Raw genomic sequence first — 63,601 nt, 5'->3', positions numbered from 1 at the left:
TTCTTTCGCGCGAGTCACGGTTTTGCTTTTGCCAGAGGCACGGTTGTGCTTTCGCGAGAGTCACGGGCGTGCCTCTTTCGGAAAGGGGAAAAAACGCGTTTTCTGTTTTTTTTTTCTTTCCACGAGTCACGGTTTTGCTTTCACGAGAGGCACGGTTGTGATTTTGCGAGAGGCACGGGCGTGCCTCTTTCGGAAACGGAAAAAACCGTGCTCCCGGTTTGGTTTTTTCGTCCGGTTTTTTCGTGAAAAAAAAGTTTGTCAAAACCTATCAACATGGGATTTAGTTTTGAAGATCTCGACACGAGGAATCCAATGGTGAAACGGTTTGAGATTTGGACGCACGGTTTAAGAGATAAAACGTTTTGAATAAACGAATCTACGAAAAAAAGGAAAACTCCCAGGTTGCGACAAGTGGCGCGCTGTATGTGCGCCACTAGTCGTGACCGGGAAGATGGAGTATTCTTTACAACGAGTACTCTTTAATTAATGATTTCGACATGTGCATCCGTCCAGCGCAGATGACGAGAGGACGCCGCGCCTCTTTCGCCTCCACGCAGCCAAGAGCAGTAACCCTAGCCTCCACTACGACCTCGCCTGCACCGCGAGATGGGGCGTTCGACGCGCACGGCGCATCCCACTACCGACACGCTTGTCCTAGAGTTGCTCGCCGTGTTCTGTGGCTTTCACCTCTCGCCGATTCTGCCATTCAGGTCCCCTCTTCTTCCCTAATTTCTCTCCCTCTCTCCCTCTCCAAAGATTCACCCAGTCTGACAAACATAATTTGTTGCATCTCATTGGTCCACACGCTGTCCCCGAACCCTGCCGTTGAGAGATCTCACGGCCAGCGACGGTGCACGGGCCGACTGCTGTAGGATGCCTTATGACCTTCCCGCGTGCAGGGCATGCAGTGTTGGCAAGATTTGATACGGGAAAGGGGTAGATGAGGGCGACATTGCTGCTCTGCTGATCCAAGTGAGCACGATCACATTGCCACTGTCCTACAACCTAGAGTTATCACAATGCTTCGATTAGTGACCATTGAATACTGCTGGTCAGACCTCCTGTCTTATCCTTGATTTGGAGCTAGCTACATCGATCATGTATAATTTGTTGAAAACAATTGACCAGAACGCATCCAAACCCTACGCTTCTCATGTTTCGTTATTGGATGAAAACTTATATGATTAGGACTCTCTGAACCATATCCAGCCATATTGAACATTTTCTTAACTCATGCTATGTATTGCAGGTAAAACTGGTGCTTTTTTTTGTGTAGGGCTACCGGTGTCACGACAACTTAGATACAAAGTTTTAGGCAGAGGCAAACAATATAGAGGAAAAAGCTGCCTCCTATGAACAAAAAAGAGCAGTCGATGGTGAACTAAGGATTTTTTGGGTATAGCAGACAGTGAATTTTCTTCATTTGTTTCCCAGCTCCCTCGTCTGTGCTATTTTTATTTGCTTTAGGAAGAACCGACAATTTGTACTTTATAATTATGTTTGTTCTACATGCCAGCATCGTCCCATTTTAAGGAGAACAAAAGATTTTATGATTCTCTACACATTTCATTGAAGACGTCCATGGTAATTTGTTGTACCAGTTATGTCCTAAAAATTTATATATCTCACAATGTTGGCCGTTCAAGTCATAAAGATTTGTTTGATAACCAAAATAAATTATGATATATATCACCAATATGAAGGTTCTTTATTGTGTTGCAATTCTTGTGTTCATATATTTTTACTAGCCATGCTATAACACTGGTTAGTATGAATCTGATTTCCCATGCTTATATGATGATATCAAAATTTTGAAAGAGAATTATGCCTAAATGTTATATCTATGCATGTTAATTTGGACCATACAAAATTTATTATATGTTATATAGTAGCCCTAAATTTCTTAAATATTTTCATCTTTAACTACTAAAAACGGACGGGCGTGGCAAAGCGCGCCTCTATGGTCTAGTAACTTCATATACTGGGAAACCCACAAGGACCCTTGTAGCTACCATGAGCACCAAGCCAAAAGGTTATTTAGTCATTTTTGTGTGTTGTTTTTACTTCAACGCCAAAATTTGAATTCACTCTGGTGGTATTTTTTTTCCCAAATTGACAGAATACTTCCGTATTCGACTGCTGCTAGACGGACGACACTGCTGGGACGATTCTTGGACGATGCTATGGATCCAACCATGCATGGATAGGAGCAAGTGTCACACAGCCGTAGGATCACGCGTCGTCTCAAAATGGGGCAGGGAGTGTTGGCCACAGAGTACTTCCGTATTCAGAAAGATCAAGAGATGTGTTGCAGTCAAAAGGGAGGTTCCTCTTTCTTACCAGAAGTCACTCCGTACCTAGCATGCAGCTATTGACAGGAGTGGTTGCTTTTCTGGTCTCCTTTCGAAAGCAGAGTCCGGATGTAGGGGGGCATGCACGTACCCACACTTCACACGCACACGCACATAACAGACACGAGTTACTACTACGCATGGAAATGATGTTGAATGGCACAGTTTTGTTAGACAATGCCTTGATATATGGATGAGAATGTTTTTTTTAGGGAATATGGATGAAAATGTTAACAAAGCATGCCTGATACACCAGTCTGGTAATGTGCTCATGCTCAACAGGGTTTGCACCAGATCGGTGGCCTCGATCTCATCCATCTACTACGGAGCAGTGGCAGAGAATGAAAAATGTCTAAAGTGTGAAAGAACCTTCAACGGCAACAACCGCGGATCATGCAAGCCCATACGCCCACGGCTGAGCCATATATAGCCTCTGCTTTGTCACGTATCAGGTCTACAAGGATCCCAAATAACAGTTTATAGGCTTCATCTTCATTCATTAGTGGGTCCGGGTTGTTGGAGAACCAATAGAGAAGGTTGGCTATATATGACATTTCCTCTACCAGTGAAGATGGAATTGTAATATGAAGACACAAGACCCTGCCAGGCATCTACCTCTCTTCTTTTCCCTTCGCAAGCCTGCGTGTTTGTCTTCTTCCCCTACTCGGCGTTGTTGGGTTTCATCCTCAGGATCGATCACATCAATAAATCATGACCAACACACACAAAAAGAAAACTGATAGCCAAGGGCTCGTATTGTGCCCGTTGTTTTCCTTTTTTTTATTCCTCAATTTTCTGATCTTTTTTCTCAGTACAAGAAAACTCATGGCCTGGTGCAAATATATGCAGAGGACCGGACGCCTGACCAATCTAGCTAGTCAAACCGGCTCAAACACTAATCCTATACCTACACAGACTCTAGCTTAGACCTAATCACCGGCCACCTTGATCGGTACTTAACCTAGCCTAATCAGACTTCATCTAAGACTACGCTAGCTACTAGTGGAGTTTACTCCTTCGCGCTCACTCGTTGGAACGAGCGATCCCACGCGCGAAGCGTTTCGTCTCAGGCAGCCGCCCGCTTTTGTAGGTAGATGCGCACGATTTACTCTCCTTCCTTTTTTTCTGCTTGCTACCTCACATAATCACATCCCCTGATTTTCAGGGTGGGCCCAGCCTAAACCTGCCTAATCTCTCGGATTTAATAGCTTCCTCACGTAATCATAACATCCCCTGATTTTCAGGGTGGGCCCAGCCTAACCTGCCTAATCTCTCAGATTTGCTAAGATTTGTCACGTAATCATAACATCCCTCTAAGTTAAATAAAAATAGGCCACTAATAGGCGCCGGCGCGCCGGCCGAAAATTTCGGCCGGTCCCACGTGGGCCACACGATCTAGCTTTTCTAAACCGTACGATTCCTTCGTCAAGCTTTCAGAAAACGCTGCAGCAAAGGAAAAAGCAGAGGAGAAAAAAGAAGGGGGAAAAAGACCAGCGCCCCGCTCGTCCTTGGCCGCCGACGACCCGTGCTCGCAGAACCTTGCCCGTTTGCCTCGCCGCAGACTCCCACCGCCGATGCTCGCCGCCGTCGCTCGCAACAAAAAGGCCGTTGACCGTGGCAGCTTTTTCTCTTGCCTCTGTGCTGCATCCATGGTAGATTCGCGGCGCCGACCGCGACACCGTCCCTCGCCGGTGCTGCCCACCGCCGTTGCAGCATCAATGGCGATGGCGGTGTCGCTTCCGGACAAAGCTGATGGTAGCAAAGAACGGATTGCTGGTTCCAGCAAAAGTCGATGGCGGTTGAAGCAAAATTGGGGCTGGTTCCAGTAAAAACAAAAGATAGTGGTAGCAAAAAATATTACTGGTTCCAGCAAAAATCGAAGGCGATGGAAGCAAGATTGGGTCTAGTTCCAGCAAAAACAAAAGATAGTGGTAACAAAAAGATTGCTGGTTCCAGCAAAAATTGAAGACGGTGGTAGCAAAATTCAGTTGGCCAGCAAAACCAAGATAGTAGTAGCAAAAAAAGATGCTAGTTCCAGCTTTCATATGCACCGTTTCCAGCACCGATAGACACCGGTTCCAGCACCGCTAGCTGCCCGTCGCAGCACAACTCTCTAGCACATAGCAATGCTCGATGCTGGAGTTAGAACCGGCTTGTGGAGGAGCTGCAACCGGCAGGGGGCCAAGCTGCATCCGGCAAGGGCTAAGCTCGAACCCGCGAGCGCCGGAGCTGCGGTGCGGTCGGTTGCAGCTCCCCGCGGTGCTGGTTCCAGCAAAAATGATGCGTGGTTCCAGCACGCGCTGCAGTGGCTGGGGTCGTCTGAGACACGGCGTACGCGCTGGCTGCTGGTAGCCCTCGCCCGCGACGCCGGCGAACCCCTCACATCAACTCCTCTCGCCAGAGGCGCCTGGAAACAGTGCTTGGTCTTTGGGCGATCCGATGCCAAGCGGTACGCGTCTTGGGATGAACTACGCCATGGATCTGAGGCCAGAGGGAGGAGGGTGCGCGCGTGGCCATGAATCGGCGGCGGTGGCCAGAACAGCTCACGGGATAGTTTAGTTGAGAGATGAGATGAGAAGGAATAGATAAGAGGAGAAACGAATGGCTGTGAGACGGAAGAAATAAGGCAAAAAGATAAGGAAGCAGTGCGTGCGTAAAAGCTACTAGTAGAGTCGAGCGAAGCCTGTGTCCGGCGCAATATTGAGCCGGTCCGCCGATTACAAGGCTTTCCCATAAAAATAACACCCTCTGATCTGTAAACCTGCCTAACCTAGCGATGTCTGAAACCGAGCGTTGCAGTGCTCGCGCGCGCAATAGCCTTCCCCCTGTTTATCAACTAAGCCAACGGGGAGAAGCGGCAAGGGAGAGAAACGGAGAGCACTGGGAAGAGATCCACATTTTCAGATTGCAACATTGATTGGCAAGTTATATATTTTCATTGCGAAGTCGATTGTTCTATGAACCAGCACCAGATTCTTGCTTGCAAAACAAATAGCAATGCTGCAACCTCGTCCATGGCAAGTGAACAAGGGAGTTGGATTTCATGCAAGTGCTCAACCTCAAGTACATCTTCAAAATAATCTAATTTACATCATTCGATGTTATGATACCGATATGAACATTGTTCATTTGTAGTAAGAAATATAAACACCGACCCCTTCCTCTAGTACTGTAACTTGTCAAAAACGGTGTTTACATCAAGGGTCACAGGCAAAAATTGACCACGCTGTTCCATTTCCGGTTTACCTATAAGGTGTATGAATGGACAGGCACAAAAAACGTAATTTGAGGCCACTGTGGCTGGGCAGTGTCTATGTCCTCCTCTCATCATCACTGCTTTCACTGTCGTCACTGCAATGGAATGTCATGGTAAAAAAAGTTCAAGTTCCCTATTAAGTTCTATCCAGATTCACTGGCTAAGATGAAAAGAAAAAAACATGCAGGCCATTACAGGCATCCAAATGGTGAAGGTACTAGACTAGTCAGATTTCTCTTACCTCTCCACAGGAAGCTTTGCAAGTCTTCTTACTTCTAAGCCTGTCATGTTGGTGAGATGCTTTTGCGCAGTGGTAACGTAATCTGCCCCTGGAAAGTGGTAGTAAATTGGTTTTTGAGCATTAGTATTAAACAAGTAACAGGCTGAAAGTTAAGACAAATACAAGCTTTACAATAAGCCCTACTAAAGTTTGCCATAAAGTTTATTCGCAGTAGTCTCCACGATTAAATCGGTACGGTATGAATGAAGCAATAGAAAAACAGAGACCTACAAGACTTGTATGTACCTTTGGTCAACTGGAAAACATGAACGGCACAGCGCTCTGCGGCTACACGTACTGGCGAGCTACTATCCTTCAAAGTATCACCAATTGCCGGGCCCAATATCGAGATATGTGTGGCAAGAGCTGAATGATTTATCTGCAGCGAAGAACCATAAGATTACCATCATAATACCATTGAATAGAGGTACAAGTGCACAATCGAAATAGGTCTAATTATAAACCTTCGCAGCAGCTTTGATACAGGACAACGATCTTCTCCTAACTTCGGTTGAACTATCACGCGAGGCCAAGATGAGCAATTGAACAAGTTGCAAGGTGCTGCCCCCGAATTGTAACTGGTAACAAAGAAGCCTCCCCAGAGTTTTCGTAGAGGCTTCACGAACAGGGAACTTCTCCACAAACAGACAAGAGTTACTACACATGGAAACACAGTGATACTTTAAGTAACAAAGGAGTGCAAATTGAGCCAATACCTTGTCATCTTTTAGCGAATCTTTCAGAAGATCAACAATAGATGGAAATGATGTTGAATGGCACAGTTTTGTTGGACAATGCCTTGATATGGAGGAGAATGTTAACAAAGCACCATGTCTGGTACACCAGTCTGGTAATGTCCCCATGCTCAACAGGGTCTGCACCAGATCGGTGGTCTCGGTCTCATCCATGTACTAAAGAAAGCACAAGCATATTCAGTACACAGAAAACTTGAGAAAAAAAAATCCAACAACTGTGACAGGAGTATGGTTCCTTCACAGATAAACAATGGCAAGACGATGACTGAATAGTTGTATGCAATTGCAACAGAGAACATTAAATTCCCTAGGGGAGTTGCTTTCCAAACAATACCATGATCAACTAGTTGCACCTTATCGTGTAATTTGCTGATGCATTGATGCCTTGCTCAAAGTATATTGAAGTAAAATGCTCCACGTTAGAACATCCATTTTCTTTGCCGGATTACTCGACATACATATATTTCAATTTTCTTGTTTTACAACATGACCTATAGTTATGGTTCACTTTCAATGAGCACAATGATAATTAATTTCAGCTGAACGCCACAACCACAAGGCATACACCAAGGTTTTCTGATAATATCTGTAAAGATTGAAAAGGTGCCACAATTTACCATACCTGAGATAATGTACCAATTGCTTTTGCAGCAGAACTGCGGACATCATCAGCATCAGCCTGCAGCAAATCTTTGAGAAGAGTACACCCACATGATCTGATTGCAGAGCTAACACTTTTGCCAGCATGCCTAACAACACCTTTAAGTGCAGAAAGCACACTTTCCTTAACAGCGTCATCTCCTGACTGAAAAAAGCATTAAATTACTTTTGCACAGATAGTTGCATCTCTTCCCAAAATAAAGGGTTAATATCGAAAATACCTGCAACATGGACAAAAGATCGCTAACTAAAGGATCAATTCTTGTGCTTAATGCGCTAAGCTTTCCAAGAGCTGATGCGGCTCTTGTGCGGACAGATCTGCAGATCATACATTCATGTGAAAAGAGATGAAACCATCGAAAGAAATACAGAAAGAGAAGACCATACCAACCTGTTGCTATCTTGTAGACATTTAACAAACGTTGTCTGAAGTTGTGGAAGGAAGGGCTTAAGTGCAAGACCACCTTTTGCGATGATAATAGTCAGGGTTGATAGGATAGCTGACTTAACTTGCCATGGAAATCGGTCTCCCAGGATGCGTATAAGAGGTCTACACTCGAAACAAAACATATATTAGAGCAATAAGCCTGTATAACTATATATACCAAAAAGATAATCCAGCATGCAGGAGTAAACAAGAAACCATGCAATTTCACAATGTTTAGAGGCCGGATTTGTATCAGTGTCACAGAGCCTGTCTGTGCCTGCTGTTCTTGGTTTGTTCCATGTAGTGGTAAATCAAACAAAGCGTAAGTTACAAGGTGCAACTACAACGTAAAGTAATATGACTTGTTTTGTGCCGAATATGCTTAAAGTGTAGGATTTTAATTTGGCTACGCAGGTTGCGTGAACTGAAGCGCAAAAGGCTTATAGATTTTTTTCCCATATAGTCATTTATGCATTTAAGTATAAAATTCAATAATGCATTCCAGGATCAGGCTCTGCATTCAAGTTCAAGCTTATGACCACACAGCAGATTTGTGCAGAAATTTGGAGTTGACATTTTCATACAAAAGAAAAAACAAAATAACAGAAGTACCTATCAACAAGGAGCAGCTTGGGGTAAATATTTCATCTACTACTACCATTGAACTTGTGGAGCGTTAACAATATACTTACGAGGTGCTCGTTCATTTCGCAAGAATAATATGCTATAGAAGATAAGGTTCAGCATGGCAACTAGTAACACGGCTGATGGCTGCAAATATTTCTGTTATACCTATTTTTTTAACTGTAAAGCAAGCATGTGGCTCCTTAAAGAAAGGATGAAACCATGGCACAATAATTATTTTGACAAATATAAGAAAGTCATACCCTGTAATTGGCACGACGACTTCCCTAAGTGTTTTCTCGCTTGTAACATCAATTAACTCTCCCAGACCTTCTGCTGCCTGCTCCTTTGTCTCGGCCGACCCACTAATTAAACCCTGGAGTTCAACAGAAGATGTGGTATAAAATGTGCTGAACATCTAACTTTGTAATTCACTTTATATTTCTCACTCGAGAAGTTCACCATGCCTGCAACTCGATGCTCGGCATAAAAGGATATGATTATAATACAACTAATAGTTCTCCACGAGTAGATACCTGCTGAAATATAGGAAGAAATGGCTGCAGTGCTTTAGGAAGACATAATCCAGGTAGGAGAATAGGCACACCCTGAAATTGAATTTGTAGTGTTAAAATATCATGCAGAACATATTTAACCGTGGAGAACCTCTGAAAAGAAAATTGTAGCAACATATTTTGCGAGCAAGCAAGTGAGAAGTATCGCCACATATGCAACATCATAAATGTAGAAGTTCAAAGTAGCACCTTTCTCCTCCTACGCTCTTTATCTCTGGCTGTAGAGACAGCGTCACGCACTAATTTTATATGTGTAGGGAGCTGTTCCTTTGGAACAGAGCCAACAACTCTTGAAAATGCTTCCCAAGCAGCCTGTTGACCATTTGTAAGTAAGTCTCGGAAGTAGAAAAAACTGAAACAGGAGAGTGCTGGATGGTGAGTGCTCACCAATACAGTAGCGTTATCAGTATCGCTCAACAAAGTAATTAGGGTAGACATCATATCTGGAGCTTCATCAGCCAAATACAATTTACTATTTTTGAAGAGGAAACCAATAAGGTAGGCTGCGCCCCGTCTCATAGATGCCTGGTAAGACAAAAAATAAACTGTGAAATCATTCAAATGAACAACAGGCGTAATATTGTTTCATGCTCAAACAGAATTCTCAGGTGAACCAACCTGATTGTCATTGACTCCTCTCAGAAGTTCAGGTATTAATGTCTCAACTCCTTCATCATCAATAACCAACACAATGGTTTCAGCAGCCTTTTTGGCTGTGCTTTGTACATCCTATAATTCCCAAGAGAAATATTCACTGTCAGCAGTAATAAAATACACTGCATATAGCACTTTTACTTGTAAAATGGACAAACTGAATAATGGGTTGATGCATTGAAACTAAAGAGTACAAATAACAATCAAATGACTAATAGATAAGCTAGATCTGAAGTGTGCTTTTAGTATATGCCACTCACCACATCTTCATCATCCATAGCAAGTATCAATGTCGGGAGGATAGTTCCAATGTGTGAACTCAAACCTGGCCCAGCAACCTCAGCTAGAGCTCCCAATGCATGCGCATTGAATGAACTACACCCCCAACAAAGGTAATGTGTAAGGAACGTAAGTTGATAAAGAAAAACTACAAACGTATAAAATGTGGCATGAGCGGTTCACTCACGAGAGAGGGGGCTGGACTAATTTGGGCAATATATGAGGCAAAATAGCTGCAGTTCGGACGCTGTAAAACCATGTCAAAAGATCAGCATATCTCAGCAGCTCAAGTGAAAACATTATATTTCACTAAATGAATGGTGACAAAAAAAATACCTTAGAATCTGCTTTAGACCATCAAGGGCTGTTGCAGATGTCTCGTCATCTTCCATGGCCCGTAGCAGTGTGGGGACAATCTCATCAATTGCTTGCAATCCAGCGCTCTAAACAGAAGGTAAGAAAGTTAAAAATAAAACATGTAGTCTAACAAATTATCCATGATAAGAATGCAGTCCGTTGTGTTACCTTATATAGGGTACTAAATGCTAATCCAGCAGATTCCCGAACCTCCTGCGTGCTGTTACATACGCATGCTGTTAGTGAGACTTCACTATAAAATAACACAATTATACAGCCAAAAAGCAAACCTGTCACACAAAGCAGTTCTGATGGTGGGAATAAGTTCACCCATAAAACTTAATAGTTGATGTTTCCCAGCACTTCCCATAACCTCACTCAAGCCGATGCAAACGCCCTGAAGAGCAAAAGGTTAATAGTGCACTGATCATTCCAAGAATAAGTACTTAAAAACGATAAAAGGTGTATCCAAAATATATTAAGAAAGCACATCAATGCACAGTTCCAAATGAAACCGCTGGCTGGAGAGAAGTTTCAATGAGATAACAGAAATCAACAAAACCATATGAAGACCTCCTATTCAATCTCAGAAACTTTAATAGGAAAACAGAATTCAACAAAACCATATGAAAACTTCTATTCAATATCTACTAGGAAATAGAGCGATCAACATAAACCACGGTAATAGTTCCACGGAAGTCCTAAATTGCAAAATATAAGCCACTCTGTAAGAATATCAAGCTAAGAATACTTACTTGTCTTCTGCTAGCATTTGGATCCTTGAGTCCTTGTGACAAAATGGGAATAATAGAGGGCAAAACTCTCTCGCCAAGCTTCCTAACAAGCTCTCCAAGTGCTCTCCCGGCAACCTGAGCATATAGTATTATAGTTAAATCAAAATCAGGACAGTTGTCCAGAAAGATCAAACCGTACATGAAATAGAACGAACCTGCCGCCGTTCCGAGGAAGATGACGCAAGAGATGAAATAAGGGTGTCCATAAGTACTGGCATGATCTCCTTCAGAGTTCTTGGAGTATTTGCTACAATTGTCTTCCAGACATGTACCGCGGCCTAGCATGAAAAATAGAAGCTCTAGAAAAAGGGTGCTCTGGAATGCGGAACAGTTGCATATTCAAACAGCATAAAACAAAACAACCGAATTCACCAATTTCCACAAAAGGGTAAAATCTAACATATACCTGCCGGACGGTCAAGCTGACATCAGAACGGACCATATAAACGGCAGCAAGAACCTCATTGCGTTTCGCCCTTCCAAGAACTTCAACAATTGCACGTCCCTGGGCCTCTGTGCTAGCACCTTCATCATCGCTTCCACCCTCGAGGATTGCCTTCCCAGAAGTTCCAGCCACCTATAGATGGCAACATTACTAGATTGTAGAGCATATAGAAAACATAATATGTGAATATAGTGCTACTTAAAGGAGGTAGTGACCTTGAACAAAAGATCTCCCAAAAGTTCAACAGAACTTTGTCGGATACGCCAATTATCACTGAATATCCCATCCTCAATGGCAGGAAGCAATAGAGGTAAAGACCTATTTAACAAAAAGAAAAATGGCATCATATATCAAGAGCATTACTGACAAAATGGCCATCCAACAATTAAAATGTGAGGGCATACGTCGTTGCATAGTACTCCACAAAGATATGACCCGCAGAAAGTGCAGCATCACGAACAGATTCATTCTCATCAGCAAGGCCTGCCAAGAGTAGTAATTAGAGAATCAATGTCGTAGGAGCAGATCATCAGACATCGAAGTTCAACTATCTTACCATCTAATATAGCAGGAAGAACGGCCTGCAGATGATTCTGAAAAATTGCACCCATGGACCTCGGCAGATACTATAGAAGAAATACACATAAGGAACAAGCTAGAACATTACAAGCAATATAGTCGTACGAGAAATGGATAGGGAACTGGGTAAATTTACGCGGAAAAGTGTCAGATGTCCATCGCGAACAGAAGCCTTCTGATGGGAACAGTTCCGGATGATGTCAGGAAGAATCTGATCGAAGTAATCTTTGCCAAGAGCAGCTAAAACCTGGAGGTTGACAACATTTGTCATAATTATAAACTAAGAGAAAGAATCAAACAACACCAGCTATTAGAAGGAAACTTGGAAACATTGGCCTTCCTTCAAACTCCCACGGTACTACATTTGGGCAGTCATTAACAAACTTCAGGAATAAAAATTAGTTTTATGAAGCGATAAATTCCCCTAATCAAATGAAGTGTCAGACAAGTGAGAACTGACAAGCAATGTGTAAAAATTACATGTGTGGATTATCTTGGCTACAAATGTTAGATTGAATGACTATTGCAGTTGATGCTCCCAGAAGAGTTACGAAACAAACCATCCCATGATAACACACTGCTAAATCTAAAAAAGGTCATACTGATACTACAAACAGAAGTGTTTGAAGCAAGCCATGGAAAAGTAAACAACCTCACTTAGTCCCTGGGCAGCTCCAGATCGTTCAACATTACTATTATCAGATTTTAGTGTCTCTAACAACCATGGCACAAGATCTGGGAATATTTGTTCACCCATTCCTACTATAAGAGACCCAAGAGCTCGAGCAGCAACTCCCCTGACTTCAGGAATGGGATCCACTAGAACCTACAAAATATCATCAATCAGAGTATTAGAATCAAATATGGTTGACTTAACAAAATCAAAATCTTAGTACAAGTGATAGTAAGAAATCACTTCAAAATGCTAGTTATGCAGGATTGGCGTTGAAATCACCTTCTTGACTTCAGGCAAGAGCAATCCTATGTATGGGATCATATCCATTGGTTCTGTAACTAAAGAAGACATGTTTCCAACAATCTGAGCAGCTTTCTTCTTAGTATCAACACCTCTCTCCCTCAATCCTCTGTGCACAATAGGCACCAGCAACGCAAGTGATGGTGCGTCTATGGAGTTAATGAAAGTCGTCTGCCAAGAACAAAAGTCATATGAGGTAAAGATAGTTATGATAATCCCTCCTTATCAACAAGGTGATGCAAGCAATTGAAATGCAAAACCAGAATGAACATTATCTCAAATCTAAGTTCACCTGAAGAAGGATGTCAAGAGAATGTTTTGTGTGGTCATTCGGATCTGTCAGAGCAGACAGAAGAATCGGGACAAGTGCGTTTATTTCAGGATTTTTTATCACACTTCCAACCTGGAAAAATAACAGTACCCATCAGAGATCAGGCACAAGAGCATCCCAGTATCTATGAGAAATAAGCAAGCAAGCATTACCTGTTGGAGGGCTGTCTGTCCCGCTGCTTGCACTTTAGGATGTGTGTCTGTTAGTACCTGGAGAATAGATGATACATGACATGAAAAGGCATACTAAGGTATATGCAGATTATAAGTTCCAAATGCAAATTCGATCATATACCTCTGTTAGCTTTGGGACAATCTTCGGAAGACACTGAGATAGCTGTTGGGGAGCACAATATGCCATAGCGCCAAGAAGTTGAACACTGCTTTGCTTAGTTCGCCATGCTTTATCCTCTAGGCCCTGGAAGAAGTACATGAGACTCATCCAGATATGTGCATTTTAAGAAAACACATATTACAAGGACTTCTTCAGTTTTTTGTACCGGCATAGGTCCCTCGTATTTCAACAAGGATATGGTAACATGTTCTACTCATCTTGTACTTGAAATAGTAACAAACACGGTAATAGAAGAACAAAACAAGAAGTGTAAATGCTAGATACAAACAAGGAAGTAGCATCATCAGAATGTGGACAAAACAGGAAATAACAGGTAGTCATTGGGATGCTGGGTTCTCTCTGGTTGATTAACTGAAAAGACACATGTAGGTAATATGCAAATGCATCCAACTAGTTGTTTCTGAGCCAGGTTGTCTACATATACAAGCTAAAATCTAAGAATAGTGCAGTGCGTTAATAGAGAAACAAACAAATATTCCGCAAATGCATTGAACTTCAATTGTGTAGGAAGAGCACGTGACCGTGGGTAGTTGTTCAGTATAATGCAGAAATTATACAGTTTGGTAGCATTAAAAGAAAGAGACATGTGCACCTTCAGAAGTGAAGGAAGGACAAGCTTCACACCATGACCGGTGAGCTGAGACATCATTGCGCGAGCAGCACATTCAGCAGCCTCACGCACTGCCAGAACTTGATCAGAGAAAGACACTAGTAGCAAGGGTAGCATCTTGATGACATAACTGCAAGACAAGAATCATACTGAACCATTTTCATCCAGAAAATCTTTACGAAGTAAATAGCTCTACACTTACGGCTCAAATAGTCTGCCAAGCTTTTCACACAGGCACTCAAATCCAAGTAATGCTCCTTCACGGGATTTTGCAGACGCTCTGGAAATAGCAGATTCAGTATGGTAAACATTCATAAAACAATGGATATATCTAATACTATCTTTTCAAAGAAAGGCAGCCCTTGTGATGAGAATAAAAGTGATGAGAAAAATTGAAGCAATGACTAATCCTATTGGTTGTAATACATGAGCGAGGCACTATGCCTTCAAAATACCAAATTGAAGATGAAAATAAGTCAAGTAGGGTTGCAAACATTCCTTGGACTGTACAAGTCCGAAATGAATAGCATATTTGGGACTTGGTGAATGGTCTGACCCTTCAACAAGAAATTCCTGACCAGCATTGATGACGGCTCACACAGTCGGGCTCATAATCCAGCAAGTCTGCTTACAATGCTTTCTTCCTATGGTCTATCAGATTTGCGCCTTGGAAAAGCTGGGCCCGTTGCCTTGTAAGTTTTTTATTTGGCTTGCTATTAATAATCGTCGTTGGACCACTGATCGCCTCGCCAAGAGAGGAGACTACTGCACCCTGTGGCCTGTCCACTTTGTGATCAGGTGGAATTGTCAATCCAACACTGTTGGGCCTGCCCTTCGGCGACACACACCGAACCAGCCTCCCCGGCGAACGAACGCCGGACGGAGGTAGAAGAAGATGAACAAAAGACACTTGGTTTCCCGGCGACGAACAGCCTGTATGTTGGCCTCTATTCAACTCAACTCCTTCAAACACATACATAGAGGTACACACGCACACACACAGCACAACCCGGAAGAACTCTCACGTCGACCGGGCGCACACCACGGTCCCGATGGAGACTACATCTTCCTTAGAACCCTCTCACTGTGGCTCGGCAACCAACCGGCACCTCGATCAATACATCAGGGGGCTTTTTATACCCGGCTGCATAGGCTCACGCACACCACTAGCATCGGCCCACTAACCAACTGGACGCTAACTACATGCAACTAATTCCTACATGCACGTCCAGCCCTTATCCACACAATGGATCACATCTAACTAACTAGATGAACCACGTCCGCCGGTCGTGCGGTTCTTCACAACAGCACAGCCACACGTCTGCTAACGAATGCGCTAAGTCAAGATTATGGCTAACAATCCTTGTGTCATACGTTTTCGCTCGGCAGGTTTGGGTGTCGATTCTTCAAAGGCTTGGTTTGGCTGCCATTGCGCCCCAGCTTACTGCAGTTCGCTTCTCAAGCTGGTGGTTCAGCGGATGTAAAGGAGTACCGAAGGAATTCCAGAAAGGGCTTAATTCTCTCATCATCTTAGGCGCTTGGGAGATTTGGAAACATAGGAACAAGTGTGTGTCTAATGGCGCTAGACCATGTGTCTCCTTGATTTTACAGACTGGCAAATGAGAGCGCGCTATGGTGTTCGACTGTTGCCCAGGGACTCCGCAAGCTATTCTTAAGGTCACTCACAGCAGACTCTTAGTCCCCCCCCCCCCCTGGGCATGCCGATCGTGTGCTTCTGTTTGTGTGGCGTTTCTTTGCTAGTTTTGTCAGGGCGTGTGGGTGTGCCATCTGTCTTTGGTGCAGGAGTCTCCCCCTGTTTTAATGGAATGATACACAGCTCTCCTGTGTGTTCTAGGAAAAAAACATCCACTCAACTATTGACAAAGTAATAATTACATTCGCATTCAACTGCCTGAAAAGGAGAGGCCCGCATGTTACTATGTTCCCCCCTGGACTTTAAAACCATCTAAATGCTGCCTTTGAACTTGTCAACTCCGTCTACTTAACCCTCACAGTATTGCATAAGTGGTGGGTGACTCTGTATACTTTCCCCTTTTTTTCATTTCCATTTTTCCCTTCTCCATGGCAGCATACCATGTGTACTGTTGTCTCAGCCCACCATGTTTCCCTCACGCTCACTTGCAATTAAGCATCATGACCATTGGCGTCACTGTTGGGCACTAGCAGCAGCAAGCCACCTGCAGGAGACTGGGTGGCTCAACAGCAGCATGGGACAGGAAGTACTCCCGAGGGACAAGCTTTTTCGGACGGAGGGAGTACTCAACAGTGGTACACTCTGTCGGTTTGAGCGAGAACCCTCCCTGGTGGATGTTTAGTGGTTTTATCCAGGCTGGATGTCCACATGTGGAAGAAAAAAGGCCAAGTGGGTTCCTATGCAATTAATTTTGCGTGCACGCTCTAACAAGTTTACACAACTTTTCGCCTCAATTGATTACAGGCTTGTGTGACCATGGCTCCACCTCTTTGTGTGCCCCTCGCCAATGATACTCCACCATGGCATCAACCAACTACACTGGCACCCCACCACTGCCTACCCCCTAGCAGGTTCAGTATGGCCTCATGGACTTATTTGGCATTATGGGCTCCCCTTGGGAACTGTTTCATGAGCAAGCTTGGGAACTGTTGGATGCCCAGCAAATTATGGCTGGAAGGGACAGAGATAAGCGAGGGAGGTAAAAGGGGTGGCTGTAGCACATGTGGTGGCTGGCGCCAAGTCACGAGCTGAGAATGCGTCGATGCGGGACAAAAGCAGGGCAGAAACAAAGAAGGGGCACATTTAAACTCCATTGGAAATTAAAGTGTAATTCAACCAGTTTTGAACCTGAGGGTTAAGAATTAAACCATGCAGTAGTTCAGGGGGAAAATATGTACTCCCTCCGTTCCTAAATATAAGTCTTTCTAGAGATTCCAACAAGTGACTAGATACGGAGCAAAATGAGTGAATCTACACTCTAAAATATGTCTACATACATCCGTATGTTGTTGTCCATTTGAAATGTCTAAAAAGACTTATATTTAGGAACGGAGGGAGTACTTATCACTATATTATGCTACGCATGGAAGAGGTAAGAAGGGCACATACTTGTCTTCCAAACCCTGTTGTAATGTTGCAGCAATACCATACTTCTTCAATGAAGTAATTCTAAATCCTTTAACCACCCCAGCAAGACCAAAGGCTGCACCACGCCGCTCACCATACTTTTCACATTTCATCATCCGATCTAGTAGTCTAGATACAAGAGATTGGGCTTCTTCCTAATTTTTAGACAAGTACACATTGCAACATAAAGCAGACAAACAAGAAATCACGAGTGATTGCTGAATGTGAACAACACAACTCACCTGCTTTGAGACCATAAGTGGGGACAGACAGTCTGACACCGCTCTCTGAACTGCCTCTGATGGGGTGTTAAGTACATCTAGCAACTTCTCAACAACACTGTGAACTTTAGGATCATCCTGTTGGGAAGATCAATATTAGTACCATATATCGATTTCTTTTGAATTAAACAAACAAACCACACGATCTCATAGTATTTAACCTTCGATAGATGTTTTGCTAGAGCACCAGTAAATATAACAACACCTTCCCTGACAAGATCATATGTTTCCTCATTTGATGCCTGTAACATATGAGAAAAATTAGAGAATGGTAGATTATGTATATTGCAGACTAAAAATACATTATATATAGTATTACCTCCGTCCCAAATTAGTTGTCTAAGATTTTTCTAATACGGATGTATCTAAAAATGAAACGTGTCTAGATACATCCGCATCTGACAAATCTATGACAACTAGTTCAGGACGGAGGGAGTATCAACTAAATTGCAATGCTGTACCACAGAAACTTACCCTTTTATTCAAGTAGCTCTCAAAAATAGGAAACAGCAAAGGAACATTTTCCTTTCCATGTTTATCAATAATAAGGATGCCAGCATTAATCATTCTACCGCGAACATCCAGATTAGGATCAGCCTGTAAATTAAAGGTAAGAGGCACCAAACATCCAATGTACTTATAGGCATACAAATCATAAGATGTACATGTACAAGGGGGAAAAAACTTACCAAGGCACGAGATATGAGAAATGTCATGACAACAGGAAGATCTTTAGAGCCTAAAACATCTGCAACCGAGTGGAGAGCTAATGCAATACCCTGTCTTCCAAGCCAGTTTGTATCTCCAAATTCAACTCCAGGACCAAGATCTTGAATGTACAACGAAAAAAGAGTAGAGAGTGTATCCTGCCATGACCATATTAACAAAAATTATTTAGCCAGTGCCACAATAGATATTCTGGTGCCTCTGCAATGACACTAGTACACAGATAATGCAGCAAAATTCGCAATACTTGAGACTTACTTGTATTTTGTCTGGATTTTCATCCAATGCGGCCGTCAGAGCCTCAGCTGCAGCAGCTCTGACATTGTGATTTTTATGGGAAAGTGCATCAAAAATGCCAGAATAATCAGCACAAACATCAAAACCGAAGCGATCCCATAACTCCTCTGCTAATTCAGCTACCGCCTAGATAAAGTATGTGTGTCATAGAGTGCAAAAAAATTAGGATTCTTGCAAAAAAAATTGAAAAAAAATCAATGATGTAAGAAGGGTTAATGGTTAAGTTCCACAGCATTTAGTAGGAAGGTGTTACCAACCTTCTCCGGATCATGAACAGCAATCCAGAGGCTGGTTGAAACCTGCAAATCCCGTTGTACAGAGTGGCTAGGAACACACTTTATAGCAGTTAAGCAGGCAAGCCTAACATGCACTTCTTTTGCATATACCCCAATAAGAGCCTGAATAAAGAAGAACAGTGTAAGAATTAAGAAACAAACTACTAAGCTTTTAAATGAATTAAGAAATAACCTGTGCTAAATCATCACGTTTAAGACCCAGGCACAACTCATTCAGCATAGGTCCAACTGAAGGATGATAAGCAGGAATAGTACTTAACACATGATAAAGAACCTAGCACCACCCAAAAAAAGTTAGTGAAAATAACAGGAGAAAAAAGCAATGCAAACAGATATTTCAAACAAGAGTTAAGAATGTTTAACTGATAACATTCTAGGTCGAGGTAGAGGTAAAATTGGATCCATATGCATAGATAGTATCTGAAGCACATCATCATGTAGAGATGTCTTTTTCGAAGAAAGAAGGATCCTCTCCATTATCTGACCAGAAATGAGTACATTAATGACAAGAAATTGGAGCAAGGGAAAAGCCAAGAGGAACAGAAGTTAACTTATCATAGGACTACTGATGGAATTGAAGAAATACCGGAAAGACAAAAGTAAATGAATCTGCTGGAAGAGGTCCCATTCTGCATGCAGCTGTCAGCCCAGTTACAATTTTTTCAAAGAGGCCAGATGGCGGCCTCTTTTTGCTATCTTCTTCCATAATAATCACAGGCATAAGGTCCAAAACTGCTTCAAAATCTTCGACGGACATTACATGGATAGCAGCAGCAATCTCAGTCGCCCAATTGCAAAGCGGAGGGGCTGTGCAGCGAGCTAGCCTCAACATGGCACAAAATGCAGCATCACTTACTATTGGAGAACTTAGCAACGGTTCAATATAATTTACCTGCAAGGAAAACCATCACAACAAGGTCATATCTGGAAAAATATTAAATAAAAACCAAACAATACTAATAAATATATGCTTTATTAGACAATGACTGACCAAATAGATATTAACGTAATTTTTAGTTGCATATCTAACAGTCAGTTCACTAGCCAGTTATCCCTTGTTCACCTCTGTTTGGCTGTCCAAAATGTGTACCACTGTTACAACAAGACATAACACTAGGCCTAGGGCAGACGTCCATCTAGGCTAAACCCTTTCAAATTGAACATTTTTAATATACCTCGTGTCGTTAGAAATAAAGGGAACTATTTTTGTCCAATTCACCTACATTGATAACTTATATACAAGCTACTTGACATTTTTTTGGCAGCTTTTGGGCTTAAATACAAAGGCACTACAGAAGGTACTGTTTGGGAGGTTTTATCAGCCACGTTTGATACTGTGATGAAGCACAATAAAAACATGGTGTATGTATGGTAACAGAAATAAAAAGCTGGACAATGCAGATAGGATTGCTAACCAGATGAGGAAGTTGACCGTGAGTGAATACAGGATTAGCAATAGCCAATTCACCAAGAGCATCCAACATTAGCGCAAGATTCTCCTGCACCTGTCCAACCTTCTCACGTGTAGATGCTTCCTCCTTCAATTGCAACTCCCTGGCCTCCTCTTTTGCAGTCTTAGATTTGTCAACAGGAGCTGCAAGATTGTAAACATGAGTTTTATCAACAGAGAACTAAACAACCTGTTCAAGAAACAACAGCCAAAATACCTGTCTTTTTTGTAAATTTCCCAGTTTCTCTCTTGACAATGCTAGAGGATTCTCTCTTATCACTTTTTGCAGGCTCCTATAAAGTATTGCAAGCCAAAATCAAGATTAGTATACAATATCACTATATTATGATGAGCCAGATGATTCTAGCTCCACAGCATTTGTAATGACGTAATAAGGTGCCAACGTGATATGGTTAAGCTATATTTTATCCGTTACGTATGATTTTTCCACAACCTCACCGCGGTTAAATATTCAAAATAAAATGATACAAAAAATCATGTCACAGAAACTAACAGAGAAAAGCAACATGATGTACTGAAATACAAACTTAATATATCTTGCCCTACAGGATATTTTTTACTTTTTTATCCTCAGGAAGTAAAGAACAAGAATTACCGCATCTTGACCATCATATGCACGAAAACGTCCCTTTGCAAGCTTTGTATTTTTGGAAGCAACAGCCTCAGCAACATAAACTCCTTGCTCAGTTGACAGCTGCCCCTCCGAAGTAAAGAATATCTACAATGGATTAAGAATAACCTTTCAGCACATTCCTACAGAAGGGTTATCCACCCTAAGAGAAGAACCCGTTTGAAATAATAAGAGTTGATGAAGGCATGAAAATAACAAGTACAATGACGTCGCATTGCATAAATAAGGCTCAACAGAACCTTTCAAGCATGAAATATATCAGAAGGGTAGAGCTGTGTGTCATGACATGTAATTATACAGAAACCAGCGCTTAAGTCACCAAGACAGGTCAAGGTCAGGGTTAGCATGACAAAATTACATTAACCCATTTTCAACCTAAGATGGGTCAGGGTTCGCATGACATAATTAGTACATCCATTTTTTGGTGTGGTAATACCTAATTAAGCTGACTATGGCTTGCGGAACCAATAAATCAAGACAGGTCATTATATGAGAAGATGAGAACAGAAAAAAGATGATAGTTTCATCCATATTCAAAATAGCATAAAAACATTGGTCCAAAATAATTAGGTGTGACCTTAGAAATATGGAACTATCATGACCTAAGTACATGGGCCAAGTCATCACCGTAAGACTTTGATATCTTCTCTATTCAAATATAATTATCATTAAGCTCACAAAGTTCACCTTGATATCATTTTCAGAGAAGCCATCGTGCAAAGTGCGGTCTGGAAGCTCTATGAAGTGCTGGAAAATTAACAGTATAAAGACACTGTTAGAAGAAGATATTACAAGCTTCATTTCAAACCCTGACTAGTAGAAAAAAATAGACCTTCTCAAACTCTACAAATGTATCATTGGGTGATATTGACATCAGCGTTGCTAATGAACATAGTGCTGCTCGCTGTTCTTGCTTGTTCGAACTAAATAGACCATCCTTTGAAAGCAATTCCTGAAAAGAAACTGTACTGGTCATCGACCCAAAACAAGCCGATGGTGCAGAGGGAAAATGTGGATAATAAAAGATACTATAACTGGGCTTCAAATAATTAAATATGGCAACCTAAGTACCTTGCAATAAAGCTACGTGTTGGATAGGCCGCTAGGGACCACCCAAAAAATGGTCGATTTTTCCCCATGAACCAGCCAAGGACATTCCCATTTTTTAATGTTGTTCATTTTAATATGTTTCTCAATCAAATTTTAAACAAACTAAATAATACACATTCAATCATATGAATACATATAACTTTGCAAAGGAAACCAGAGCAACTCAACCTATTTTGTTACTCGCAAATTAACAAATGCAACTAGGTTACTCACTGATGCTTAAAAGTTAAAACCCCAAATCGTAGAAAGTAGCATGTTATAACAAACTGGCACTTGAAAATACGAAGGAAATCAACTGTTCTTACTAGCCCGTTGCACTTCTATACATATGATACTAATTTCAGAAGGCATCAAATCAAGGCTTAGTATCTGCCTTTGCAGTACCAGAACACTAGTGCACGTTAATAGAAAGTTTAAGATGGTAGCTGTCAGAAAATAAAGATAAGCCTGTCGCATGTTCCAACTAAATTTCAAATTTCAGAATTACCTTGCAGATAACTGTAATGTTGGGGAAAATTAAGTCAGTGAAGGAGATATTTTGTTGTTTCAGCCTTTTCTGCAACCTCTGAAATTAGACAAGCAACCAGTTAGACAGATCAAAATGTGGGGGAAAGATAGCTAGCAGGATCCAACCTTCCATACACCAGCAGCCGAACCAGAGCTTGAAATACAAGGGTGGTGGGAACACAATATAAGTCGAGCATATGATCTCTGGCTATGGTCAATTGCATAAGGTGCAATCAAGAACAAGCACTTCACAAGGACCTCAGTAGATGGAATAAATGGTAGTTGTGAATCTCCAGAGCTATCCATATCACTGGTTGAAAAAGATAGTGTCAGGGATGCAAATTTAGAGGGACAAGATGAAGAAGAAATATCGACAGTTCAACACAGCCAGAGCAAGATGTCTTGCAGAATGCAGTAGTGCACTACCTTTGTTTCAGTATCAACACTCTCTCTCCAACTAATGATAACCAACTGGTGAACAAGAATAGAAGATCTTCAGCCAAGGCACCGGAGCTTGAAAGGATGTTCTTAGTAGCATCATAAGCTATCTTTCTAACTGCCCAACTTGGATGGCAAACTAGATATATTAGCACCTGCAGAAAGAAGAAGAAAAAAAGATTAGCACAGCCTACAGCCACATAACTGTATTCACAGGGTAAATACTTCCTACAAAAGCTGGTGCACATATCAGGAGTTTAAAAAAATACTTTACATAAGCAAAGTCAAAACAGTTTGGAGCATTTTGCCCGTTTAACATACCTGTAGCAATGACTGGATTGAAAAGTATTCCTGGATCCTGCAGTTCAAAAGAAATATAAGTCGAGGGAAGCAAGAGGGTGCTGCTCTAACACATAAAATCCAATTTAAGAGCACGAGAGCAAGACCGAAAAAGATGATCCACAAGCAGTGATTGAAGAAGATCCACGCATGTTAAGCAATCTTCGTCTGTCAGTTTGGAAAGCTGCAAACAAGAGATGGAGTGTTAAAAGAATCAATTGCAACAGCTTCATTTTCAAGGTAGCGTCGAAAGATCTGAATACTTAGAACTGTTATAAGAATTTGCCGATTATTACCACAAACCATACACATCCCTAAAATTTGCGAAGTTGATAAATAAATACTTCGGGCCTCTTTGGTTTGCAGGATTTCAAAAACGTAGGAATAAGAGAAACGTATAAATTGAATGTCATGGCATGTTGAATCCTACATGAAATGAAAACACCAGAATCTGTAATAGATGTTGTTTGGTTGCACCACAGGAAAAACAAAGGAACTTTCCTGAAGGATTTGGTGTATGCCCTAGTTGGGTTGTAACAAAGGAAAATTTCCATGAGGTTGGACTCAACAGAAAATTTCCTTTAGAATTGCATGCAAAGTGGATCATAGGGAACTTCCAGTATAGTTTTCAATCTTACAAACCAAACTAGCACAATATGAAAAAATTTGAAGGATCTAATTCCTTCGAACCAAAAACGCCCTTAAATAGAGCAAACTACTTCAAGATTTACATCATGAACCAGTCATGCAAGGGCAATAAATATGGAGTCAAGATAATATACTATTTTTGTTGGAAACCTAAAGGACGTCGGAGTTACCAACTGAACAGAGATCAGCGAGGGTTCACTTTGAGCAATCAATGTCCAGAGCTTCTCCTTCACAATAGAACCATCTGCATATCCATTTAAATGATATTTATGAGAAAAGATAATTCAAAGTATAAATAAATGATCATCGGTATAATAGGAATCATAGACATACCTGCTTTGGCATCGATAGCAGCAAGCCTCGATACTGCATAGAGTGCATAGATTCCATCCAACCGCTGTGTTGCCTTGCTGAAGCCAGTTTTTGACAACTGAATCAAATGATCCAGCAAAGACGTAACCTGCGCAGCCACAATTTTAACAATAATCAATATGGATAAATAATAGTACGCACATTTCATCGGAGTCTCTTGTTTAAACCACTCTCTTTTGGAACAAAAATGATAACTCAACAGGAAGATGGTTCTTTTTATAGACACCTCAAAGTAACTATGTTACCTTGGTCAGGGAATCAGACTTTCTGCATATGACTCGTATTAATTTTAGATGCCCCTTTCTTAAAGTGTCCTTCTCTTTCAATCCTGCAGTTATAAATGAAACAACATCTGGTTGTACAGCTTCAGATGATACTGAAGCCCATGAACCCAGAGTCGAGAGAGTTGCCAATTTCACTTCCTCGATACCTGTCACAAGATAGCAAAACCATGAATTTATGCAATAGGATGAGAGTATGAAGCACAAAATGGAACATTTGAACTTTACCATCACCCTTGTAACACGTTAGAAGAAAGCTGGATACTGAGGGGGCGAGTCTGCTTATTTGCTTGGGAGGAAATCTTGACAACTGCTCTAAAGCATTCAACATTCCAATCCTCTGGTATGGTAGTGATAGTTTCCCCTCTGAGCCTGCCCAGATCAAGCTTGTTAAGATCTACTACCTCTGTACCAAAATATAAGACATTTTTGTAGGCTAAACTTTGATACGGAGGGAGTATATGAATTATATACTACAAAATTTCAGTGTTAAGCACGAGTTAAGGTTGCAAATTTTAGAACATCAACTGGGGATAAGATAATATGAGAAGCTAACCAGTTTAAGAAAACAGAAATCTATATATGCCCTACCTCCTAAAATTGCTTTGATAGCATTGAACATGGAGGGTAGAGTGTCCGGATCGCTGGACTTATCACTTAATGTTCCTACAATATTCAAAGCATTATTCCTCCTCTCTTCATCTGAATGACGTGCCTGAGGCAGAATAACTGGCATGAACTCCATGGCATAATTGCTTAGATCCAAACGAACTGTCAATAGAAGATGTCCAATAGACTTTAGCACGATCTCAGGATTTCTTTTCAGCATCTTTATGCATGATGGGAGAATAACATTTTTAAAATCCTCATGCCCAATATCCACGAAAAGAGGCTTAAAAGCTTCACTGGCTGCTTCTGATGGACGGTCTTTTGAACTCAAGATGGTTTTGACATACAAATCAAGGAATACTGGCTGAAAAGAGATAGCAAATTGTCAAAGTTGGAAGTAAACTTAGAAGGGGAGGAGGGAGAAAAGTAGGTTATAGGGTACCATAATTTTGGAGTGGTTAGATAAATTGACAACTTATAAATGATAAGTATAAATTGGAAGGCAAACAAGGATGGAAGTTTACCTTATATTCAGAGAACAATGACGATGAAGTAACGGTGAAATCCAGTATTAGATTTATGAATGCAGGAGAATCCTTTGTTGCAATCCTCAAATCTTTGACCTCCTCTATGTACATCTTATACATTCCAACAGACTGGAAAATGAAACCAAATAAGAAACTGCCAGAAGCTAATTCCACTAAGCCTATATGCTGCAGTTATTCAGTTATTTCTGGAAAATACCTCAGAGAAAAGACGGATGAATAGTTGCTTGCAGGTCCGACGCTGACGAAAAGAACCATTCATAAGGACCTGAGATAACACTGCCTGTGCATTGGCCAGTCTAGAGAAACCACCTTTAGAGAGTGTGGCAAACTGGGTCCATTTCAGAAGATAGCATGACCATCTGAGAAGCTTGAAACAAGCAAGAGGGCTCGTAACCTTCAGATTCTTTTCCATAGACTGAACAAGTGTAGCAGCAAACGTCTTCATAAAGGTGGATTCACTGAGAGCCCGAATAACCATATCGTCTACCGCTTTCCTTGAGGCACGGTCATCATATAAAGGCAATGTCTGGAAAATGAGATCAACTAACAATGTGGTATCTGACGGCGACTCTGCGGGGAAAACAGAAAAACCTATGAGAAATGCATTTATGTTTTTGTGTGTAAAAGAAGTAACCAAACATTACGCAATGAATGGCAGAGATATCAGTTTAGATGCACGATAAGAATGACCCGGCAGAGCCAAACAAACAAGATTAAAAGGTAAGAAATACCAGTTCCAACAAATTAATGGGCTAGCCACCAGAAAAAAGTTGCGGCCACAATGCCTCGGGTATGTTACTAGTAAAAAATATCTTAGCAATGCGAGAAACATATACTGAAATGAAAGATCTGGTGAGTGAGTCACAAAGGCATTATACATTATGACAAATAATCTCTTCTACTGTGATAACCTCCCATAATACATCCAGCAGGGTGCTTTATTCTTGTTGATAAGGAATGCATCTATGAACTGAATAATACTTCAATCACAAAAGAACCAGGTATATGTCAAGGGAGGAACACATTCTATTCTGGTAAAAGCTAGCTCAAATACAAGAAAAAGAATGGGTTCGTTGTTCAGCACTGCTGCCACTCGGTTACAGTTGCAGATGAAGCAAAAACGAGATACAAAGCAAGGGGGATCTGAGGCCCAACTGGAGATTGTTGCTTTAGGGCAACCATTTGAAATCAAGCAGATGTAGTCACGGGTTCCTACAAGCTCTGTCCCCTTGATTCAAAAATCTTACAGGGATAAGACAACGATGCAATATCAAGCAAGCTACTCCAGAAGCTACGAATGACTCCCGCTTTACCCACCTACGGCCTACTTGTGATCTCAACAGCTAACGTCCCACTGCAGCTCCCGTACAGGAGCGGAGCCACCATACAAACTTCGGGTCCATGTGAACCCAACAAAATTCAGCAAACACAATACAAATCACTACCCATTTCGAGACCTAAGCCCGTAGTTTGTGGAGCTGACCCCTATGCAGTGGGTCTGACCCTATGGTCTTGCCTGCTCGCGGCGCAACGAGCACACCCTAATCTCAGCCTAGAGTCCGCCACGGCGCAACGAGCACATCAGCACACGGAATCGAAGCTTCCAAGCTACGATCCGCCGCAAGTCGAGCGGAATTTAGCAAACACACGAACACGCAGCACATCGCGGGAGAAGGGGAGATCCGGTTCTCACGAATCCAGGGCGAACCCGCCCGTCAACACTACGAAACATTTCCGACCGCGGAGCCCGCCTCGCTGCCAAAAGCGGGGAGGGAGCACGGTAGCGAGCGGAGGCGCACGGGAGGCTAATCTGCGGGCGGGCGGGGCGGAGCGCGCGATCCCTAGGAAGAAGCGCGGGGAGGAGGAGACGGCGCGCGCCGGTACCTGTGGCCTTCGCGAGGAGAGGCGGGAGGGTGTCGCGGAAGAGGCGGAGGCGGCGCGTCGCGGACGGGGTGGAGACCTCGGCCGCGGCGGCGCGCAGCGCCTCCTCCGGCGCCGCGTCCTGGGCGACCATTTCGCGCGGGCCGGCGCGCTCGCGTGGCGGCGGCGGGGCGGGGAGGGAGGCCGAGATGGAGCGGAGTGGCGTGGTGTGGTGCGGCCTGCGGCGGCCGAGGGAGGTGAGGAGGATGGGGGAACGCTGCGCAGGGTTGGGACTTGGGGAGGACTACGGCGCAATTGTTAGGGGTTTTGGACTGGCTGCTGTGTGGAGCCCACTCGTCAGGGCGTGATTGGCTTTCTCTTGCGGTTTGTTCTGTGGGGCCGGTATGTAAGTGACTGAGGATGGCCCCATATGGACTGGGCCCAAATGGTCAGAGGTGTATTTGTGATAAGTGATTTTTAACATAGGGTAACTTGAAAGGAGAACAAGCTTCAAAAAAAAACTTGAAAGGAGAACAGCACCATCATGGCAGCTGACCCGGTGCATCTACTTGACAAGGCTAATTATTATGTTTGGCGGATCAAATATGTTTGTAATAATACCTTCTTCTGATCAATTAATTTGGCAGTTCTCGTGCCGACATTCAAAAAAAATATTGCGTGTATAATTTTATTTATTTGTTTTGTGAAAAGATCAGATCTATAGATTCATCGGAAGTATAAAACACCTCAAACATAATAAAAATTACATCGAGGTCTATGGACCACAGAACAACCATTGCCGACGCCAGAACAAGCCGCCAACGCGTCTTTGTCGCCGCTGCCATGTCAAAGTCGGCATGACCTTATCGATAACAGTCAGGAAGTCTTCGTGCACGTGCCCCTGAGGACCAGCATCCTAGAGTTTGCAGTCGTCGCCGTTGAATCCTTGAAACTATCCGAAGGATTTGACACCAAATATCGTCGTTGCATACGCACGGCGAGAAACCATGACCTCGCCGCCCCGAGGAGCTGGCAGGAATCTACATCGGAGCTTCGTCTAGTCCATTCCAGCAGACGGACTTGAGGAGGATCAGAGCCTGGAAGACTGACTCGAAGAAGAAGGGTCGCCATCCATCCAAATGTCACCCTTGCGAGAACTAAAACACTACTTATCTACTAGCCGAAGACGAGGCACTAGAAATACCCTCCCCGCCACTGGCCGCCGGAGTGGCAGGCGGAGGGGAGGCGAATCCACGGGCTCGCCGACAGAGATCGGGAGGAGGAAGGCTTTCTCTAGTCACCTTCAGAGAGGGGAAAGAAAAGCGCGGTGGGGTGTTAAACTCCTATATTACGTGTATAATTGCCAAGTATGGTGTACTATAATCAAACTGAGAGGGGCTTACAACAATGACAAAACACACAAAAATCGGCATATGTAATTAGACAGTACTTACTAAAGACAGATCAACAAACTTGACACATGTGTTAGTTTTCGGCGGGTAATTCACTTGCCGCTAAAAGAAAAGTTCATCTTCACACTCGACGTTAAACTCAGAGTTTGATCCCTAGTGGACTGAAAATAATTTCTAACGATGATGTGAGAAGTGTTTTCTTTTCGTTGAAGTGATAAGTTTCTTAGAGGAGAAAATCATACTTATCATGAGGTGTTGATGTGCTCTTTGGGCAAGATTCGTGTTTGCAGTTCCTCTAGTGAGGGGATTCTATCTCGCATGCGGTCGCAGCTGCGATTGGTTTCCACATGGTTCAAGCTTTCCATTTTAGCAAATCGGGGGAGAGAGAATGGAGGGAGACATGCCCCACCAGTTGAATTTAGGGGACGGGCGAGATTGAATTTCACTGGAGAGAGGGAGATCATAGGGGAAAGACCCACGTAAAATCAGGGGGTAGGTTAGAAATATCTTGCCAGATCCCCGTGAAATTAGGGATAACCACGAGGTTTTATTGGTCGAGCGTTGCGACGCACGCTCTTGAAAGAGTCTCTTCACTTTTAGTGTTCTTCGGAGTAATCCAGGTGTTGTGTTTGAGATCTATGTCCTTAGACGTTCCATTTGTAAATTATGCTCTTTGTCCCACACACACAACAAAGTATAGTTGAGATTAATTAAAAGATAATGCTTGATGTTGTTGCGAAAAAAAGCTTGTGAATTCGTGGATCCATTACATATCATAAACTGTGTATAATGTTTACAGTAAAAAAAATATGACATCTCAGTTCTCAAGTTAATATGTGTCTTTTTGGTGAACACAAAACTCTTAATTTTGTAAACATCATTGACTTTCGTTATATCAAAGTGAGGCACAAAGATCCACATTAGCTAAGCCCTAAACTCTATATTACATGCAACAAATAGCCCACTAAATTAGAAAATAACTACTCTTAAAGGAGATGTGTTTGTGAAAATGCTTCCACCTAGCCTGGAAGATGATCACATGTGCACTAGTGTGCCTACCAGGCAGTTGAAGTTGCAACAAACAAAACTAGTGCCATCTATGTGGGTTGTGTTTGTTGGCTAACACTAGTAGGGAAAGCTGACATCATGACAAACACACTCCTTGCATTCCACTTGTTGAAACAAGGTGAAGAAGCCACCAACACCAACCGTGATGAAGAGTATATTGTGTTGTTGGGATGGAAGGGAGCCCCTGAACTAGGCCAAATGGTTCCTTGTTGTCACACTCATAAAAATGATACTTCCTCATTGAGAAGTGACTATGTGAGCCTTGAGATGCAAGTTTGGATGGATAAAATGCCATGTTGTGTCGAGCAAATGAAGGCATGCTCAAGTTAATAGATACAAGCGAATAGGACATCATCGCACAAATGAGGGGAGAGAGGCGCCATAAGAAAGGAGCAACGGGTGTTGGTCCATCTACCTTGCTCCAACGTCGAGGGTGGATGTTGCCAAGATTAGATCAAAGATAACAAGAGGAGAGGTTATTTTAAAAATGAACTACAAAGAGAGGATTTGAAAAAGGGAAAGTAATATGTAAGGTTTCCTTGGTTTGGGTTGCGATTGTTACCGAAGTGATTATGTATTGTTTATGGCGGGAATGGGTTTCTGGACTAGAAGTAGCGACGATAAAGGTTGAGTGTCTAGTGACACAACTAAGGAGTGGTTGTGAGCTAGGGAAAATCGTGTAATACCCATAGGGTGCTAAGATAAACAAAGAGGTATCAATTCTATCACTCATTCATCAAATGAAGTCAGAATATCATAACCAAGTAATGGTGTTGCTCGTTCGACGCTAGGAATGTAGTTTTCACCTACATCACATGTGTAACTCTTTACCACATAACCTGTCTCTGATGTAAGTGTGAAGTATCACAGACACACTATGTTAGTGCATATCTCTCTCTAAGTGTTTTTGGTGTTTGATGACAATGCGTTTGCGGACTAATCGTATGCATTGAGCATTTCAGATATTCATTCATTGGCACGAGACGATTTATTCCCCTCGGAGCTCAAAGAGAAGACGGTGTAGTTCTCCTTCGTTTCAGTTTTGGTGGACTTGAGTCGTAGGAGATACCGTACTATCTGTTGGGGAACGTAGTAATTTCAAAAAAATTCCTACGCACACGCAAGATCATGGTGATGCATAGCAACGAGAGGGGAGAGTGTTGTCCACGTACCCTCGTAGACCGACAGCGGAAGCATTATCACAACGCGGTTGATGTAGTCGTACGTCTTCACGATCCGACCGATCAAGTACCGAACGCACGGCACCTCCGAAGTTCTACACACGTTCAGCTCGATGACGTCCCTCGAACTCCGATCCAGCCGAGTGTTGAGGGAGAGTTTCGTCAGCACGACGGCGTGGTGACGATGATGATGTTCCACCGAAGCAGGGCTTCGCCTAAGCTCCGCGACGGTATTATCGAGGTGTAATCTGGTGGAGGGGGCCACCGCACAAGGCTAAAATATTGTATATCAAGTGTGTCTAGAGGTGCCCCCCTACCCCCGTATATAAAGGAGCAAGGGGGAGGCCGGCTGCCTATGGGCGCGCCAAGGAGAGGGGGGGAGTCCTCCTCCTAGTAGGAGTAGGACTCCCCTTTCCTAGTCCTACTAGGAAAAGAAGGGGGGAAGGAAAGAGAGGGAGAGGGAAAGGGAAAGGGGGCTGCGCCCCCCTCCTAGTCCAACTAGGACTCCTCCTGGGAGGGGGCGCACCACCTCCTGGTTGCTGCCCTCTCTCTCCCCTCTAGGCCCACTAAGGCCCAATACTTCCCCGGGGGGTTCCGGTAACCCTCCGGCACTCCGGTTTAATCCGAAACTTCTCCGGAACACTTCCTGTGTCTGAATATAGTCATCCAATATATCAATCTTTACGTCTCGACCATTTCGAGACTCCTCGTCATGTCCATGATCACATCCGGGACTCCGAACAACCTTCGGTACATCAAAACATATAAACTCATAATAAAACTGTCATCGTAACTTTAAGCGTGCGGACCCTTTGGGTTCGAGAACTATGTAGACATGACCGAGACATCTCTCCGGTCAATAACCAATAGCGGGACCTGGATGCCCATATTGGCTCCCACATATTCTACGAAGATCTTTATCGGTCAGACCGCATAACAACATACGTTGTTCCCTTTGTCATCGGTATGTTACTTGCCCGAGATTCGATCGTCGGTATCTCGATACCTAGTTCAATCTCGTTACCGGCAAGTCTCTTTACTCGTTCCGTAATACATCATCCCGCAACTAACTCATCAGTCACAATGCTTGCAAGGCTTATAGTGATGTGCATTACCGAGTGGGCCCAGAGATACCTCTCCGACAATCGGAGTGACAAATCCTAATCTCGAAATACGCCAACCCAACAAGTACCTTTGGAGACACCTGTAGAGCACCTTTATAATCACCCAGTTACGTTGTGACGTTTGGTAGCACACAAAGTGTTCCTCCGGTAAACGGGAGTTGCATAATCTCATAGTCATAGGAACATGTATAAGTCATGAAGAAAGCAATAGCAACATACTAAACGATCGGGTGCTAAGCTAACGTAATGGGTCATGTCAATCACGTCATTCTCCTAATGAGGTGATCCCATTAATCAAATGACAACTCATGCCTATGGCTAGGAAACATAACCATCTTTGATTAACGAGCTAGTAAAGCAGAGGCATACTAGTGACACTCTGTTTGTCTATGTATTCACACATGTATTATGTTTCCGGTTAATACAATTCTAGCATGAATAATAAACATTTATCATGATATAAGGAAATATATAATACTTTATTATTGCCTCTAGGGCATATTTCCTTCACTATCAAGAGGGGGTCTGTATCGGAAAGGATAGGGTGGAATCAACAAGTACACATCTCTTTTGCACCCCGGCTCCTTTCCTCATCCTTGGAGGATCCTCCGGTATCGTGGAAGTGGCATAGGAGAGGTGCCAGCGGTAGTACCGCGGCCCTGAGCGGAAGTACCGTCGAGAGCAACATGCGGTAGTACCGCCCAGAGCATCAAGCAGCAGTACCGCTCTAGTTCCGCGCTAGTACCGCCTCGACTCGAGACCTGCGTTTCTCGTGCCGGGTTCAGCGGTAGTAGGTGCCGTAGTACCACTCATAAGCGGTAGTACCACACCTATCACCGCTGCTAGTGCCCCTCAAAGGCCCGCTCCTCCGTCCCTTCCCCCTTCTCGTGTGCAGGTGTTGTCCGCAGTCCCAGCGGTAGTACAGCTGCGGCCAGCGGTAGTACCGCTCGCTGCGAGCTAAATGAGGGGATAGCGGTTGGATTGTTCCCCCACTATAAAACGGGGGTCTTCTTCCTCAAGAAGACTCACCTCTCCTCCCCCGAAACTCCATTGTTGCTCCAAAGCTCATTTTCGCCCGATCTCTCTCCCTAGCCAATCAAACTTGTTGATTTTCCAGGGATTGGTTGTGAAGGCCCCGATCTACACTTCCACTAAGAGAAATTTGATTCCCCCACTAATCCCTTGCGGATCTTGTTACTCTTGGGTGTTTGAGCACCATAGACGGTTGAGGTCACCTCGGAGCCACATTCCATGGTGGTGAAGCTCCGTGGTTCGTTGGGAGCCTCCAATTCGGTTGTGGAGAGAGCCCCAACCTTGTTTGTAAAGGTCCGGTTGCCGCCTTCAAGGGCACCACTAGTGGAATCACGACATCTCGCATTGTGTGAGAGCATGAGGAGAATGCGGTGGCCCTAGTGGCTTCTTGGGAGCATTGTGCCTCCACACCGCTCCAACGGAGACGTACTTCCCCTCAAAGGGAAGGAACTTCGGTAACACATCCTCGTCTCCACCGGCTCCACTTGTGGTTATCTCTTACCTTTACTTTGTGCAAGCTATTATTGTGTTGTATCCTTTGCTTGCACTTGTTGTTGTTGTTGTTGTTGTTGTTGTTGTTAGCATCATATAGGTTGCTCACCTAGTTGCACATCTAGACAACCTTTGCTGCTAACCCTAATTGTTAAGAAAAGCTAAAAATTGGCAGTTGCCTATTCACCCCCTCTAGTCAACCATATCGATCCTTTCAATTGGTATCAGAGCCTCGTCTCTTTATTAAGGGTTTCACCACCCGAAGAGTATGATTGACACCGAGGAGGAAGTGCCCGAGGCCGTGGAGTTGACTTCGATCACACGAGACGACTTAAATGAAGCTATGGCTTCACTTAAGACGTCTATGACGATCGAAGTCAAGTCCATGCTAAAAGAATTGCTTGAGGGATTGAAAGCTTCTCCCGATCCTTTGCTTGTGGTCAATCCCATCGCATCGGAATCGGAGGCCAATTCTGGTAAGGAAGCGACTAAAGGTACTCATGTTTCTTCCCCTCATGACAAGAATGGGACGGGAACCTTTACCTCGATTCCCCCTCCCCCGGTATATGGAGGACCGGTTCCTACACCTCGCATCAATAATCTTGGTCCTCCTCCTAAGCTTGTTAAGGGTGATTTTGCTAATTGGGTTTTTCGTATCAAGTCTCATTTGAATCACAGCTCATCAAACCTTTGGAGAATCATTGAGCAAGGCTTCTACCCGCATGATCCAAACAACTTCACCCCAAGAAAAGAAGTGGACAATCAATACAATCACTCCACTTTGTTCATCCTTCAAGATGCGGTGCCACCCGAAGATCTATCCCACTTGCTCCCTTCACTCGTGCAAAGGATTGTTGGGAACATATTGTATCTTTGTATAAGGGGAGCTCAAGCATCCAACGGTCCAACTTTGTCCTTGATGAGGCCGATGAATTCGTGATGCTAGAAGATGAAGATCCGCGTGATCTCTACTGGAGGGTGACAACTCTTGCGGTTGCTCTCCAAGACCATGGGAGCAAGGATACGGATGACAATTGGATCAAGTGCAAGTTTCTCAAGGCCATTATGCCCTTCAACAAGGCCATGTCTTCCGTGATTCGTCAAAGGCTGGACTTTCACACCTTAACCTCAAGTGAAGTGTTGGATGAGTTTATTGCCATGAACATCATGAACAAGACCGCCGATAATGCTCTTGCTCGTGTCCAGTCAAAGAAAAGCTCAACCACCCTTGCTTTGAAGGCCAAGGCCATTCCGGAAGAGGAAGAGGAGGAAGAAGAGGAGTGTTGCCCCGAGGATACCAAATATGCTTACCATGAGCACATGGCTCTTGCGTCAAGGCAATTTTGGGGCAACAAGAGGAACTCAAGGCCCAACTTCACCAAGAACAACTCAAGTGGCTTAAAGAACAAGCAACATGTGAGGACTTGCTACAATTGCGGCAATGTCAGTCACTTTTGTGGCGGAGTGCCCTTATGAGAAGAGGGATGACAATGGTGGCAAACTCATTCGCAAAGACAAAGCCAAGTCTTTCCCAAGCAAGAACAACAGACTCCTCCAAAGGGCTTGGTGGCGCATGAAGAGTACGCCTCCGATGATGATGATGAAGACACAAGTGGAGAAGGAATGGAAATGGCAACCATTGCAATTGCTACATCTTCCCCCTCCAAGGTCTCTCTCTTCGGCACCCCCGGCAAGTACACCATTGCCAAGTGCCTCATGGCCAAAGGTATCAACAAGGTAACCTAAAACATCAAAACCACCATCACTACTACTCCTTCACTGTTAGATTGTGTTGATGATAGTGAGGTGGTAAATGTTGATGAGAATCAGTTTACCAAGTTTGTGAATAAGCTCAAGGGTGAATCCAAGAAGCACTTTGTTGCTCTCTTGGAACAACTTGGTGAGGCCAATGACATCATTGAGACTCATGAGGATACTATTTCCAAGATGGAGGGACATAGTCGTGATTATGCCGATGAGATTGCGGATCTTTCCAATGCTCTTGAGGAAGAGCAAGGTCTTCGTTTGGCTCTTGAGGAGTCACACAACGTTGATCGTGCTAAATTACAAAAAGATCTTGACCATGCTATTGTTCTTTCCCATGTGCTTAAATCTGAGAAAGTTGCACTTGGGGTTGACCATGATAGACTCAAGGAAGAGTTTGATACACTTTACAAGGCTCACAAGGTCTTGAAGGGTGTTCATGCTTCTCTCAAAGAGTCTCATGATCAACTCCAAGTGAAGCTAACCAAGGAGATTTCCACATGTCCTCCTTTTGTTCTAATTGATAATGCCCATGCTACTAACCCTTGTTGTGAGCATGTGCATCTTGTGGAGTGCTTAACCATAAAATTATCAAACTCATCTAAGCATTGGCTAGCAAACTTAGTAGGCGGGATTTCAGCTTTATCATATCTATAGAGAGAATTTACCTTTACTACATGTGTCGGGTTATTAAGGCCATGTATTTCTTCGATAGGTGGTAAATTACGGCCATGTATTTCTTCAACGGGAGGTAAATTCTTGACATCTTCAGCTTTTATACCTTTTTCTTTCATAGATTTCTTTGCCTCTTGCATATCTTCAGGACTGAGGAATAGAATACCCCTTTTCTTTGGAGTTGGCTTAACAGTTGGTTCAGGGAGTGTCCAATTGTTTTCATTCGTCAACATATTATTCAATAGAATTTCAGCTTCATCAATAGTTCTTTCCCTGAAAACACAACCAGCACAACTATCCAGGTGGTCTCTGGAAGCATCGGTTAGTCCATTATAAAAGATATCAAGTATTTCATTTTTCTTGAGAGGATGATCAGGCAAAGCATTAAGTAATTGGAGAAGCCTCCCCCAAGCTTGTGGGAGACTCTCTTCTTCAATTTGCACAAAATTATATATATCCCTTAAAGCAACTTGTTTCTTATGAGCAGGGAAATATTTAGCAGAGAAGTAATAAATCATATCCTGGGGACTACTGATACGTCTCCGTCGTATCTACTTTTCCAAACACTTTTGCCCTTGTTTTGGACTCTAACTTGCATAATTTGAATGGAACTAACCCGGACCGAGGTTGTTTTCAGCAGAATTGCCATGGTGTTATTTATGTGCAGAAACAAAAGTTCTCGGAATGACCTGAAACTCCACGGAACTTATTTTGGGAAAATATTAAAAATACTGGAAAAAAGAATCCACGTCAGGGGGCCCACACCCTGTCCACGAGGGTGGGGGGCGTGCCCCCTGCCTCGTGGGCCCCCTGACGCTCCACCGACCTCAACTCCAACTCCATATATTCATGTTCGGGGAGAAAAAAATTAGAGAGAAGAATTCATCATGTTTTACGATACGGAGCCGCCGCCAAGCCCTAAAACCTCTCGGGAGGGCTGATCTAGAGTCCGTTCGGGGCTCTGGAGAGGGGGATTCGTCGCCGTCGTCATCATCAACCATCCTCCATCACCAATTTCATGATGCTCACCGCCGTGCGTGAGTAATTCCATCGTGGGCTTGCTGGACGGTGATGGGTTGGATGAGATTTATCATGTAATCGAGTTAGTTTTGTTAGGGCTTGATCCCTAGTATCCACTATGTTCTGAGATTGATGTTGCTATGACTTTGTCACTACTAGGAAAAGGGCTATAGATAATATGGACACTAATGGCGCACCACACATGTGGTGTGCCACAACTATATACTAATGGCGCACCACACATGTGGTGTGCCACAACTATATACTAATGGCGCACCATGTGTTGGTACGCCATTAGTGTCCAAATACTAATGGCGCACCACATCCACGGTGCGCCACTACTAACAATTTTTTTTATTTTTTTTTCAAAACTAGTAATGGCGCACCAGGGGATAGTGCGCCATTACTAGTTTAACTTTATTTGCAAAATCTCATTGGGATTTGTAAAATGGGCATAACTTTTGCATACAAACTCGGATTAAAAAGTTTTTTATATGAAAAATCATCTACTCGAAAAGTTACATACGATTTGAACCAGGGGAACCTTGTTCAACATCTTCAAAATCCCCAAAAACCTAACAGAACGAAAGATACGGGGCTTTTAAGATCTAGAGGGGGGAAAATGAAAAAAAATTCAAAGGTGCGCGACTAGTAACAGAAAAAAAATTGGTTTCAAAAAAACTTTTTTTTATTTTTTTTTAAAATATGATACGTAATATGATCGGGAAGTTTGAAATATTTTTCAAAATTTCATCACACTCATGAACATGAACAAAGTCCTAGACATCAACAAGGTTTAATAGGATTGATATGATAGATATATCAACAAGTGCCTTTGAAGTGAGCTGGTGCTGGGGTTGGATAGAACTACGAAGTTAAGCGTGCTCGGCCTGGAGTAGTGTGAGGATGGGTGACCTTCCGGGAAGTTTGATCACGGAGTGCGATTTGACTTGAGATTAAGCCATAGTGACCCGAGATTAAGAAAAAAAAATTGAATTTTTTTTGTTAGTAATGGCGCACCAGCGCACCTGTAGTGCGCCATTAGTAGCCAAAACAGGTGCGCCACTAGCAGGCCTTTTCCTAGTAGTGTGCTATGCTTAATGCTTGTCACTAGGACCCGAGTGCCATAATTTCAGATCTGAACCTATTATGTTTTCATGAATATATGTGAGTTCTTGATCCTATCTTGCAAGTCTATAGTCACCTACTATGTGTTATGATCCGGCAACCCCGAAGTGACAATAATCGGGACCACTCCCGGTGATGACCGTAGTTTGAGGAGTTCATGTATTCACTATGTGTTAATGCTTTGGTCCGGTACTCTATTAAAAGGAGGCCTTAATATCCCTTAGTTTCCGCTAGGACCCCGCTGCCACGGGAGGGTAGGACAAAAGATGTCATGCAAGTTCTTTTCCATAAGCACGTATGACTATATTCGGAATACATGCCTACATTACATTGATGAATTGGAGCTAGTTCTGTGTCACCCTATGTTATGATTGTTACATGATGAACCGCGTCCGGCATAATTCTCCATCACTGATCCAATGCCTACGAGCTTTTCACATATTGTTCTTCGCTTATTTACTTTTCCGTTGCTACTGTTCCAATCACTACAAAACCCAAAAATATTACTTTTGCTACCGTTACCGTTACTTCCATATTGCTTTGCTACTAAATACTTTGTTGCAGATACTAAGTTATCCAGGTGTGGTTGAATTGACAACTCAACTGCTAATACTTGAGAATATTCTTTGGCTCCCCTTGTGTTGAATCAATAAATTTGGGTTGAATACTCTACCCTCGAAAACTGTTGCGATCCCCTATACTTGTGGGTTATCAAGACTATTTTCTGGCGCCGTTGCCGGGGAGCATAGCTCTATTCTTTGAGTCACTTGGGATTTATATCTGCTGCTCACTATGAAGAACTTGAAAGACGCGAAAACAACAATTTATCCCTCAACTACGAGGGGAGGTAAGGAACTGCCATCTAGCTCTGCACTTGATTCACCTTCTGTTTTGAGTAAGCTTGCGACACCTAAACCTGCTTCTGCTATTCATTCTGATATGTCGCATGTTATTGATGATGCCGCTTCTGCTATGCATGATACTTATGATGAAACTACTTCTATGCTTGATACTACTGTGCCACTTGGTGAATTTCTGGATGAACAACTTGCTAGGGCTAGAGAGAATGAAATTATTTGAAGATAGTGATGATGAAGATTCTTCCCCTAATAGATATGAATTGCCTGTTGTTCCTGAGGGTTATGTTATGGATGAAGAAGCTGCTAGAGCTATTTTAGCTTGCAATGATAGATATGATCTAAAGAGGTGTGACGCCCGGGTAATCAAGCTACAGTAACCCTCTGGTAATGATGCCATGTCACCTCGATTACTGTTGATAATCTCGCGTTAGTTCAGAATCGATCCAAATTCAAATTTGAATTAAAGTCAAACAATAAAAGTTTCCCAAACATTAAAACTAAAATGCTCTAAACGTGTCAAATAATTCATGAGCAATAATGGTATAGAAACCACATACATGAAACATGTTTAAATGCTCAAAGTAATTAACACAGTGGCTAAAACAATTAAATAAATGACTTTTGTATTTTATAAAATCCTAAACTGTTTTATTTGGAAGCCAAGCTTTTTATGGCAGAGGCTTAATTTACAACACCAATTTAGGCGCTAATTATTTATCTTAATAGAGTTTAAATAAATCGGAAGTTAAATGAAAACAGTAAAGAAATAAAATAAAATAAACAGAAAACAAAACAATACAAAAAAAGGAAAACGAGAGAACCCCCCTCCCACTGGGCTTCGGCCCAGCAGGCCACCAGCCCAACTGGGCAAAGGCCCAGCCGGCCACCCCACTCCCATAACCCCCCTCGCGACCGAAACCCTAACCCCCACGCACCCACTTCCCCACTCGTCCCACTCCTCCCCTTCCCCCGATCCAGATCGGATCGGGGCTCACAGCGGCAACCGCCGCCCCGCGCCAGGGCGCCGCCGCCCGGAGCCCGCGCCACCTCGCCGGTCTGCCTCCTCTCCGTCGCGCCGTCGTCCCCGTCGACCACCTCGCGCCCCGCTGCCACTCCCCTACCGGCCCCGTGAGCACGCCCCGCGCCCCTCCACTCTCTCCCCTGTCTCCCACGCGCTCGCCGCGGCCCGTGCGCGCCCGCGCAAGGATCGCCCCGGCGACCTCCGCTCGCCCGCGCATCCCACTGCCGCTGCTCACCCCGCTCCAGCCTCCTCCGTCGTGCGCACGCGCGCTCACCGCGCCCACTCGTGGTTCGGCCGGCCTCCCTCGCTCGTCCCTGCCGGTGCCTTGCCTCGTCCTTGCCCGCGTCCGCGTCCCACCGCGCGAGCCGCGCCCGCCGCTACCTCCTGCTTGCCTGGCGACGCCCGCGTGTGCTCTCCCGCGTGTGGCCGCGCCCGTTGTCGCCGGCAGCCAGGCCGCCACGTCCGCCACACTCATGGCCGCTCGCCCGCCATGCTCCGACCTTCCCCGCGCGCGCCCGCAGGCGCCCCCCCTCTCGCGCCTGCCTCTGCTGGCGCCGCCCGCTGCAGCCAACCGCCGCCGTCGCGCTGACCGCCCCCGCCACTGCTGCCCCGCGCCGCTCCTCCCCCGCTTGGCCTCGCCTGTCGGCCGCCGGCGCCCAGCCACCCGCGGGCCCTGCTACCTTCGCCGTGGCCGGCGCCCTCCCCTGTCCGGCGCCCGGTTGGGTTCGGCCACGCCCAGGCACCCGCACCCGTATGCCCGTGCCTGCCCCGATATGCCCCCCTGGGCCTATGACACGGGGGCCCCACGCCCCCTTTTCTAAAAAAAGATAAATAATAATAATAAATTTAATTAATTAATTAACTAAGTTAATTAACTTAATTAATCCTGTTTAGTTAACCTAATTAATTAGTTAGTTTAATTAAACCGTAATTAGGTTAGCTAAATCCTAATTAACTAAACAGTCAATGACGAACGGGACCCACACGTCAGTTGACCAGTCAACTCCTCTGTTGACTGCTGACATCAGCGTGCACTGTTCTGGATAATGTTGTTTTAAAATAATTAAATAAATCCTAAAAATGATTTAAATCTTTTGAAATTAATATAAATTAAACCGTAGCTCGGATGGAAAAACTTTGTACATGAAAGTTGCTCAGAACGACGAGACAAATCCGGATACGCAGCCCGTATGCCCGCCACACATCCCTAGCATAGCAAACACGCAACTTTACCCCTCCGGTTCATCTGTCCGAAAACGCGAAACACCGGGAATACTTTCCCGGATGTTTCCCCCCTTTCCCAGTACCACGTCCTACCGTGTTAGGGCACACCTAGCACCGCGCATTGACATGTCTTCCATCGTCATGCTTATGTTTGCATTATATTTATTGTTTCTTCCCCCTCTTCTTCGGTAGACTACGAGACCGACGCCGCTGCTGGTGCCCCGACCGACTACGCTGTTGACGACCCCTCCTTCTTGCCAGAGCAATCAGGCAAGCCCCCCCCCTTGATCACCAGATATCGCCTATTCTTCTCTATACTGCTTGCATTAGAGTAGTGTAGCATGTTACTGCTTTCGGTTAATCCTATTCTATTGCGTAGCCTGTCATTGTTGCTACAGTTGTTACCCTTACCTGCTATCCTACTGCTTAGTATAGGATGCTAGTGTGCCATCAGTGGCCCTACACTCTTGTTCGTCTGCCATGCTATACTACTGGGCCGTGATCACTGCGGGAGGTGATCACGGGTATATACTTTATACTTTATACATGACACATGTGGTGACTAAAGTCGGGTCGGCTCGTTGAGTACCCGCAAGTGATTCTGATGAGGGGGCTGAAAGGACAGGTGGCTCCATCCCGGTAGAGGTGGGCCTGGGTTCCTGACGGCCCCCGACTGTTACTTGTGGCGGAGCGACAGGGCAGGTTGAGACCACCTAGGAGAGAGGTGGGCCTGGCCCTGGTCGGCGTTCGTGAATACTTAACACGCTTAACGAGTTCTTGGTATTTGATCTGAGTCTGGCCATTTGGTCTATACGCACTAACCAACTACGCGGGAACAGTTATGGGCACTCGACGTCGTGGTATCAGCCGAAGCCTTCTTGACGTCAGCGACTGAGTGGCGCGCGCCGGATTGGACTGGAACGCCTGCTAGGCTAGGTCTGCTTCCGTCCGCGTTCGCAACGTGCAGGTGTGCAATGGGCGATGGGCCCAGACCCCTGCGCCATAGGATTTAGACCGGCGTGCTGACCTCTCTGTTGTGCCTATGTGGGGCTGCGACGTGTTGATCTTCCAAGGCCGGGCATGACCCAGGAAAGTGTGTCTGGCCAAATGGGATCGAGCGTGTTGGGTTATGTGGTGCACCCCTGCAGGGAAGTTTATCTATTCGAATAGCCGTGTCCCTCGGTAAAAGGACGACCCGGAGTTGTACCTTGACCTTATGACAACTAGAACCGGATACTTAATAAAACACACCCTTCCAAGTGCCAGATATAACCTGGTGATCGCTCTCTAATAGAGCGGCGAGGAGGGGATCGCCGGGTAGGTTTATGCTATGCGATGCTACTTGGTGAACTTACCATCTACTCTCTTCTACATGCTGCAAGATGGAGGTGGCCTGAAGCGTAGTCTTCGACAGGATTAGCTATCCCCCTCTTATTCTGGCATTCTGCAGTTCAGTCCACTGATATGGCCCTTTACACATATACCCATGCATATGTAGTGTAGCTCCTTGCTTGCGAGTACTTTGGATGAGTACTCAAGGTTGCTTTTCTCCCTCTTTTCCCCTTTCTATACCTGATTGTCGCAACCAAATGCTGGAGTCCAGGAGCTAGAGATCCCGAGGATGAGTCTACATGGAGTTCGGCTTCGAGGAGTAGTTAGGAGGTCCCAGGCAGGAGGCCTTGCCTTTTCGATCGTTGCTACTTTTGTGCTAGCCTTCTTAAGGCAAACCTGTTTAACTTATGTCTGTACTCAGATATTGTTGCTTCCGCTGACTCGTCTATGATCGAGCACTTGTATTCGAGCCCTCGAGGCCCCTGGCTTGTATTATGATGCTTGTATGACTTATTTATGTTGTAGAGTTGTGTTGTGATATCTTCCCGTGAGTCCCTGATCTTGATCGTACACATTTGCGTGTATGATTAGTGTACGATTGAATCGGGGGCGTCACAAGAGGTTATTAGCTAAATGGAAGCAACAATCTCTTAATGCTAGAATGAAACCTAACCCTTCTTTTGCTACTTCACCTATCTGTGTTACTGATAAGGATTATGAATTCTCTGTTGATCCTGATATAATTACTTTGGTTGAATCTGATCCTTTTTATGGCTATGAATCTGAAACTGTTGTGGCACATCTTACTAAATTAAATGATATAGCCACCCAGTTCACTAATGATGAGAAATCCCGCTACCTTTATATGCTTAAAATATTTCCGTTCGCATTAAAGGGTGATGCTAAGATATGGTTTGATTCTCTTGATCCTGGTTGTGTGCGTAGTCCCCAGGATATGATTTATTACTTCTTCGCTAAATATTTTCTTGCTCATAAGAAACAAGCTGCCTTAAGGGATATATATAATTTTGTGCAAATTGAAGAAGAGAGTCTCCCACAAGCTTGGGGGAGGCTTCTCCAATTACTTAATGCTTTGCCTGATCATCCTCTCAAGAAAAATGAAATACTTGATATCTTTTATAATGGACTAACCGATGCTTCCAGAGATTACCTGGATAGTTGTGCTGGTTCTGTTTTCAGGGAAAGAACACCGGATGAAGCTGAAATTCTTTTAAATAATATGTTGACAAATGAAAATAATTGGACACTTCTTGAGCCAACTCCTGAGCCTATTCCTAAACCAACTCCGAAGAAGAGGGGTGTTCTATTTCTCAGTCCCGAAGATATGCAAGAGGCAAAGAAATCTATGAAAGAAAAAGGTATTAAAGCTGAAGATGTTAAGAATTTACCTCCTATTGAAGAAATACATGGTCTTAATCTACCGCCTGTTCAAGAAATACATGGCCTTAATCCATTATCTAATGAAGAAACTCATGGTCTTGATAACCCAACACAGGTAGTAAAGGTAAATTCTCTCCATAGATTTGATGAAGGTGATATTCCTCACTATAAGTCTGCTAGACAATGCTTAGAAGAGTTTGATAATTTTATTGTCAAACAAGAAAACTTCAATGCTTATTTTGGTAGACAATTGAAATACAATTCCGGTATGCTTGAACACTTGGGTGATTATATGTCTAGAGTTAAAGGTGAACTTAAACTCATTAGTAAACATGCTTCTACGGTTACCACTCATGTAGAACAAGTACTTAAAGCTCAGAATGATTTGCTCAATGAATTGAATAGTAAGAATAATGATTATGCTGTTAGAGTGGCTACTAGAACTGGTAAAATGACTCAGGAACCTTTGTATCCTGAAGGCCACCCTAAGAGAATTGAGCAAGATTCCCAGAGAAATAATATAGATGCACCCAGTCCTTCTAAAAAGAAGAAAAAGAAAAATGATAGGACTTTGCATGCTTCTAGTGAACCTATTGCTGACACACCTGAGAATCCCAATGATATTTCTATTTCTGATGCTGAAACACAATCTGGTAATGAACATGAACCTAGTGATAATGTTAAAGATGATGTTCATGTTGATGCTCAACCTAGCAATGATAATGATATAGAAATTGAACCTGCTGTTGATCTTGATAACCCACAATCAAAGAATCAACGTTATGATAAGAGAGACTTTGTTGCTAGGAATCACGGTAAAGAAAGAGAACCATGGGTTCAGAAATCCATGCCTTTTCCTCCCAAACCATCCAAGAAAAAGGATGATGAGGATTTTGAGCGCTTTGCTGAAATGATTAGACCTATCTTTCTGCGTATGCGTTTGACTGATATGCTCAAAATGAATCCTTATGCTAAATATATGAAAGAAATTGTTACTAATAAAAGAAAGATACCGGAAGCTGAAATTTCCACCATGCTTGCTAATTATACTTTTAAGGGTGGAATACCAAAGAAACTTGGAGATCCAGGAGTACCTACTATACCATGCTCCATTAAAAGAAACTATGTTAAAACTGCTTTATGTGATCTTGGAGCCGGTGTTAGTGTTATGCCTCTTTCTTTATATCGTAGACTTGATTTGAATAAGTTGACACCTACTGAAATATCTTTGCAAATGGCCGATAAATCAACTGCTATACCTGTCGGTATTTGTGAGGATGTGCCTGTCGTGGTTGCAAACGTTACTATTTTAACGGACTTTGTTATTCTTGATATTCCCGAAGACGATAATATGTCTATTATTCTTGGAAGACCCTTCTTGAATACTGCAGGGGCTGTTATTGATCGCAATAAAGGCAATGTCACTTTTCATGTTAATGGTAATGAGCATACGGTACACTTCCCGAGGAAACAACCTCAAGTTCATAATATCAACTCTATTGGAAAAATTCCATCGATTATTTTTGGAGGTTTTGAATTTCCTCTTCCTACTGTCAAGAAGAAATATGATATTCTTATTATTGGGGATGTGCATATCCCCGTTGAGGTAACATAGTGTTATTCGAAATTTCTCCGGTTCCATGTTATTCGAAATGAGTTTGTTAACAAGACTTGATCAACCTTGTTAGTGGATTCCTTTTGATGAGCATGAGATGGATGAAACTAGAAGGCACAACCTTCTGTACCCTCTCTCTACTTTCTGTTATTTAGTTGAAATAAAGAAAAATAGTATTTTTCTGTCAGTTTTCTGAATTATTCGTGCAATATAAAAATACCTCAAAAATAAAAGTTCTCCAAATGCCCTGAAATCAAAATATGATTTTTTCTAGAATATTTGAGAATATCTGGCACTGAGAACACGGCAGGGGGAGCAAGCACCTGGCCACGAGGGTCCAGGGCGCGCCCCCTGCCTCGTGGGCCCATGGTGGCTCCCCTCCACTTATTCCTGCACCCACACACTCCTTCTTCCTCCCAAAAAAATCACCATCCAGCTCAAGCATGAGTTCTAGCTCATTTTGCTGCGATTTTCGATCTCCTTGCTCAAAGCACCTCTCACAAAACTGCTTGGGGGGATTGTTCCTTGGTATGTGACTCCTTCATTGGTCCAATTAGCTTTTGTTCTAGTGCTTTTGCAAATTTGTGCTGCCTAGGTGACCATGTTCTTGGGCTTGCATGACAAATTTATATGGTTCCAAGTAGTTCTAATGCATGATATAGGCTCTAGGCACTTGTAGGAGTAGTTGCTATCAATTTTGTTGAGCTTGGCTCACTTTTATTTGAAGTTACTAAAAATTTCAGAAATTTTTCAGAGGAAAAAATATGCTTAGGAAAATGTACCAAGGTGGTTCTTCAAGGAAGCAAGGACCCAGGCTTGCAATGCGTGATGCTGACGATGAGCCACCAAGGAACGCCCCAGTGAGGCCTTGTGAATGGCCTTGAGAAAACTTTATGGATCGAGCGGGAATCAAGGAAGAAGTTAACGCATATTTGCGTAACGCTGATCTTGTGAGCTTCGAGGAGGAAAAGCGCCACCAGTACCACTATCTCACTAGTTCCTTTGTGAGGAGGTTTGAATTTTCATCTTCACGCAATTCTCCAACTGTCCTGTTTGATCTTTATGAAAAATCTTATACGATGGACTTAGAGGATTTTACCACTGCTTGCAAACTTCCACAATGGGGTAGTGCTAGTGAACCTCGCAAATCTGAATTTAGAGATTTTCTTGCTGGTATAACTGTGGGGGAATCTAGAGATATAGCACAAGCTACCATAGGGAGCATTCATTTTCCTGCTATACATTATTTTGCCCTCTTCATAGGTAGGTGCATAAATGGTAAAGATGAAGCATGTCATATGTGTGTCCCTGACCTCAGTATTCTTAGGAGTGCTGTCTTAGGAGACAAATCTTATAATTTGGGAGCCATTGTTGCACGTAGGTTGCATCATAATAGATTTAATGGAGATTTCTTCGGTGGAATTTATGCAACCCGCTTAGCTGATTTTCTTGGTGTAACCATACGTAATGATGACATTGAATTGCCTCCTACTTACCTAGACTTTAATGCTATGGTTCACCACCAGTTTGTCAAGAGGAATGAACCACCTCTCCAGTACCGACTAATCTTTGACAGGCGTCGCCCTGTCAATATTATTCTCCCTGCTCCTGCTCTCTTTGACTTTCAGGCAAAAGGAAGACATTTTATAACCAGGGAGGAGGCAGATGAGTACGAGAGGAGGGCGGAGGCAGCTCGCCGCCACGCTGCAGCCCAGGAGGCAATAGCCGCAGCATCTTAGTATGACCCCAGTTATAACTTTGGATATCCGCCAGGCCATCCGTGGCAATAAACCAACTTAGGCCAAAAGCCTAAGCTTGGGGGAGTACGTATTTCCCACCGACATTACATTCATGTTCACACACTCATTGCTAGATGTCGGTGCTCATACTTTTTCACTGTAATATCCATGCCAGTTTATTTTTCTTGCTTTCTTCTTGTGTGTTTGAAAAACCTTAAGAAAACCAAAAAAATAGTGTAGCTTTTAGTTAGTTTACCTTTCTTGCTGTAGTAGTAATAATTAAAAAGAAAACCCAAAAAAGATTTCACGTTCTTCTTTTGCTTGTTGGTAGCTTTCCCGTGTAAATAGTTTTATTTCTTTTCTTTTCTTTGGGGGTCGATAGGAGAAGACCATAATGAAATTGTTGAAGTGGCTCTTATATGCATTATTGTTGATTTAATCAAGAGCCCATATTGCCTTGTCTTCTCCTGTTTATTGAATGCTCACAGATTCCAGCTTAGTCCAATGCATGTGCACTCTTATTATTATTCACATCGTTCGGTCGTGCAAGTGAAAGGCAATTATGACGATATATGATGGACTGGCTAAGATGAGAAAAGTCGGTATGAACTCGACCTCTCTTGTTTTTGTAAATATGATTAGTTCATCGTTCCTGATTCAGCCTATTATGAATAAACATGTTTGCAATGACAATTAGAGATTATAGTTGCTCGTGCCATGCTTGATTAGCTATGAGTTATAATGGTTTACCTTGCGTGCCAACATGCTATTAAAATGGTTGTGATGTGGTATAGCGGGGTGGTATCCTCCTTTGAATGATTTAAGTGACTCGACTTGGCACATGTTAACACATGTAGTTGAAACAAATCAACATAGCCTTCATGATATTTATGTTCATGGTGGATTATATCCTACTCATGCTTGTACTCAATGTTTATTAATTTTAATGCATGTTCATGACTGTTGTCGCTCTCCAGTTGGTTGCTTCCCAGTCTTTTGCTAGCCTTCACTTGTACTAAGCGGGAATACTGTTTGTGCATCCAATCCCTTAAACCCCAAAGTTATTCCATATGAGTCCACCATACCTTCCTATATGCGGTATCTACCTGCCGTTCCAAGTAAATTTGTATGTGCCAAACTCTAAATCTTCAAATGAAATTCTGTTTTGTATGCTCGAATAGCTCATGTATCAACTAGGGCTGTCCGTATCTTCCATGCTAGGCGGGTTATTCTCAAGAGGAGTGGACTCCGCTCCTCACTCACAAGAAAATGGCTGGTCACCGGGATGCCCAGTCCCATGCTTTATGCAAACTAAATCAAAATAATTGCAAACAAAACTCCCCCTGGGACTGTTGCTAGTTGGAGGCACTCGTTGTTTCGAGCAAGCCATGGATGATGCTTGTTGGTGGAGGGGGAGTATAAACTTTACCATTCTGTTTGGGAACCGCCTATAATGTGTGTAGCATGGAAGATATCGCCATCTCTTGGTTGTTATGTTGACAATGAAAGTATGCCGCTCAAAATATTATTTATCTCTGCTTTAAAACCGAGCTCTGGCACCTCTACAAATCCCTGCTTCCCTCTGCGAAGGGCCTATCTATTTACTTTCATGTTGAGTCATCACCCTCTCATTAAAAAGCACCAGCTGGAGAGCACTGCTGTCATTTGCATTCATTACTATTAATTTATATTGGGTATGACTATGACTGGATCTCTTTTACCATGAATTGCAATGTTTAGTCAGTCCTTGATCTTTAAAGGTGCTCTGCATTTATGTTTTGCGGTCTTAGACAGGGCTAGAGAGATACCATCTTGTTATATCATATCATGATTGTTTTGAGAAAGTGTTGTCATCCGAGATTTATTATTATTGCTCGCTAGTTGATTATGCCATTGACATGAGAAACATGAGACCTAAATGTTATTGTGAATATGGTTAGTCATAATCTTTGCTGAAAACTTGAATGCTGGCTTTACATATTTACAACAACAAGAGCAAACCGAGTTTGTAAAAGTTTTCTTTATCACTTTCAGTTTGTCAACTGAATTGCTTCAGGACAAGCAAAGGTTTAAGCTTGGGGGAGTTGATACGTCTCCGTCGTATCTACTTTTCCAAACACTTTTGCCCTTATTTTGGACTCTAACTTGCATGATTTGAATGGAACTAACCCGGACTGACGTTGTTTTCAGCAGAATTGCCATGGTGTTATTTATGTGCAGAAAAAAAAGTTCTCAGAATGACCTGAAACTCAACGGAACTTATTTTTGGAAAATATTAAAAATACTGGAAGAACAATCCACGTCAGGGGGCCCACACCCTGTCCACGAGGGTGGGGGGCGCGCCTGCCCCCCCTAGGCGCGGCCCCTGCCTCGTGGGCCCCCTGACGCTCCACCGACCTCAACTCCAACTCCATATATTCGTGTTCGGGGAGAAAAAAATCAGAGAGAAGGATTCATCGCGTTTTACGGTACGGAGCTGCCTCCAAGCCCTAAAACCTCTCGGGACGGCTGATCTGGAGTCCGTTCGGGGCTCTGGAGAGGGGGATCCGTCGCCGTCGTCATCATCAACCATCCTCCATTACCAATTTCATGATGCTCACCGCCGTGCGTGAGTAATTCCATCGTGGGCTTGCTGGACGGTGATGGGTTGGATGAGATTTATCATGTAATTGAGTTAGTTTTGTTAGGGCTTGATCCCTAGTATTCACTATGTTCTGAGATTGATGTTGTTATGACTTTGCTATGCTTAATGCTTGTCACTAGGGCCCAAGTGCCATGATTTCAGATCTGAACCTATTATGTTTTCATGAATATATGTGAGTTCTTGATCCTATCTTGCAAGTCTATAGTCACCTACTATGTGTTATGATCCGGCAACCCCGAAGTGACAATAATCGGGACCACTCCCGGTGATGACCGTAGTTTGAGGAGTTCATGTATTCACTATGTGATAATGCTTTGGTCCGGTACTCTATTAAAAGGAGGCCTTAATATCCCTTAGTTTCCGCTAGGACCCCACTGCCATGGGAGGGTAGGACAAAAGATGTCATGCAAGTTCTTTTCCATAAGCACGTATGACTATATTCGGAATACATGCCTACATTACATTGATGAATTGGAGCTAGTTCTGTGTCACCCTATGTTATGATTGTTACATGATGAACCGCATCCGGCATAATTCTCCATCACTGATCCAATGCCTACGAGCTTTTCACATATTGTTCTTCGCTTATTTACTTTTCCGTTGCTACTGTTACAATCGCTACAAAACCCAAAAATATTACTTTTGCTGCCGTTACCGTTACTTCCATATTGCTTTGCTACTAAATACTTTGCTGCAGATACTAAGTTATCCAGGTGTGGTTGAATTGACAACTCAACTGCTAATACTTGAGAATATTCTTTGGCTCCCCTTGTGTCGAATCAATAAATTTGGGTTGAATACTCTACCCTCGAAAACTGTTGCGATCCCCTATACTTGTGGGTTATCAACTATGCACACAACCAGGATCAAGAGAATTAAACCATGTTTTAGCATCACCCTTTAATGAGAACGGAAATAATTTAAGGATATAGTAGTAACGAGTTTTCTCATAATTAGTGAATAGGGTGGCTATATCATTTAATTTAGTAAGATGTGCCACAACAGTTTCAGATTCATAGCCATAGAAAGGATCAGATTCAACCAGAGTAATTATCTCAGGATCAACAGAGAAATCATAATCCTTATCAGTAACAAAGATAGGTGAAGTAGCAAAAGCAGGTCATATTTCATTCTAGCATTCAAAGATTTTTCTTCCAGCTTAGCTAATAATTTCTTAAGATCACTCCTATCATTGCAAGCAAGAAAGTCTCTAGCAGTTTCTTCATCCATAACATAACCCTCAGGCACAACAGGCAATTCATATCTAGGGGAGAATCTTCATCATCACTTTCTTCAACATTATCAGTTTCAATAATTTCATTCTCTATAGCCCTAGCAAGTTGTTCATCAAGAAATTCACCTAGTGGCACAGTAGTATCAAGCATAGAAGTAGTTCCATCATAAGTATCATGCATAGGAGAAGTGGCATCATCAATAACATGCGACATATCAGAATTACTAGCAGAAGCAGGTTTAGGTGTCGCAAGCTTACTCAAAACAGAAGGTGAATCAAGTGCGGAGCTAGATGGCAGTTCCTTACCTCCCCTCGTAGTTGAGGGATAAATTTTAGTTTTCTCGTCTTTCAAGTTCCTCATAGTGACCAGTAGATATAAATCCCAAGTGACTCAAAGAATAGAGCTATGCTCCCCGGCAACGGCGCCAGAAAATAGTCTTGATAACCCACAAGTATAGGGGATCGCACCCGTTTTCGAGGGTAGAGTATTCAACCCAAATTTATTGATTCGACACAAGGGGAGCCAAAGAATATTCTCAAGTATTAGCAGTTGAGTTGTCAATTCAACCACACCTGGATAACTTAATATCTGCAGCAAAGTATTTAGTAGCAAAGTAGTATGATAGTAACGGTAACAGTGGCAAAAGTAACAGTAGCAGTTTTGTAGTAATTGTAACAGTGGCAACGGTAAAGTAACTAAGCAAAGAACAATATGTGAAAAGCTCGTAGGCATTGGATCGGTGATGGAGAATTCTGCCAGATGCGATTATTCATGCAACAGTTATAACATAGGGTGACACAGAACCAGCTCCAATTCATCAATGTAATGTAGGCATGTATTCCGAATATAGTCATATGTGCTTATGGGAAAGAACTTGCATGGCATCTTTTATCCTACCCTCCCGTGGCAGCGGGGTCCTATTGGAAACTAAGGGATATTAAGGCCTCCTTTTAATAGAGTACCGGACCAAAGCATTAACACATAGTGAATACATGAACTCCTCAAACTACGGTCATCACCGGGAGTGGTCCCGATTATTGTCACTTCGGGGTTGCTGGATCATAACACATAGTAGGTGACTATTGACTTGCAAGATAGGATCTAGAACTCACATATATTCATGAAAACATAATAGGTCCAGATCTGAAATCATGGCACTCGGGCCCTAGTGACAAGCATTAAGCATAGCAAAGTCAGAGCAACATCAATCTCAGAACATAGTGGATACTAGGGATCAAACCCTAACAAAACTAACTCGATTACATGATAAATCTCATCCAACCCATCACTGTCCAGCAAGCCTACGATGGAATTACTCACACACGGCGGTGAGCATCATGAAATTGGTGATGGAGGATGGTTGATGATGACGATGGCGACGGATTCCCCTCTCCGGAGCCCCGAACGGACTCCAGATCAGCCCTCCCGAGAGAGATTAGGGTTTGGCGGCGGCTCCGTATCGTAAAACGCGATGAATCCTTCTCTCTTATTTTTTTCTCCTCGAACACGAATATATAGAGTTGGAGTTGAGGTCGGTGGAGCACCAGGGGGCCCATGAGGCAGGGGGCGCGCCCAGGGGGGTAGGCGCGCCCCCACCCTCGTGGACAGGGTGTGGGCCCCCTGGCCTTGATTCTTTCGCCAGTATTTTTTATTATTTCCAAAAATAATCTCCGTGAAGTTTCAGGTCATTCCGAGAACTTTTATTTCTGCACAAAAATAACACCATGGCAATTCTGCTGAAAACTGCGTCGGTCCGGGTTAGTTCCATTCAATCATGCAAGTTGGAGTCCAAAACAAGGGCAAAAGTGTTTGGAAAAGTAGATACGACGGAGACGTATCATGGAGGAAAATGGCAAGTTGAAGGAGCAACTTGAGAAGGGCCTTGTGACATGCATACAAGGTGAAAGATCCTCAATGACCTTTTGACGAACCAAAAGGAAGTTGTAGGAAAGGAAGGACTTGGGTTTGCACCCAAGTCAAAGAAGAAGAAGAAGAACAAGACCAAGAAACCTCTCCCACACTCAAAGAAACTTTTGTCAAGGCAGGTGAGAGTACTCATGAGGAGAAGAAGAAAAATGAAGTGGGTGGTAATGCCAAGAAGGGCAAAACTGCCCCTAACAACAAGCCGACGACTTTAACCCTTCTTATGTTTTATGACGTGCTAGTGCTGGGCATGTTTATGTAAATTTGTTGGTTCTTACTATAAGTACATTGAATGGTCTATTTGGGTTCCTAAGACCCTTGTTACTAACCTCAAAGGATCCATTCAAGAATGGGTACCTAAATCCAAGCATTGATCTCTTGTAGGAGTTTGCTTCCGGTGGAGTGTCATGGTTGATTGATAGTGAAGCAACAAATCATATGACCGGGAGCAAGGACTTGGTGGTGGATGTGCATCCAATTCCATATATGCCCACCCATGTCCAATTTCGGGGAACGCTGCGTAGGGTTGGGACTTGGGGAGGACTACGACGCAGTTGTTAGGGGTGACAACTTTTGCAGTTGCTCTCCAAGACCATGGGAGCAAGGATACGGATGACAATTGGATCAAGCGCAAGTTTCTCAAGGCCATTATGCCCTTCAATAAGGCCATGTCTTCGGTGATTCGTCAAAGGCTGGACTTTCACACCTTAACCTCAAGTGAAGTGTTGGATGAGTTTATTGCCATGAACATCATGAACAAGACCGCCGATAATGCTATTGCTCATGTCCAGTCAAAGAAAAGCTCAACCACCCTTGCTTTGAAGGCCAAGGCCATTCCGGAAGAGGAAGAGGAGAAAGAAGAGGAGTGTTGCCCCGAGGATACCAAATATGCTTACCATGAGCACATGGCTCTTGCGTCAAGGCAATTTTGGGGCAACAAGAGGAACTCAAGGCCCAACTTCACCAAGAACAACTCAAGTGGCTTAAAGAACAAGCAACGTGTGAGGACTTGCTACAATTGCGGCAATGTCAGTCACTTTTGTGGCGGAGTGCCCTTATGAGAAGAGGGAAGACAATGGTGGCAAACTCATTCGCAAAGACAAAGCCAAGTCTTTCCCAAGCAAGAACAACAGACTCCTCCAAAGGGCTTGGTGGCGCATGAAGAGTACGCCTCCGATGATGATGATGAAGACACAAGTGGAGAAGGAATGGAAATGGCAAGCATTGCAATTGCCACATCTCCCCCCTCCAAGGTTTCTCTCTTCGGCACCCCAACGAGAACACCATTGCCAAGTGCCTCATGGCCAAAGGTATCAACAAGGTAACCTCAAACATCAAAACCACCATCACTACTACTCCTTCACTGTTAGATTGTGTTGATGATAGTGAGGTGGTAAATGTTGATGAGAATCAGTTTACCAAGTTTGTGAATAAGCTCAAGGGTGAATCCAAGAAGCACTTTGTTGCTCTCTTGGAACAACTTGGTGAGGCCAATGACATCATTGAGACTCATGAGGATACTATTTCCAAGATGGAGGGACATAGTCGTGATTATGTCGATGAGATTGCGGATCTTTCCAATGCTCTTGAGGAAGAGCAAGGTCTTCGTTTGGCTCTTGAGGAGTCACACAACGTTGATCATGCTAAATTACAAAAAGATCTTGACCATGCTATTGTTCTTTCCCGTGTGCTTAAATCTGAGAAAGTTGCACTTGGGGTTGACCATGATAGACTCAAGGAAGAGTTTGATACACTTGACAAGACTCACAAGGTCTTGAAGGGTGTTCATGCTTCTCTCAAAGAGTCTCATGATCAACTCCAAGTGAAGCTAACCAAGGAGATTTCCACATGTCCTCCTTTTGTTCTAATTGATAATGCCCATGCTACTAACCCTTGTTGTGAGCATGTGCATCTTGTGGAGGAAAATGGCAAGTTGAAGGAGCAACTTGAGAAGGGCCTTGTGACATGCATACAAGGTGAAAGAACCTCAATGACCTTTTGACGAACCAAAAGGAAGTTGTAGGCAAGGAAGGACATGGGTTTGCACCCAAGTTGTGACGCCCTCGATTCAATCGTACACTAATCATACACGCAAATGTGTACGATCAAGATCAAGGACTCACGGGAAGATATCACAACACAACTCTAGACACAAATCAAAATAAAACAAGCTTCATATTACAAGCCATGGGCCTCGAGGGCTCGAATACATAAGCTCGAATACACAAGAGTCAGCGGAAGCAACAATATCTGAGTACAGAAATAGGTTAGACAAGTTTGCCTTAAGAAGGCTAGCACAAAAGCAACATCGATCGAAAAGGCAAGGCCTCCTGCCTGGGAGCCTCCTAACTGCTCCTGGTCGTCGGCGGTCTTCACGTAGTAGTAGGCACCCTCGGGGTAGTAGTAGTCGTCGGTGGTGTCGTCTAGATCCTGGGCTCCACCATCTGGTTGCGACATCCGAGAAGAATGGAAAAAGGGGAAAAGAGGAAGCAAAGCAACCGTGAGTACTCATCCGAAGTACTCAGCAAGCAAGGATCTACACTACATATGCAACATTATCAAAGGAAGGCTGTATATGTGGACTGGGCTGCAGAAATGCCAGAGTAAGAGGGGGAGAAGCTAGTCCTATCGAAGACTAGCATCTTCTGGAAACCACCATCTTGGAGCAACATGAGGGAGTAGAGTAGCATAAAGTAAAGTAGTAGTAGTGTTATCAACCTCGGCCAGAGATCCTTTCTCGACTCCCTGCGAGAAAGCAATTTCAGAGCCATACTATCCATTTCTCCTATCCATGTCTCATCTCAAGTATCCAGTTCTAGTTGTATCGATCGGGATACAACTCCAAGTGTCCGTTACCGTAGGACAGGCTACCGATAGATGTTTCTTCCCTGCAGGGGTGCACCAGCTTACCCACCACACTCGATTAACTCCGGCCGGACACACTTTCCTGGGTCATGCCCGGCCTCGGCCAAACAATATGCCGCAACCCGACCTAGGGAGGTCAGCATGCCGGACTAAACCTATGCCCCCATGGGTCATGGGCCATCGCCCCGGGAACTCCTGCACGTTGCGTACGCGGCCGGTGAGCAGACCTAGCTACCTCCTTTAAAAAGGCAGGTGCTTACCAGTCCAACCCGGCGCGCGCCGCTCAGTCGCTGACGTCTATTAAGCTTCGGCTGATGTATATGACGCAGAACGCCCATACTATGCCCACGTGATGGTTAGTGCTATCAGGCCAGAGGCCCCTCGGATCAAATATCCAAATCGCAGTGGATTAGGAGCACGCGGTAACAAGCAGAGACTCACGAAAGATGTGACCCCGTTGCCCCGTCTCGAGGACTTGCGGCAAGGGCTAGGAATGCCCGGCCACGCCTCGTAATTATCCCGCGGGCACCCTCCAGGTCAACCCGTCTCTACATCACTCACAATTAAGCTCGCGCGAGTACCCCTCAGGGCCGACCCGTCTTTCCAAGTAACAGTGGTAAAGTCCAAGTATCCGTGTGTCCAAACATCAAGGGGAAAACCCGAGGAATCACCCCCGGTGAATTCCACTCGATGTACTCATCAAGGTGAACGTAAGAGGAACCACCCCCGAGGTTCACACTTGAGGGATTGCACGACAGAGTCGTATCGGAAGTGGTTAAGGCAGAATCACCCTCGATGACCACGAACGAATAGCTACACTACAGGGTTAACATCAGAAGTGCTGTAGAGGTCTCACCTCGGCACTCAATAGTAACCCAGTAGTGTCGCGCAACTAAGGGAAAAGTGATGTGCGGTGCCGGGGCCTGGTCTTCGATCCCATTGATCGGGTCTTCAACGATGAAGCAGGGGCAACAAGGACAAGGTGGGGGTCACTGATGGATCACTAACCAACCTATACTAAGCAGTTTAGGATAAGCAGGTAAGTAACAATAAGCAGGTTACAAAAGCAGGCTATGCATCAGAATAGGAGCAAACAATAACAGTAGCAAAATCTAATGCAAGCATGAGAGAATGGAATGGGCGATATCGGGATGATCAAAGGGGGGCTTGCCTGGAAGCTCTGCTAAAAAGGAAGAAGTGTCGTCGTCGACGTAGTCGATCACAGGGGCGGCATCGGTCTCGGGGTCTACGGGAGAGAAGAGGGGGAAGAAACAATAAATACAGTGCAAACATATGCATCACTAAGCATGACATGATGATATGCAGAACTACGGGTTCTAACGCGGTACTACACGTTGCAAACGGAGAGGGAAAACATTGGAAGGGGTTTTCCCGGCATCTGCTATTTCCGGACAGGCGAAAGAGAGGGGACGGTTCCATGTTCAGCATGCTAGGGGCATGTGAAAGTTGAACGAACCGCGTATTCGGATTCGTCACGTTTTTCTGAGCAACTTTCATGTAGAAAACATTTCCATCCGAGTTACGGTTTAATTTCTATGTAATATTATAGATTAAAGTAATTTCTGGAATTATTAATATTAACAGAAAAGGAATATTGCATCAGCATGACGTCATAGTGACGTCAACAGTCAACAGGAAGGCTGACCAGGTCAAACTGACCAGTGGGCCACTGGGACCCACATGTCAGCCTCTGTTGGCTTAACAGTGGATTAACTAATCTAGCAGGGTCAATTAGGGGTGTGGGCGCCGGGTGTCAGTGAGTGTTTTAGGTTAAACTAATTACTTTTATTTATAAAACATTATTAGACTAAAATAACAGAGGGGGCCCACATGTCAGCTACTGGGGCCAGCGCAGTCAGCAGATTGACCGGTCAACCCGGTCAAGGCGGGGCCAAGCGGGGGGCCACCGGTCAGCGACCCAGCGGGTGGCCCTGAGGCGGCCACGTCGGTGCGGCCGGCGGTGAAGCTCTGGCGACGCAGATCGCGGCGGCGCGGCTCGGGACTTCGCCGGAAACGGGCTACGGGGCACCGTTTGGTCCGCGCGATAGCGCGTTCGAAAGCGGAGGCGAAGCCGCATCGTTTTGGGGCTACGGCACGGCTGGAGCGGGGGTGCATCGACGGCGGCGACCTCAACGGCGGAGGTCGAAGCTCGGGCACGGGTGGAATCGGGCTAGGAGCACGGGCGGAGGCGCGACGAGGTGCGCTGGGCTGCTCGAAGCGTGCTGGGCACGGTGCCGTGCTCGACAGAGCTCGACGACGAGCATGGCCACGGCGGCTATGGAGCGGGGCGGCGGCGAGCTATGGCGGTAGCGGCGAGCAAGCTAGAGAGTGAAGCGGCCTACGCGAGAGAGGGGAGAGGGAAAGGAAGAGGAGCTCACATCGCTCCTGCAGATGCGCGAAGTGGGCTCGGGGGAGGCTCGGAGATGCCGGAATTTGACGGCGAGGGCGGCAGTGCCCGAGGTGGAAGACGACGGGGATCTGGGGCTGCAGCGCCTCCCAGCTCGCGCTACTGGCCATAGTCGACGCAGGTGATGATGGCGGTACTCCTCGACGTCTTCGCGTAGCTCGGGGAGGTCGTCGGCCACGGCGAGGCGACAGCGGTGGACGCGTCGGGTGCGAGCGAATCTGAGAGGAGGAGAGGCAAACAAGGGAAAGGGAAAACTAGGGTTGGCAGGGGGAGCGGTGAGTGGAGGGGAGGGCTCGAGGCGTCGAGGGGACGTCGCCCTTATCCCTTCCCCGACGGGGACGGCGACAGGGTTCGGTGGCGACCGGCGAGCGCGGTCGCTGGGTCGGGTGAAGAGAGAGGAGGGAGGCGACCGGGGGAGGTGGGCTGCTGGGTTGGGCCGCCCAGATGACTAAGGCCCAGGGGGGTCAGGGGGGTTCCTTTTCTTTTACTTTTGCTCTTTTCTTTTTACAAAAAAGCATGGTAATATTTGGGCTGCCAAAAGGATTTTGTAAAATGTGGGACCTGGCCACATAATTACATTGCAATAGTTAGCACTGCCACAAAAATGTTGTGAGGCTTTTGAAATAGTTTGTAATTTTTATAATGTAAAAATCCATTTAAACTATTGTTTTAGCCACTGCTTTAATTGGTTTAGGCCATTTAAACACCTTGCAAAAATGTTGGTTCACCACCAATATTAACAAATGACTATTTGCCACAAGATGAACATTTTAGATTTCCTGTCTGACAAATAAGAGTTTTTGACTTTAGATTGGATTTGAATTTGAATCGGTGATTTGGATCAAGTGAAGATTAGCAACAGTAACATGATGACATGGCTCCATTAACAGGGTATTACTGTAGCATGACACTGGGGGTGTTACACAAGTCAAAGAAGAAGAAGAAGAAGAACAAGACCAAGCAACCTCTCCCACTCAAAGAAACTTTTGTCAAGGCGGGTGAGAGTACTCATGAGGAGAAGAAGAACAAGGAAGTGGGTGGTAATGCCAAGAAGGGAAAAACCGCCCCTAACAACAAAGCCGACGACTTTAACCCTTCTTATGTTTTTATGACGTGCTAGTGATGGGCATGTTTATGCTAAATTTGTTGGTTCTTACTATAAGTACATTGAATGGTCTATTTGGGTTCCTAAGACCCTTGTTACTAACCTCAAAGGACCCATTCAAGAATGGGTACCTAAATCCAAGCATTGATCTCTTGTAGGAGTTTGCTTCCGGTGGAGTGTCATGGTTGATTGATAGTGGAGCAACAAATCATATGACCGGGAGCAAGGACTTGGTGGTGGATGTGCATCCAATTCCATCTATGCCCACCCATGTCCAATTCGGTGATGCTTCAAATTCTAAGGTATTGGGACTTGGCAAGGTGGTCATCTCTCGAGACTTATCTATTGAGAAGGTCATGCTTGTTGAGTCCCTTGCATACAATTTGCTTTTCATTCGTCAACTTGCACTCATGGGCTTTGCAACATTCTTTGATCTTGACACCGTGGCCCTTTTTTGGAGCAAAACTCTTAAAGTAGCCTTTGTTGGGCATGTCGAGAACGGTCTCTATGTGGTGAATTTTTTGGAGCGACCCACTAAGACCGCGACTTACCTAATTGCTAAAGTTGATGTGGGCTGGCTTTGGCATCGCCGACTAGCCCATGTCAATACGAGATCTTTGCAAAGTCTTCTCAAAGGGGATCATGTTCATGGACTAACAAATGTGAGTTTTGCCAAAGATCGTGCTTGCAGTGCTTGTATCGAAGGAAAGCTTGATGGAACGACTCACCAACCCTCGATATCATCTACTCGAGGAGGCCCTTGGAGCTCCTTCGCATGGATCTCTTTGGTCCTCCATCCTTTGATAGTCTTGGTGGAAGAAAGTATTGCTTGGTAATTGCGGATGACTACTCAAGATATACATGGGTATACTTCTTCAAGAGGAAGAGTGAGACTCAACAAACCGTCATCAACTTTGCAAATGAAGCTCAACGTCGACATGAAGCAAAGATCTTGATGATTAGAAGTGACAATAGCACCGAGTTCAAGAACTACACCTTGGATGAGTTTCTTAGTGTGAGGGGATCAAGCACCAATATGCCGCACCTTATACCCCTCAACAAAATGGTGTGGCGGAAAGGAAGAACCGGACATTGATGGGCGTGGCAAGGACCATGATGGCGGAGTTCAAATCTCCGTACAACTTTTGGGCCGAAGCCATCAACACCGCATGTCATGCATCCAATAGGCTCTACCTCCGCAAAGGCTTGAACAAGACTCCTTATGAGATACTTACTGGCAACAAGCCCAACCTCAAGTACTTCCGGGTGTTCGGTTGTAAGTGTTTCATTCTCAAGAAAGGTGTTCGTTTGTCTAAATTCGAACCTAGAGCTCAAGAGGGCATATTTGTTGGTTATGCTACAAACTCTCATGCTTACTGTGTCCTCAACAAGTCCACCAGACTCATTAAGGAGACGTGTAACATGGAGTTTGATGAAAATAACAGCTCCCAAGTGGAGCAAAGTGGTCTTTGTGATGTAGGTGATGAAATTCCTCCCCAAGCCATAAGAAGAATGGGGATTAGTCAAATAATCCCCATTGAGAAACCCCTTGTGGCCGAAGGAGAAGGACAATGCTCCACTCAAGTGGAGCCAGCACCGACGCTAGACCCACATGCTTCCAAAGAACAAAGTGAAGGCCCTCAACCCAATGAACAAGATCAACAAGATCAGCCACGTGAAGATGGTGATGCACCAAATGATGTCCAAGACCAAGTTCATGCCTTCGAGCTCATTCAAGATCAAGAACAAGCTCACGATCAAGGGAAAGCTCAAGACAGCACCCAAGATCTCGAGCAAGCTCAAGATCAAGAGCAAACTCAAGACGGTGCTCAAGATGAGCAAGATGATCCTCAAATGCCCATCGAGGAACTTTTGGAGCGCCGTGCTGCTAAGGTGGCTTCCAAGCTCGAGCGTCAACAACATGTCATGGAGAATGTGCTTGGAAGCTTGAGAAAAGGGGTAACTACTCGCAAACAATTGTTAAACTTTTGTGAGCATCACGTGTTTGTTTCGTGTGTTGAACCCCAAAAGGTACATGAGGTGCTCGATGATGAGGATTGGCTTGAAGCTATTGATGCGGCTTGAACTACGTCGGTATTTCCCCAAAGAGGAAGGGATGATGCAGCACAACTACAGTAGGTATTTCCTCAGTGATGAGACCAAGGTTATCAAACCAGTAGGAGAACGAAGCAACACTATGTAAATGGTACTTGCACACAAAGAACAAATACTTGCAACCCGACGAGGGGTTGTCAATCCCTTTCGGGTAATGGCGCCAGAAATTGGCACGTTGACATGAGGAAGTTGTAATAGAATGATAGATGCAAATAATGGCAAATAAAATTCAGCGGGGTATTTTTGGGTTTTTGGTAATATAGATCTGATAATAAAAGTGGCAAATAAATAAAAAGGCAAATAACAATATAGATCTGAAGATATATGATGAGAAAATAGACCCGGGGCTGTAGATTTCACTAGTGGCTTCTCTCAAGAAAAATAGCATACAGTGGGTAAACAAATTACTGTTGGGCAATTGATAGAACTTCAAATAATTGTGATGATATCCAGGCAATGATCATTATATAGGCATCACGTCCAAGATTAGTAGACCGACTCCTGCCCGCATCTGCTACTATTACTCCACACATCGACCGCTATCCAGGATGCATCTAGTGTATTAAGTTCATGGAAAGACGGAGTAACGCAATAAGAACGATGACATGATGTAGACAAGATCTATTCATGTAGGAATAGACCCCATCTTATTATCCTTAATAGCAACAATACATACGTGTCATGTCTCCTAGCAACGAAGTCATTCTTATCATAACATTTATTCTTAGGTTGTGGTTTATCAAGATCAGCAGCAGGTTCAAACTCCACATCATTATCATTACTAGGTTGAGCATCAACATGAACATCATCATTAACATTATCTAGGTTCATGTTCATCATCGGATTGTGTCTCAGCATCAGAAATAGAAATATCATATGGATTCTCAGGTGTATCTATAACAGGTTCACTATAAGCATGCAAAGTCCTATCAGTTTTCTTTTTATTTTTGTTACTAGGAGGACTAGGTGCATCAGTATTAATTCCCTGAGAATCTTGTTCAATTCTCTTAGGATGGCCTTCAGGATATAAACACTGGTGCGCGTCGGTCCTAAACAAACGGTTTTTTACCCCTTTCCGCGACGGCATTTGGAACCGTCGCCAAGTGAGTGTGCGCGATCGGGTGTCCTTCCCACACGACCCAGAAATTGTCGGGGATAGGCCCTCCTGGGACCCAGGCTGGGGCCGTGTGCGATCGGGCGAGGCATCGAAACCCAATCATTTCCGTAGGTATGTACATCCCACACGGTGAATCCCAGAAATCATTTCCGTAGGTATGTACATCCCACACGGTGAATCCCGGAAATCATTTCAGTAGGTATGTACATCCCACACGGTAATCCGAGAAAATCATTTTT

At 44.0% G+C, this 63,601-nt stretch overlaps 1 protein-coding gene across 1 annotated transcript; it reads right to left on the bottom strand.

Moving 5' to 3' along the window:
• Window positions 1-5,366: 5,366 nt before the first annotated feature.
• LOC123095927 (protein ILITYHIA) lies at window positions 5,367-28,160 on the bottom strand. Its single transcript, XM_044517496.1, has 60 exons — window positions 27,867-28,160; window positions 26,179-26,552; window positions 25,959-26,090; window positions 25,417-25,798; window positions 25,054-25,197; window positions 24,790-24,974; window positions 24,506-24,632; window positions 24,343-24,416; window positions 23,632-23,708; window positions 23,507-23,543; window positions 23,174-23,340; window positions 22,874-23,057; window positions 22,728-22,805; window positions 21,963-22,082; window positions 21,818-21,877; window positions 21,095-21,217; window positions 20,696-20,771; window positions 20,444-20,622; window positions 19,615-19,920; window positions 19,392-19,508; window positions 19,201-19,302; window positions 18,990-19,130; window positions 18,694-18,858; window positions 18,399-18,575; window positions 18,184-18,306; window positions 17,871-17,951; window positions 17,671-17,787; window positions 17,411-17,583; window positions 14,510-14,587; window positions 14,290-14,437; window positions 13,638-13,760; window positions 13,496-13,552; window positions 13,305-13,415; window positions 12,992-13,183; window positions 12,689-12,862; window positions 12,173-12,283; window positions 12,014-12,083; window positions 11,862-11,940; window positions 11,673-11,775; window positions 11,419-11,589; window positions 11,168-11,290; window positions 10,974-11,087; window positions 10,509-10,615; window positions 10,387-10,438; window positions 10,198-10,304; window positions 10,049-10,108; window positions 9,843-9,957; window positions 9,547-9,657; window positions 9,316-9,453; window positions 9,118-9,240; window positions 8,890-8,961; window positions 8,617-8,729; window positions 7,694-7,852; window positions 7,524-7,620; window positions 7,265-7,447; window positions 6,604-6,798; window positions 6,352-6,519; window positions 6,134-6,266; window positions 5,849-5,936; window positions 5,367-5,702 (listed from the first exon to the last, which is right to left on the bottom strand). Exons 1-60 carry the CDS (start codon window positions 27,994-27,996, stop codon window positions 5,663-5,665), a joined length of 7,866 nt encoding a protein of 2,621 aa, XP_044373431.1. The 5' UTR covers window positions 27,997-28,160; the 3' UTR covers window positions 5,367-5,662.
• Window positions 28,161-63,601: the final 35,441 nt, after the last annotated feature.

Source organism: Triticum aestivum, chromosome 4D, assembly GCF_018294505.1.
Source record: "Triticum aestivum cultivar Chinese Spring chromosome 4D, IWGSC CS RefSeq v2.1, whole genome shotgun sequence".
Taxonomy (NCBI): domain Eukaryota; kingdom Viridiplantae; phylum Streptophyta; class Magnoliopsida; order Poales; family Poaceae; genus Triticum; species Triticum aestivum.
The sequence above is the reverse complement of the archived record's forward strand: the minus strand, read 5'-3'. Positions and strand labels throughout refer to the sequence as shown.

Excerpts from the sequence above, each read along its gene's own strand:
- LOC123095927 (XM_044517496.1), bottom strand. The coding sequence starts at position 27,996 with ATGGTCGCCCAGGACGCGGCGCCGGAGGAGGCGCTGCGCGCCGCCGCG. Across the intron at positions 20,772-21,094 it reads CATATGATGGTCAAGATGCG|GAGCCTGCAAAAAGTGATAA; the intron begins GTAATTCTTGTT and ends AATACTTTATAG. Across the intron at positions 10,109-10,197 it reads GGTCTAAAGCAGATTCTAAG|CGTCCGAACTGCAGCTATTT; the intron begins GTATTTTTTTTG and ends ATGGTTTTACAG.